Source organism: Macadamia integrifolia, unplaced genomic scaffold, assembly GCF_013358625.1.
Source record: "Macadamia integrifolia cultivar HAES 741 unplaced genomic scaffold, SCU_Mint_v3 scaffold453, whole genome shotgun sequence".
Classification (NCBI taxonomy): domain Eukaryota; kingdom Viridiplantae; phylum Streptophyta; class Magnoliopsida; order Proteales; family Proteaceae; genus Macadamia; species Macadamia integrifolia.
Genome location: NW_024870454.1, coordinates 233,048 through 305,136, shown reverse-complemented (window position 1 = coordinate 305,136; position 72,089 = coordinate 233,048). Strand labels below are relative to the sequence as shown.

Here is a 72,089-nt window from a genome sequence, read left to right as displayed (position 1 = left end):
CTGTATTTGGAATTAGTTACTATTGCCCTGCAATACAAATCTCACACGGACATTCAGCTCCATGACCAAATCCCTCTGGGACCCACTAATCTCCCACTGGAGATTCGTCAGTGGACCCCGACACTTGTTCCTCTATCGGGAAACCTATAAAATCATCTAAAAAAGTGTGTACACGAGGGGTGAGTTCACTAACTCAGTAAATAAAAAAAAAAGACTCACACAAGCAATTGCAATTCAAATGATACTGTATGCATCAGATTTATTTTAGTCCTATCCACCTAAGCAATATTACTAGGTCATAGGTTACGTGCTACTCACAACCACAGTGTGCGTATCCTCGGGTTCGAGACGTGTTTTCCATCCCACAATGCGCCCATAGAGTTATCGGAGAAGGCCAGCTGTGAGTACTCAAAAAAGTAAAACGTGGCCGAACCACAATAGAAAAGTAAATCGTGGCCGAACCACAACAGAAAAGTAAATCGGGGCCGAACCATAGCAGAAAATAAATGTAGTATGATTGGCCCTCTACCGACGCTTCCCCCCAAGTATTTGTGAATGAAACGATTCAACATACAATTCATATGTGCATCCAACAATAGTCAAGCATATGCATGAGAATGGCATTCATAATGTCAAAATAATATATGTGCAATGAAAATGATGTCATACACATTCCTAAAATAAAATCAACATCCTTTCCTCACTTATCTATCTTTGTACAAGAATATGCGCACATGGTATGGGTAAGATCCGACATGCGAAGATGAATGTCTCGAATACTAACACAGATATGAAACTTAGAATATGTCCATTTTGGAACCATAAAACGATGAAAGGTATGGTCTCAACGCGTTTAATAATGCGAAGGAGGTTGTTGATGAGTTTGAGTTCATGTGGAGCTCATTTGGCTATAGGTGGGTCATACAAGTGGGCAGGATGACCCACCTATGCAAACTGCCTAGGCAGACAACACTCAAACACACATCGGTGGGTGATATCGGTAGGTCTGAGTACTCACCGATCCTACCCACCGATGGGACCCCGGGGCAAACCTAAAATCAATGGGTGCTATCAATGGGTCCCATGACCCACCAGTAGGACCCCAAAGCCCAGGCAAGATTGATAGATCATACGGGTGGGTCTAGGTACCTATCGATCTTACCCGCCTGTAGGCACCCGAAGCCCAGGAAAGACTGGGGGATCACACTTGTGGGTCTGGTTACCCGCCAGTGCTGCCCACCAACCAATGTTTTGCAGGTTCTGCTATACTTCTTCTCTTCTTCATTTCACCTCTTGGGAATCCAAGGGGGTTGTTCCAACCTCATCTCTCACACATTTTAGGCTCCATCCACCTGATTATACCATAGATCTAAGTTCAATCAAGGTTTTTGGGAACAAAATCATACCTTGGCTCAAGAAACCCCCAAAACTTAGGATCCTCTTTCACAACTCAAAATGTCACCAAAATACTTTCAAATCTTGGTTTCCTTCCTTAAACCTTCAAAGAAATCACATAAGGGTTCTATTAACCCTTTGATTTGATCACACACAAGAGGGTTTCATCATATTCCAAGGGTTTATGGCGTTACTTATCTCAATACGCAAATCTCAAGGCACCTATTATTATTCTGGCGACAAAAAGGAAAGATACGGCCTCGAAAATCAAGGGGGAACACTTCTTCCCTCTTCCTTCTCTTCTCCTTCCTCTTTTCTCCCTCTTCTTTACTTCTCTCCACCAACCTCTTGCTGAAATCATAAATGGGAGAGAGAGAGAAGTAAATGTTATTTATACCTTGGGTTATAAATATCTACTAAGACTTGTTTGGTTTTGTCTTTCTATAGACCAAAACGCATTAAATCGTGATACCGGGCGAAATAACCAGCGTTATTGGGCACACATAACTTCATTACAATGGGGAACCCGAAATACTCGTCTCACACAAGTTGGGCATGTTAGGATCCACGTTTCCCTACAAGTGGGTCACACTTGGGGGGCTTCGCACCCACCAGTTGGCCAAAACAAGGCCAATCTTGCTATATTTTGGTGGGAAATGGGTTCCCGCCACCTATCGTGGATAAAGTTCTTATCATCTAATAAGATATCATACCTTTCCTATTCATACATGGTTTTATGATACGTGTAAGGGCATGACTTAGGCATGCAAATCATGTCGGGTATCAGCTCAATCTTGTTTGACCACCCTGCATTTGATGTCACCCTTACTATCATACACCATAGGTCACCTGCATCAACCCTTTCCGATTCGAATACCCTATATGACCAAACATAACCAATCGGTCAATCAACCCGTTTAGGGAGCAGGGCTCTACATTTACCCCCCTCTTTAAAAACTTCATCCTCAAAATTGAAGTTACCTGGTAATTCAAATAGATGAGGGTATTTAGCCTGGATTTCATCTTCTTTCTCCCAGGATGCCTACTCAAGTGAGTGGTTGGCCCATCGCACCTTCATAAAAGCAATGGATAGGTTACAAAGGGTCTTTATCTTTCGATCCAGGATTTCAGCAGGCTATTCATTACAAGTCATATCAGCCTCCAAGTACTCTAGTTTCACAACTAGCACATCTGATGGATTATGGACATACCACTTCAACATTGAAACATGGACTACGTTATGAACGTTGCTGAATGAAAGCGGAAGGGCCAATATATATGCTACTAAGCCAACCCGTTTCAAGATCTGAAATGGGCCAACATATCTTGGAATCAACTTGCCCTTCCTGTGGAACCTGTGTAAACCCTTGGTATGAGAGATTTTAAGAAATACCTTCTCCCCCATTTGTAATTCAATGTCTTTTCTACGGTTGTCTGCATAGCTCTTTTGACTTGATTGGGCTACCGTAATCTTCTCCCGTATGACATCAGCCTTATCACATAACATCTGTATCATTTCTGGCCCAAGCATGTGGCGTTCTCCCACATCATCCCAATATAAGGGAGTCCTGTACCTTCTGCCATATAGTGCCTTATATGGAGCTACTCCAATGGTGACTTGATAACTATTATTATCAGCAAACTCCATAAAAAGGTATGTTTTCTCTTCAACTGTCACTTCTTTTCATTGCACAGGTCCTGAGTATATCTTCTAGTATTTGTATGGTCCGTTTGGATTGCCCATCAGTCTGTGGATGGAAAGCAATACTTAGGTTCACTTGTGTTCCCATGGCATGCTAGAGGCTCTTCCAGAATTTAGATGTGAACCTTGGGTGATACAATACTCACTGGCACCCCATTCAAGCGAACTACATTTTCCATGTAAAGTTGTGTTAGCTTGTCCATAGAGTAGTTAGTCTTGATGGGAATGAAATGTTCATTCTTAGTAAGCCTGTCAACTATCACCCAGATTGCATACATCCCCATAGGTGTACGGGGTAGCCCAATGATGAAATCCATGGTAATCATGTCCCACTTCCACTCCTATACTGGGAGTGTTTGAAGAGTGCCATAAGGTCAATGCCGCTCTGCCTTGACCTTCTGACATGTGAGACACTACGTCATGTATAGGGCCACAATAATCTTCATCCCTGGCCACCAGTAACTTTGCTTAAGATCCTTGTACATTTTGGTGCTTCCAGGGTGAAGCGTATATTCTGAGCTGTGTGCTTCCTTTATTATCTTGTTCTGAATCCCTAAGTCATTGGGCACTCACAATCTACCCCAAAACAACAATGCTCCATCACTGGCGATTGTGAAATCAAGATCATCCACCATTTTCTCTTGGATATTAATTTTGATCTTATGCATCTCAGGATCCAAGGGTTGTTTCATAATTACCTAATGCCTGATAGATGGTTGTACTTGTAGGGCTGCCAAAGATGAAGTCAACTGCTTAATACTTTCTGGTTGCTAATCAAGCTCCAAGGTCGCACCCTCATTTAAATGACTTTATCTATCAACATGGCCTCTTATTTAAGTTGTGGGCTGGTGGCCAAATAAGCAAGCGACACGGTTTGGGCTTTCCGACTTAATGCATCTGCCACCACATTTGCCTTACCCAGATGGTACTAGATGTCACAGTCATAATCCTTCATAAGTTTCAGCCATCTCCTCTGTCTCATGTTCAAATCTCTTTGGGTGAAGAAGTACTTGAGACTTTTGTGATTTCTAGATATCTTGCACTTCTCCCCATACAACTAATGGCGCCAGATCTTCAAGGCAAAGGTAACTACCACCAGCTCCAAATCATAAGTGGGATAGTTCTTCTCATACTCCTTCAATTGCCTAGATGCATACGCTACTACCTTACTATGTTGAATGAGAGCGCAACCTAACCCAATTTTGGAAGCATCAGTGTAGACAGTCATACCACCTGTGCCTTCTAGGATTGTCAGTACTGGGGCTGACACCAATTAGCTCTTCAACTCTTGGAAACTATTTTTGCACTCCATAGACCATTCAAACTTCATGTCCTTTTTGGTCAAACTGGTCATTGGAGTGGCGATTCGAGAGAAATTCTCGATGAAGGGCCAGTAGTAGCCTGCTAATCCCAAGAAACTTCTAATCTCTATAACATTCTTGGGTGCTTCCCACTCCACTATTGCCTTTACTTTCCTTGGGTCAATTTTGATTCCATTCTCAGACACTATGTGCCCTAGGAATCCAATTTGCTTTAACCAAAACTCACACTTGTTGAATTTTTCATATAGTTGTTGCTCTCTCAACCTTTGGAGTACTATTCTCAAGCGTAGTGCATGCTCCTCTTCAGTCTTCGAGTAGAACAAAATGTCATCGATAAAAATGATGGTCCACTTATCAAGGAGGACATCATGAAATACACGGTTCATTAGATCCATAAAAGATACCAGTGCATTAGTTAACCCGAAAGACAACACTAGAAATTTATAGTGGCCATACCGGGTCTTAAAGGCTGTCTTGGGTATGTTGTTGTTCTTTATCTCGAGCTGATAGTAACCAGATTTGAGATCAATCTCTGAGAATACTTTAGCACCTTGTAGTTGATCAAAGAGGTCATCTGTATGTGATAATGGATACCGGTTTTTGATGGTCAATTTGTTCAATTCCCAGTAATCGATGCACATATGCATGCTCCCATCCTTCTTCTTGACAAACAGAACTGGAGCACCCCAAGGAGAAACACTAGGGTGTATAAATCCCTTCTCCAACAAATCCTGTAACTGAGTCCACAACTCCTTTAGCTCAGGTGGTGACATTCTGTATGGAGTTTAGACACTGGGGCTACTCCAGGAATTAAATCAATAGCAAACTCTAACTCTCTGTCAGGCGGTAGCTAGGTTAGATCATCTGGGAAGACATCAGAAAACTCCCTAACTACTTTCAACTCCTCTAACGGCGTGACCTTTGCTTCCACATCTTGTACTGAAGCTAGGTAGCCCTGACATTTGTCTTTTAGTAATTTTACCGCCTGTAAAGCAGAGATGAGAACCTCTTTAGGTCGTTTTGTCTTATTTGTTTGATACACCAGCTCTTCACCTTCATCACTCACCACTTTAATTTGTTTCTCGGCACACATCACATTCGCTCGGTGAGTAGATAACCAATCCATCCCCAATATGACATCAAAATTCTGCATGTTGAATTTGATAAGTTGGGCATCCAACTTCTTTCCACCAATTTTGATCAGACATGGTCCATACACTTCATTTAATTGTGCTACCTTGCCTGTAGGTGTACTAACAATCAATTTACCTCTAGAGCCCTGGGTGTCATGTCAATCTTTCTAGTAAATCTTTTAGATATAAAAGAACGTGATGCTCTAGAGTCAAATAACACATAAGCTTGTATACCTGAGATAGAAAGGATACCTACTACAACATTGGGGCTTGCTTCAACCTCCTCAGATGAAAATTCATACATTCTTCCTTGAGGTGGGCCCTCTTGAGTCAACACGGGTCTATGAACAGGAGGTTGACTCTGTACAACAGCTGGGTTGTATGGGCAATTCTTACAAAATGCTCAACTGCATGACAAACATAGCATTTGTTTTGGGAGGCTCGCACTGGTACTGGTGCTCTCTGTATCTGACCCAGTGCAGTGGAAGGACGAGGTGGCCTTGGGGCCATAGGCACCGTGCTAGTGTTCGGGCGAAAAGAGGTGGTACCCGATCTACTTGCCGATCGGGGCATATAACTGGATGATCTGTATGGCTTCTGGTATGATGGACCATAGTTATATGGCCCTCGAAAACTCTTGCTCGGGTTTCCTAAGTATGCATAAGGGTTAGACCACTTTCAGAGTCCTGGTGTGGTGGAAGACTCTCCCTTTTGCTTGCCCTCCATAGTCTTGGCCTTTTGTACGATCTGGGCATAATCAGTCAAATCCATAGCCCCCAATATTGTACCAATAGACACTTTCAACCCTTTCAAAATCTTCTTTGCCTTTTCCTCCACTGTTTTCATGTGTGGAGGAGCAAAATAGAATAAGTCCTCAAATTGCTATTGATACTCAAGGATGGACTTGTTTCTTTGAGTCAAGGCCGAGTACTTTGCTTCCTTTCAATCTCTGAAGCTACTGGGTTAATAGTTTGACAAGAAAATTCCTTGAATTGTTCCCATGTTGGCTTTGGGTGGGTTGCCATTAAGATAGGCTTGGAAGCGTTCCACTATGAGTCGGCATCATTCTTCAACTATAACCCCGCACAGATGAGTTTTTGGGCTACTGTGCACTCTACCACCTCGAATATTTTCTCCATTTCTTGGATCCATCGATCTAGCTCTAAAGGATCACTCCCCACCTTGGTGAAGATAGGTGGCAAGTGTCTCTTAAAGGACCCCACCACCATTGTAGTAGTGGCTGCCGGTGGGTAATATGGTGGATAAGCTAGATGGTACGAATATGGCGGGTGCATTATATATGGAGTGTCAAAATGTGGAAACCGTGGAGTCGCCATAGGAGGTGTACCCTTGGTTGGTCTTGTGGTGGTACTGCAGGAGGTGTACTCCCCTGTGCATCTATAGGTGGTGCTCGAGGATATGTACCACCCAGTTTAACTCCGACACCCAACACAACAGGAGGATCCTGTGGAAAGGTTACCACATGGGGGTGCTGACCCATTAGCATAGGGTTCAATTGTTGTTGCACAGCATTTATAAAGGTCTGCTATTGCTGGAGTAATTGCTGCTGAAATGCTTGTTGCGACTGTTGAATGAGAGCCACAACATCATTTGGAGTGATAATAGGAGGACGATCCAGGATCATCTATAGGTGGGTTCTCAACTATTTCTTCCCGTATAGGTCCCACCCAAGGTCGAGGTCCCCGAGGATTAGGTGGTCGCCTGATAGGACGGGGATCACGAGGGGCTCCTCGTGCATGACTACCGAATCTAGTGCGTACCATGATGTTGTATCTGAATTGCATCAAAGTTAAGTATGATTAAGTGCTACTTTTATTACATGTAAGCACAAATTAAATGCACATCATACCCCTGATCACATACTCATATTGCATTCCATCATTGTAGTGTGCATTCACAGTATTAACCTCCACATAAAGATATAATCATCCCACGAGAGCATTCATGCAAAATTCATTGCACAATAGCTTACAATTCATGCAAAACTGGGGTCTACTAGTCTTGGGGAACAAATTTTTAAATTTTGGGACATTTTGGCCCAAAAACCCACACTGGCGGGTGGACCCGCCGATCGCACCCACAGTTCTGTTATGAGGGCAAGAAAGCCCTCATTTCAAACACTCTTTATTTCTTTCTTTTCCCTCTCTTCTCCAACTCATTCAAGGCAACAAAGAGAACATCAAGAAGCTCTTTCCAAGCATTCTACTCCCCTCCATTTGGATTAGAGCGTCCAAACTCAACCTCAAATCCACAAGTAAGTGTTTCTCTTCTTCACTCTCTCTTTTGAACAATGGTAGTTCGTTTACTCATGTTATACATCTTTTAAATTTCATTTTTCTTTTGATTCTTCCAAACTAGTGTGAACATGGCATGAGGGTAGGTCATTTTCCCATGATTCTCTTCTTCATTCATCACATTTACCATTTCCATGAGTTGCTTAACCCTATTTTTCCCAATTTTTTTTTAGTTGTTTTAGGGTTTTCTTGTTCTCTTCTTCTTTCTTTACACAATGTAGGACTCATATGAGTTTATCAACTCACATTTGATTGCATCATAGTGGTGAGAATGTCATATTGCTTATATGTTTCACTTATCCCTCTTTGGAATGAATTTTCACTATTCCTAGGTTAGGGTTCTTGAGGAAATTGGGGGTTTTTCCTTGTTTTGACCTCAATAGTGTTGAGATGTATATAATTGTATGAAATTGAACCTCTTTTACATACTATTTCCAAATTTTCTCAATGCTATGAACATTCATGGTTTATGCTTTTCTCCATAAAATTTTCCCCTTCTTCCATCTCTTGGAAATCTGTCAAATGTATTGGATTGATGCTAACTTGGCATTTGTATGAATCTATGACTTAAGTAAATGCTTTCACTAATGCATCAAAGAATCATGACTTCATGATGTTCACTTTTCAATACATTGCTTTTTCAACTTGTCATTCATATATGATCACGTCAGGACTATTGTTTGAGATTTAAAATGTAACCGCAAGCGTATGGATCAGTGTAGCTACGGGTCGAACTCAGAGAAAGCAGCCACTTTATTTTTTTTCCTTTTAATAATGCGAAAGTGAACCTATTAATGGTTGTGATCTAATTCTAACTACCATCCTAAACATATGTATCTAAAATAACGTCCTAACCATTCGTCATCTAAGAATTTAAAGACGCAAGCCATGCAATTAAAATTAAATAAATAAATAAGTGAAAATAAACAACCCACGTAATTAAAAAAAATAAAAGAAAAAAATGCTAAAATAAAAATAAAGTAAAAGAAAGGGGAGAAAGCTAGAGAGAGACTCACAAGTAGGTTTCTCTACTTAGCCCGAGGGATGCATCATAATATGAGCTTCCCTACTTGACCAGAGAGTCACTCTTATAAGGGTTACTCTACTTGGCTTCAGGGAAAGGGAGACAATTAAAATAAAAACAATAAATTGATGGTTCTATGGCTAGGAGGGGCAAAGCCAACACATACACTAGCCATGAACCTTGGGGGAAAGGGATAGCAATAATGTAACCACTGAAATTAAAATCCTAAATTAAGAAAGAAAGAGTAGTCAGAAGAGGGAATGAGAGGGGGGAGAGAAGACTATTGAAGGAGCCTGCTTACTTGAACTTCAACCCTTGAACTTGAAAGCTTGGGTGATTTGAGATACTACCAGTACTAAAACCAGATCTAGAATAAACCAAATCTGAAATTTCTAGTACTAGAGAAAACAAATTTTGAAACAAAAAAAAAACTGAACTTGAAAAAAAAGATGCTCCACGGCTTGTGATCTTGTCACCTAGATCTAAGCCTAGAACTATAACTTTAAAAATTACAACTCAATTGCATAAATCATAAACATAAAAGACTGAATAAGAATAAAAGAGTGCTTGCATTAATTGACATAAAAAACTATTACAAAAGTGATTAAAGCAAAAATAGAGAAGAACTAAAACTAAAGAGTGAGAGAGGGAGAGAGAGAAGAAAACTAAGCATAAACTAGAAAATAAACTAAGGGGAATAATAATTAGGAGGGGGGAGGAAGGGGCTTTTATAGGGCTTTTGTCTTGCCTCCTTCCTTCTTCAAGTCTTCTTTAAGAAAAGAAATAAAATAAAATAAAATAAAATCTTGGTAAAAATCCTTCTTCTCTGAGATATTGTGTGAGGAAAGAGAGAATCTGTTTTCAAAATTAACAAATTCTATTCCTTCCTTGCAATATTAACCAATATCTTGCAATCTTGATTAAATCAGAAAGGAATTTCTGCATAGCATCTTCAAGATCTTGTGAGGTGGCAAGGAGAGAGAATAATCATCAGGATTTTGTAAGAGAGAGGATGTGGTACCAATGAGTGGGTCCCATTTTTGGACTGGTTCTTGATTCACTTTAAGCACTTTCTCTTGTAAACATGGAAACTAAAAAAAAATAAGAAAAATAAAAGTAGTACTATACAAAGTGGGGCAAAATGTACACTTATATCCCTAAGATTTCACACATTATTGTGCTCATCAAATTCCCCCATACTTGACTTTTGCTCGTCCTCGAGCAAGATAAATAAATAAAGAAATGAAAGAAAAATATTAACTCACTTTCGTAGGAATCACGGTTGCACTTAGCATGTGCAACTAGCCTTTAAACCCCTAACTTACCCTAGTGGACGAGTTGTGTCTCGTGGGTGTTTGCAGTGAATATACACCCAAAATTTAGAATAAATAAATCCCAACCTTGGCTAAAGGTAAGGTTCATACCAATCCAGAGCAAAGATAATTTTTCTTACAAGGGACCCCCACACTTGAACTTTTATTACCCTTGATCAATTCTAGGCACTAGCATATTTCTTAATTTGGAATTAACCTCGTCTCTTCCAAAACATTCTTATCTTAAGGCAAAACCACTTGTGAAGAAATAGGGAACCAATGACTAAGGCGTTGGAGTGTTTTTGACCAAAACATATTCCTAAGCATTAATGACATTTGCACATTTTTTTCTCCTTTTTTTTTTCTCTTAAACTCTATTCTACTCCACTACTTTTGGCCTGAATGACATGGTGGAGCAAACACCAGACACCCAAGTTACTATGTAGCTTCGCTTTTTGCATATGCCCACAAAGACAGTGATGCTAGAGTTCCTTCAGAAGTTTCCTCCCAAGGAATTTTGATCAAGACACCACGCTTCCTGAGGCGCAATGCCCTGTCTAGTTCCAAGGGAATCAACTCTTATTCTTCTTTATACCACATTTCACATTTCATTTAAAATTGTGCATTTGTCAACCCATGCCAAATTAAAAAGAAGGTCTCAACTCCAAATCAAAAGTACAAGGAACCCATAGACTTACATATGGTCCATCACCATAAAACAGGGGTCTCTTATTTTTCAAAAGAAAGTCCCATCTCAAGACACATGCTTGTTTCTTTCTTCTCAACAGGGTTTTTTATAAGTTCAAAATGGGTACCTTAATCAAAACTTTTATTTTCATACATCAAGCATCCGAATGGTCTGATCATTAGCCAAAAGCCAAAGTAGGACTTCATCCTTAGCAAGCTCAAAAATAAAAAGAAAAACAAACAAAATAAAGTGAAATAAAACAAAAACTGGTTTCCCTCCCCCACACTTAAGTCATGCAATGTCCTCAATGCATAAAAAGAATTAAAAACGAAGACAATGCAAGGGGGTCATACCTGATTAAAAGTTAGTCATCAGTGTAAAGAGGTTCATGGAGATCCATGACCTCTTCACTACCAGTATTAGGAAACTCGAGGAATGGCTTCAAACGCTGACCATTGACCTTCGAAATTACCCCTGTTCCTGGATTCAAAATCTCCACAGCCCCATGGGGATATACATTATGGACAATAAATGGGCCATCCCATTGGGATTTAAGCTTACCAGGAAAAAGATGCAATCAAGAGTTGTATAATAAGACCTTATCACCAATTGTAAAAGATTTATGCAGAATGTGTTTATCATGGAAAGCTTTGGTCTTTTCCTTGTAAATCCTAGAACTTTCATAGGCTTCATTCCTAAGTTCCTCCAACTTAAATAGTTGGAGCCTACGATGAATTCCCGCATCAGGCAAATCAAAGTTGAGCTTCTTGATGGCCCAAAAGGCCTTATGCTCCAACTCAACTGGTAAGTGACAAGCTTTCCCATACACCAAACGGTAGGGAGACTGACCAAGATCGGTCTTGAATGCAGTCCGATGGGCCCACAAGGCATCAATGAGCCTAAGGGACCAATCCTTACGGTTGGGATTAACAGTTTTCTCCAAGATTTGTTTGATCTGTCTATTAGACACCTCCACTTGGCCACTAGTTTGGGGGTGATAAGGGGTAGATAACTTATGAGTGATCCCATACTTTTTCATTAGGGCCTCAAAAGGCTGATTACAAAAATGAGTACCCCTATCACTAATTATTGCACGTGGTGCACCAAAGCGGGAAAAAATATTCTCTTTGAGAAACTGGACCACCACTTTGTGGTCATTAGATTTACAAGGTATGGCCTCTATCCATTTAGAAACATAATCAACGGCCAAAAGTATGTACAAATTCCCAAAAGAATTAGGGAATGGTCCCATAAAATCGATGCCCCAAACATCAAAGATCTCAACTACCAAAATAGGGTTGAGGGGCATCATGTTCCTCTTATTGATATAGCCAAAAGACTGGCAGGTGAGACAAGCCTTGCAAAAATCAAAAGCACCTTTAAAAAGAGTGGGCCAATAAAATCCGCATTGGAGAACCTTTGCAGCAGTTTTCTTAGGTCCAAAGTGTCTACCACATGCATGATCATGATAAAAAGAGATAATAGAATGTTGCTCATGATCAGGAACACATCGTCGGATAATCTGATCCGGACATATCTTAAACAAATAAGGATCATCCCAGAAAAAGTGCTTAACTTGGGAATGAAATCTATACTTATCTTGGGTGGACCAGTGATCCGGAGTCATACCTGAGACTAAGAAGTTGACAATGTCAGCAAACTATGGTTCACTGGACACTGCAACATAATTGTTCATTTGGAAAGTTCTCGTTGACTGAGAATCGACAGTCAAGGAATTGGGAAGCCAGGATAAATGGTCTGCAATTAGGTTTTCAACTCCTTTTTTATCCCTAATTTCTAAATCAAACTCTTGCAAAAGTAAAACCTACCTAATGAGATGGGCTTTGGCATCCTTCTTCTGAACTAAGTATCTGAGAGCAGAATGATCAGTATACACCACCACATGTGAACCAACTAAGTAAGACCGAAACTTTTCTAATGCAAACACAACCGCTAAAAATTCTTTTTCAGTGGTTGTATAATTGAGTTGTGCATCATTTAAGGTCCTACTAGCATAATAAATGACAATGGGAAACTTATTAATCCTTTGACCCAAAATCGCTCCTATGGTAAAATCTGAAGCATCACACATCAGTTCAAAAGGTTCAGTCCAAACAGGTGGTTGAACAATGGGTGCATTGATCAACTCCTTCTTAAGTTGTTTGAAGGATTCTAGGCACTCTTTAAAAAACTCAAAAGTTTGATCTTTGGCAAATAATGAAGTGAGAGGTCGGGCTAACTGGCTAAAGTTCTTAATAAACCTTCTGTAGAAGCCTGCATGCCCTAGAAAAGATCATACGTCCTTAACAGATTGAGGAGGTGGTAAATTATCAATTAAATCCAATTTGGCTCTATCTACCTTAATTCCCTCCTTGGATATTACATGGCCTAAAACAATACCAGATTTAACCATGAAATGGCATTCCTCCCAATTCAAAATCAAATTCTTAGATATGCACCTTTTCAAAACTAGAGAAAGATGATGAAGACATTCAGAATAGGAATTCTCATAAATTAAAAAGTCATCCATAAATACTTCTAAGAATTTTTTGACCATGTCAAAAAATATGCTCATCATGCATCGTTGGAATGTAGCAGGGGCATTACAAAGCCCAAAAGGTATACACCTGTAAGCAAATGTTCCATATGGGCATGTAAAAGTGGTCTTATGTTGATCCTCTAAAGCAATTGGAATCTGGTTATCGCCGGAATATCCATCAAGAAAACAATAGTATTTATGTTCAGCTAATCTCTCTAACATCTGGTCAATGAATGGCAATGGAAAGTGGTCCTTCCAGGTTGCCACATTAAGTTTCCTGTAGTCTATGCACACTCTCCACCCAGATTGGACACGGGTTGGAATTAGTTCATTATTGGCATTGGGAACTACAGTCACACCAGACTTCTTAGGCACTACGTGAACTGGGCTTACCCATTGGCTGTCAGAAATAGGATAAATTATTCCATGATCCAAGCACTTTATGATCTCTTTCTTAATAGCTTCCATCATCATTGAGTTAGCTCTTCTTTGGGGTTCCGTGGATGGTTTGGAATCCTCCATAAGATGTATATGATGTTGCACAATAGAAGGGCTTATACCCTTGATATTAGCCATGGTCCAACCTAGGGCTTCCTTATTATCTTTTAACACTTTAAGTAACTCCTTTTCCTGGCTAGAAGTCAAATTTAAAGAAATTATTACAGGAAGAGTCTGGTCAGGCCTTAGGAAAGCATACCTCAAATAAGATGGTAGCTCCTTAAGATCTAGCTTAGGGGGCTCAACTATGGAAGGTTTGGGAATGGAATTGGAAAGGGGTCCTAAGGGCTCCACATGTGTGTGAAGACTCAAGACTTCAGAAAAGAAATTTTCACAATCATCATCCAACTCATCCATACACTCTTGGAATTCTGAATCAAAATTAATATCAAAGTTGGTAATTAAATCATCAGAAAAATCCAAAAAATCCTCAATCATATTAATCTCTTCTTCCATATGTGGTTGCTTGCCTATCATAAATATGTTAAACTCAACGATTTGGTTACCGAAAGATAATCTTAGGAAACCATTCCGGCAGTTGATTAATGCATTACTAGTAGCCAAGAATGGTCTTCCTAGGATTATTGGGATCTCATCCTTGGTTGAGAATGGCTTGGTATCTAACACAATGAAATCAATAGGGAAAATAAATTCCCCCACCTTTAGTAAGATATCTTCAACCATCCCTTTAGGAATTTTAACAGACCTATCTGCCAACTGAAGAGTAGTTCCAGTGGCTTTTAATTCTCCCAATCTAAGTTGCTTATACACATGGTAAGGTAAAAGATTCACACTTGCGCCAAGGTCAAGTAAGGCATGCTCAATGTAGGTGTTGCCTATGACACAAGATATGGTAGGGCTTCCTGGATCCTTATACTTGGCTGCTATAGGGTGAGTAATTATGGAACTAATGTTACCTGCCAAGAAAGCCTTTTTGGGCAAACTAGTGATACGTTTGTGTGTACACAAATCTTTTAGTACATTTACATAGGCGGGGATCTGGGATATGGCATCCAAAAGGGGGATGTTCACTTCTACCTTTTTGAAGACTTCTAAAATTTTATCCATGGAAGCAGTCTTCCTTTTGTTTACCGAACGATTAGGAAATGGGACAAGATGAACATAAGGACTATTAGGGATTTGCCCCTGTTCAGAAGAATCATTTTTGGCTTCCTCAACCAAATCATCTTTAGTTTCAAAAAAATCTTTAGGTTCATCGGATGAACCTGAAACAAGAGGCACACTTGTGTCCTCAACTGAAGGAGAGTTAACATGAGTAATAGATGAGGAAGATTTAGGAACGCTCTGTTGGTACTCTCTACCACTCCTAAGGGCATAAACAACATTACATTGGTTAGAGGGCCCTTGTTGGGTCTGACCTTGTACTATATTCAGTGGTGCATTAGTTGATGTTTGTGAACTAGCAGGCTGATGATGCCTAGGGTTAGGCTCTAGTTGACTGGGTAAAGTTCCTTTCTCCCTCTCACGCATAATTGAGACAACTTGAGTGAGTTCTCTCGTAAGATTTTGATGGCTTGTCATGAGGAGAGCCATATATTTTTTCAAGTCATTTATTCTACTTGCCTCTCCAGTGTTGGTAAACCCAGGGGGTTGCTGATAAGATGATAGGAGAGGGGCCCTAGGAAAACTAGCCTGAGGTCCTACATTTGACCTAGGAAAAGCATTTTGAGAAAAAGATTGTTGTGCAAAGGGAGGCCTTTGGAGTCCAGGTTGACCTTGATTATGGAAATTGGAAGGCCTTGCTTGGTTGCCCTGATTCCAAGAGAAATTTGGGTGATTTCTCCATCCTGGATTGTAGGTATTACTATATGGATTATTCTGGTATAAGGCATTAACACTATCATTAGAAGTGCGCTCAGAGGTGTTGAGGCAATCTTCTAGGAGATGTCCAGGGGACTGGCACCATGCACAAATCTTAACCAAATTGACTAATGATGGCTCTCTAGGAACAATAGCCTCAATTCTCTTGATTAGGCTATCCAAATGGGATTCCTTGGCTACTATCTCATCCACAAAATATCCTTTTCCTCCTATAGTTCTTTCACTCTCTTGGGTTGATTCCCACTCAAGGGTTTTGTCAGCTAAGTCAAGTAAGAATTCCCATGCCTTTCCTTCATCTGTAAAGGATGTGAATCCCTCAGGGCACATAGACTCTATCATTTGTTTAGTTGGGTAATCCATACCCTCATAAATTATTTGACATAAATGCCACAAGTCTAGGCCATGGTGAGGGCATTCTTGGAGTAGATCCTTGAATCTCTCCATAATATTGGAAAATGACTCACTAGACTTTTGCCTAAACTGAAGGATATCACTTCTAAGCTTATTGGTCTTGTGAGTTGGGAAAAACTTCTTAAGGAAGACAATTGTGAACTGTTCCCATGAGGTTATGGAATTTGTGGGTAACCTATAAAACCACTTCTTAGCTAGGTCTTTCAATGCAAAAGTGGTAAACCTAAGCTTAACAGCATCATTAGAAAACTGTTGGATCTTAATTAGAACACATACCTCTTCAAATTCCCTTAGAAATAGGTATGCATCCTCAGAGATCAACCCATGGAAGTGGGGCAACATAGTGATGTATTGAGATTTGAGTTCAAAATTATTGCCTTGGCCTTGTGGTAGAACTATGCAGGAAGGTTGGGCTGTTTTAGCAGGGTAGAACCTATCTTTCAGAGATTTAGGTGAAGGATTTTGCTGTTGGTCTCCCATATTGAAGGGTTTTAAAGAGAGCAAACGTATAGGGTCACTACTTGTTGGATCTCTTCTTTCTAACCGATTCTTAATATTACGTACCCACCTAACACTCATGCAACAGAAAACTACCCACAACTAGAGTAAGACAAGCACAAAAGAATGGATAGCAAAAATTTTTTTAATGATTTTTTTGATTTTTTTTATCTTTTTGAGAGCTTACCGGCAGGGATCTGGGGTTGCTCAGGTCAATTCCTGAGGTACTGCTACAGGGCGAAACCTATCTTTATCATACTGTAAGGCATGGCGACCTCCACTGATACAACTATTATTGCAAGTTGTTCTTCTCAGGAATTCAATAAAAAGAAAAACAAAAACAAAAAAAGCAAACAAAGCACTCCGATTTACTAAAAGAAAGCGAAAAATAACATGGAACTGTCTCCCCGGCAATGGCACCAAAAACTTGTTTGAGATTTAAAATGTAACCGCAAGCATACGGATCAGTGTAGCTATGGGTTGAACTCAGAGAGAGCAGCCACTTTATTTTTTTTTCTTTTAATAATGCGAAAGTGAACCTATTAATGGTTGTGATCTAATTTTAACTACCGTCCTAAACATATGTATCTAAAATAACGTCCTAACCATTCGTCATCTAAGAATTTAAAGATGCAAACCACGCAATTAAAATGAAATAAATAAATAAGTGAAAATAAACAACCCACGTAATTAAAAAAAATAAAGGAAAAAATGCTGAAATAAAAATAAAGTAAAAGAAAGGGGAGAAAGCTAGAGAGAGACTCACAAGTAGGTTTCTCTACTTAGCCCAAGGGATGCATCATAATATGAGCTTCCCTACTTGACCAGAGAGTCACTCTTATAAGGGTTACTCTACTTGGCTTTAGGGAAAGGGAGACAATTAAAATAAAAACAATAAATTGATGGTTCTATGGTTAGGAGGGGTAAAGCCAACACATACACTAGCCATGAACCTTGGGGAAAAGGGATAGCAATAATGTAACGACTGAAATTAAAATCCTAAATTAAGAAAGAAAGGTAGTCAGAAGAGGGAATGAGAGGGGGGAGAGAAGACTATTGAAGGAGCCTACTTACTTGAACTTCAACCCTTGAACTTGAAAGCTTGGGTGATTTGAGATACTACCAGTACTAAAAACCAGATCTGGAATAAACCAAATCTGAAATTTCTAGTACTAGAGAAAACAAATCTTGAAACAAAAAAAACTGAACTTGAAAAAAAAGATGCTCCACGGCTTGTGATCTTGTCATCTAGATCTAAGCCTAGAACTATAACTTTAAAAATTACAACTCAATTGCATAAATCATAAACATAAAAGGCTGAATAAGAATAAAAGAGTGCTTGCATTAATTGACATAAAAAACTATTACAAAAGTGATTAAAGGAAAAATAGAGAAGAACTAAAACTAAAGAGAGAGAGGGAGAGAGAGAATAAAACTAAGCATAAACTAGAAAATAAACTAAGGGGAATAATAATTAGGAGGGGGGAGGAAGGGGCTTTTATAGGGCTTTTGTCTTGCCTCTTTCCTTCTACAAGTCTTCTTTAAGAAAAGAAAGAAAATAAAATAAAATAAAATAAAATCTTGGTAAAAATCCTCATTCTCTGAGATATTGTGTGAGGAAAGAGAGAATCCGTTTCCAAAATTAACAAATTCTATTCCTTCCTTGCAATATTAACCAATATCTTGCAATCTTGATTAAATCAGAAAGGAATCTCTGCATAGCATCTTCAAGATCTTGTGAGGTGGCAAGGAGAGAGAATAATCTTCAGGATTTTGTAGGAGAGAGGATGTGGTACCAATGAGTGGGTCCCACCTTTGGACTGGTTCTTGATTCACTTTAAGCACTTTCTCTTGTAAACTTGGAAACTAAAAAAAACAAGAAAAATAAAAGTAGTACTATCCAAAGTGGGGCAAAATGTACACTTATATCCCTAAGATTTCACACATTATTGTGCTCATCATGTTTATTTTATTTGAGTGCAACAATTTGATGTGCACTAAAAGTATTTATATAACTAGTTTTTTATATCATCCATCCCTACCCAGTCATTAATGTTCGAGTAGTTATCAAGTCTAAGAAACAGTGTTTTAAGACCTGGCAAAGGAGTAAAAAGGGAGAAGATAAAATGAGATACTTTACTGCCAGAAATGAAGCTAGAAAAATTGTGGGGAAAGTAAGGGCAAAAAACTATGGTGGCCTTTACAATAACCATGAACACTAAAGTTGGGAAAAAAGCTATATATAAGATAGCTAAAATGAGAGATATGAAGAGCATAGATTTTGAGCATGTTCGGTGTATCAAGGGTAAGGATGGTAGAGTGCTGGTAAGAATAAAGACATTATGAAGAGATGGAGTGATTACTTTTGCAAGCTATTAAATGGAGACATCTCGAGTGGAGTTAGCCAAGAAGGGTGCATTTTTCACCAAGACACCACATGCAATAAATATATACGAAAGATTGGCATACCAATTTCGTTTTATGCTAGGGAGATCTATTACATAAGTTATTTACCTTCTTAGGAGACTGATTGAAACCTTTAGAGCTACCAGGAAGGACCTCCATATGGTCTTTATTGACCTAGAAAAGCCTACGACAGAGTCCCTAGAGAGTTAATTTGGGTAAATATGTGGATATAATTAAAGATATGTATGTTGATATGGTGACTAGTGTGAGAACCAAGGGAGGTCAAGGTAAGTTCCCAATTACCATTGGACTCCACCAAGGTTTAGCTTTAAGCCCTTATCTGTTTGTACTTGTAATGGATGAGTTAACTAGAAACATTCAAGGTGAGGTTCCATGGTATACGCTATTCACAGACGATATTGTTTTAGTGGATGACACAAAAACATGGCTCAATGCTAAACTGAAGCGATGGAGATCAACCTTGGAATCAAGTAGAATAAGACAAAGTATGTGATGTATAACTTTAGCCACATTACGATGGATAACGACGTGGTGACTATTGAGGGGAGAGAGATACCGTAAAGTGACTATTTTTGATATTTGGGATCTATCATAAATAAAAAAGGCGATATAGAGGATGGTGTGTCACATACAATTAAAGTAGTATGGATAAAGTGGATAGGTGCGTCTGGAGTTTTGTGCGACCGACGTGTCCCTGTAAAACTTGAAGGAAAATTCCATAGGACAGTCATACGCCCAGCTATGATGTACAAGGTGGAACGGTGGGCAGTTAAGAAGCAGCACATTGATAAGCTATGTGTAGCGGAGATGAGAATGTTAAGATGTTGTGGAAAAACTAAGAAGGATAAGGTAAGTAATGAATGCATTAGAGTGGATTTGGGAATTGATAAGTTATATGTAGCGGAGATGAGAATGTTAAGATGGTGCAGGAAAACTAGGAAGGATAAGGTAAGTAATGAATGCATTAGAGCGGATTTGGGAGTTGCCCCAATCTATGATAAGCTTTAGGAAAGTCATTTGAGATAGTATGGCCATGTTCTATAGAGGCCATTGGATGCACTAGTAAGGAGGAGTGATTTGATCTAGATAGAAGCATCTAAAAAAAATAGGGGCAGGAAAAAAATGACCATAGGAGAAGTAGTGAGGAAAGACATGCAAAATTTAAGCCTTGTCCAAAGTATGGCCTTGAATAGAGCTGATTGGAGGGCTAGGACCTAGGTCCCGGATCCCATCTAGCTGTGTTCTGCTTTGTTACTATTTTTGTCATCTGTTTCCTTTCACTTTTACTTTTCATTTTCCTTGTCCTTGCTTGGATCCATCAAGCCGACCCCATTAAGTTGGGATAAGGCTTTGTTGTTGTTAATCGATCAGAATTTTTGTCTATTTTTAAGCAATTTTATTATGAAATAAAGACTCATTTTGGTGTGTCAATTAAATTTTTCTCCTCTAGCAAGCTCTTTAGTATACTAAACGAGAAATATCTGAATTTTGTTCTGATCATGGGATGACACATGAAACTAGTTGTACATATACTCCTCAGCAGAATGGCGTGGCTGAGAGGAAAAACAGGCATCAACCCCCTTCCTAGACTAGTGAGCCCTGTGTAGACGTCATTTATGAGTCTTTAAGTTTGAATCAATATTATGACTGGTTTTAGAAAAGGTCATAGAATTACCTAAGTTTTTTTCGGAAAGTTGGATTTTTCAATTTTCTCTTTCTTTTACATTTAGAATTACAACAGTAAGTACCCTGGTTCCTAGTTATCTAAATGCGCATAATAAAATTATATAATTGCAACAAGTTTGATTTTATTGGATATTTCTTTAGCCATAAACTTATTTTCCCGTGTGGTGAAAACTGCACGTATTTTCATCTAAGTGCTGGCTCCATCAAATCATTAAGTCAAGAAAAGGGAGTGGGACACTCTAAATGATCATCTATAGATTCTTCTTTTTATTGTGTATTTAGTCATGTCATCATAAGTTGATTTTTCAGTCTTTGATCATTAAGTTCTCCAATATTAATTCTTGAATCTAGATTATATGTATTTCCTTTTTTCTATTCTAGATTATTAATTAACAATGTAATAATGCACCACATTAACACCCCCACCCCCCGAATATACATACCAAGTCAACAAAGTTCAATCCTATGTTGCTTAAAATCCTATGCAAAACTCTAGTCATCTTTACAACTTTCTTGTTCCTTCCTTTAAAATCCTCACATACCTAGTGATGTATTCTGAAACTATAGTACCCCACAGGGGTATTTGGGTCATTTACAAAATATATGTGTGCATGAGTATGTGCATGTGTACCTGTAGGTGCATCTGTGTCCCATCCTAAAACCAAGCTTCTATAGAAATCTATTCAGCAATTCTTCACATATTTACCCCATGTTTTGGTTTGTTGCAGGTTTGGTACTTGTTACATGGTACAAGAGCTGTTCTGATCCAATAGAATGCTCTCCTGTCTTTTCCTCTCCTTTGTCCTCTTCTTATTTAGAGTTGGGAAGTCCACAAATGATTAGCATCAGCTAAGCATGAAGTAGTAGGTGATCCAGACTTCATTCAGCACTCTTTCTTCATGCTATACAGAATTGAGATTATCTATCTACAGAACCCAAGTGTTGTGTACATGGGATTCTGTTGACTGTTATACATCTCTAGAAACTGACATAAAAATACTTGCCACCTATAATAATTTAATCCCAGTTCATAGGTTTATTTATCTGGTATGGTATCATAAACCGCAAACAACCACCCACCCAGAGAAAACGAGAGAAAATGGAAAGACAGAAATTTGAGATCTTCATTCATACACCAAAATAGCTATTGTGCCACAATAATACTTATTGTGGTCACAGACATTTATAGAATAAAATGACTATAAGTGTTTGGCAGAAAAAAAAAAAAAAAAAAAAAAAAAAAAAAAAAAAACAAAACAAAAAACACAAAAAACACAAAAAACAAAATGATATAAAAAAGCACTCACAAGTCACAATTAACAAATTATCTATATATACATATAAATATCCCCGACAACACTATGTAAAAGAGAAATCACACTATGAAAGTTAAACACTTATAATTCTTCGCATTTTTTGACAATTTTAATCTAGCAAACACTTGTGTTTTCTGCATTTAACATGTTAAACTTTATATATGCTATAGCAATTCGTATAGACCTTTGCATACGTGTATAATCCAGACCATATGATACAAGAACTGACCTTTTTTATTAGAAACCTTAGTGCCCAAAGGCCAACAATATCTGCTTTTGCTTCTTCCAAAGATGAGTGGAGTTCTTGTAGCTCCTTTATCATCAAAACAAAGAAAACACGATGGACAAAACAATGTTCAGTAAACCAAAATTTGCAGTCGTGGTCATGATAGAAAATGTAACTTAAATTATGCTGACAAAATTTGAAGATCCAACTAATAAATCAAAACTCAAAGGAACATCTCTCAGTAATAAAAAGGTTTTTCCAGTAACTGAGCTCCAGAGCTTAAAAATAATAATAATAATAATAATAAAAGACTGGTCCACCCATCAACAACAAAAAGATGAGTCTAATAGGTGAACAAGAAAGAATGAATGTGATAACTTGCAAATAAGTGAGGAACACATTACTTTCTTTCTTATTCACCTCGCAATGTATTGTACAAGTTGAATATCTGTCGCCCTTGATTGATGGCGCAGATTGGAGCATATACATGGAAAGGGTAGTGGCTAAAGAGTAATTTCGGGGTATGAGGGATTTCTAACGGTTTTCAAAGGTAGTAGATCATACAAGTGTGTGCCAGTTGAGAGATGAGCATTATATTTTTGAGCTCCTTTTGTATCTATTTATCAGTGTAGTAACTGTAGTTCTTGTTCCCTCTATCTGTTAATATTCTACCATTCACTTGTAAATTCCTTCTTCTCTTCTAATGATGTATTATGCCTTGCTGGTCAGAGGGAAAAAAGGTACGAGGGAATACCAACCACAATAAGGTCAGAAACAACCAAATGAAGCAAAACCATGAACTAATAAGAGCCACAAGGAACTCACCATTCTGACGGTAGACTTTTGACCACTTGGAAGTGTTATTGTGTGAGGTCCAATCCCATGGCAGCACTCATGGCAAATTGTGTGTGTGAAAAAAGACTCAAAATCAACATGTATCCGCTGATCTTCTCTAATACATATATTAGCTATTGGTTGAAGAATCTGCTTGAACCTGGTTAGGAAAGACAACTCACAATTTCATGACTAATTTTTTGAAAAAAAAAAAAAGCTCCATAAACCAGGAAGGTAACTTGGCATAAATAATTTCTATGTTAATTTATCAGGGAAAAAAATCAAGAATTGTACTTGGCCTCTGAGACATTCTTGAGCATGACCATTGACGTCCCACGGTCTTTCACTATACGTTCATCATTTGGTAAATTGAAAGCAATAGTTTGAGGACCCTTTATATCCTAATATAACATCCAAAGAGTATCAACCATTACCTCTGAACCAGTTATTCTAAAAAACAAAATAATGGGTGTATTTTGCACCACCAAGCCAAAAATAAAGATAACTATGAAAAGAGAATAACACATCAAAAACTTGCAAATAGAATTAAAGATCCAAGTAGGGGAATAAAAGTTCAAAACTTGGCAACCAAAGTCCACATAGTTTGAAACCTCAACCAGTAGCAACAACCTTGCCATTAGCCCACCCAGCTATTCACTATACTTACACTGTTACACATATGACCTACATATTATTTACTGTCATTTTCCTTATTGTTTCATGTTGGACCTTAGGCCAGATAGGGGAAAATTGGACCATTCATCTGTCAAGTCAATGGTTTGACTTCTACTTTGTATTACAAATGGGGCATAAAATCATTAATTCAGAATAGCATCTATGTATCTCCTTACCAGATCTTACAGTGGGCTTTGTTCATCAAAAAGTAAGGGGGTGGAAGTGGCGGGAGTGAACTACATAAAACCTATCGATCTTTCCTCTGAAATCTGTCTTCCAAATGTAATGTCAAATTCAACTTATTTATCCTTATATTAGCAAAATATAGTATTAAGAAATAACTGCAATTATGAAAATGAAAATGTCAAACTTCAGAAAATAGAAGTGTAAATGATATGATCATTGACCAACCCCCCCCCCCCCCAAAAAAAAAAAAAGTCTTAGGCAGTATTTGGAAGCCACGAAATGAAAAGAAACCATACAGATTCTTGTACAGTTTTCTCTCCTTCAAAGTTTTCTCCACATTTGGTGTGCACATCAATGATGGAAGATTCTGTTAATTTATATTTAAATTCATCTCGAGTTTTGCAAAATTTTCTATTGCTTTCAAAATAATAATCTTGCCCCCAACCATGAGAAAACTTCAATTTGGGTGACAAAACTCTCTGTTTTTGTCCCCCGCCCCCTCAAAGATGCGTTTGTCTCCACTTCTCTTCCGTCGACCACAGCCGAGCAACTCACAGGTCATCCCACGAGCAAGTATTTCACTTCTCTCACTCTCCCATTCACTATAATTTCTCTCTCTGCTTTGATGCTTCTGCATAAGCAAAGTTGCGCTCACCTCCTGATCAAGATCTTATCTAAAACCACTTTGAATAAAGCATCCAAATATGTCTGGTCGTGGGAAGGGCAGTAAGGGTTTGGGCAAAAGAGGGCGAATTGTCATACGAAGGCGTTGCAAGATAACATCCAAGGCATCACGAAGCTTGTGATTCTTCACCTTGCGAGGAGAGAGCTGTTAAGAGATCAGTGATCTCATGTATGAAGAGACGAAGGGGAGGGTGCTGAGAACGTCATTGATGGATGCTGTGACATATACAGAGCACGCTAGGAGGAAGATAATGTTGGTCATGGATGTCGTATATGTCCTGAAGCAGGGGCAGACACTTTATTGCTTTGGTGGTTGAGGCATTTCCTTGGCTTTCTTCCGTCTTTCCAGAAATCAATAGCGATTTTAGATGCCCACTGGTTCTCGCTTCTTTCTTCTATCTCTCCGGCTGATTTCGGATTGGGAAAAGCTTTCCCCACCTAACATTCTATCCTAAAAGCTACCAACTGGGCCTCTGTGAATGAATCATTCAAACCATTTGGTTCAAGTAGCCTCGGATTGGGTAAAGCTAAATCTCTTTTGTCATTATAAAAGTAACAGAAAACCAAGCACAGGCGGCTGGAATATTTTTATTGTTTCATATCTTTTTGGATTTGTTTTTGGGGAAGGGAGCTGGTAAGGCATCAACTCTTGGTCATCTTCAAGTAATGCTTTAGCAGTGGCAAGATGTGTCTCCATCTCAGATTCTGAGTTAATGGAAACCTATCCTCTCCAAGGCTCCAATTCAAACTTTGGAGGAGAAAACCACACATACCCTTGAAGCTAGTACATATAAAAAATAAGGGCAAGAGAACCATGTCCGCTTGCACTGCCACTGCGCCAGCGCGCAAACAATGGGAGGCTGCACGGAGGCATCTGGGCATGGGGCAGCACAGTCTTTTCGCTCCCTCCTGTGTCTTAGCGTAGAGAGATGCAAGCGGGCAGGGTTTTTTCTCCAAAAAATAAATGGGGAAGTGTGATATTCATGTGTGTGCATGAGGGCCAATGGGAGCACACGAGGAAGCATCCAAAGAGATGTCATTTTTTCATTTCATGAGGGGTGGGCTGGTCATTTCACCCCCCTCCCCCAATGTGTCTGGGCTCGGGGGCACACCCCGCCCCCCTACAAAAACCTTTTTCCCAAAATAAAAAGATTCTTTTCTTTTCTTTTCATTTGGCAACCAAACAACAGTAAATTGTTATTTCCTTTTCTTTCCTTTTCTATCCATTTCCATCCAACCACTCACAGCCTTAAAGATGCACAGAGCAAAAGAAAGGATCAGCAAGTTCTATGCCTTAGTACACACTGAGCAGTGCCCCAGTGCCAGCAACATTCCACAGTAAGGGTACCACCTTATGTGGAAACCCGCAGTTGGGAATTTTATGTTCAACCACCCACAAAGATATGCCATATTCACATCATAGAAAAAAAAAAAAAAATGCTTTCTATGGTCTTGAAATAATAAATTAAATATTATTCAAGGCAGAATAGACAACTCACTCCTGCATTGTAAACAACTTGTATCACACGAATTGGAGCAGCAATGACATCTTCTGATTTGTACATGTTGTCTAATGGAAGATTTTGCTCCAAAACCTGACCAAATACTGTGAATATTATAAAAGAACTTAGGAGGGGAAAAAAGGACAACAAGCAAAGGAAGGACACTATACTTGCAAATGATCACCGAAGAGTTTAACTTGAGATGTTGCTTTTTCATCACGGATTCCAATGAATGCTTCAAATGTAGCCTAAAGAATATGACATGACACAGATAAGTTCAGTAATACATGGATATACTCACCACCATGTGTACATTCTCTCATTGAAGTCAATGTGGCACAATTAAATTATATAATCACCATCATCGGAAGAGAAGAAGGTGGTGGCTATCAGCAATACCTTGTAACCAAAAATTGTATCTTCGTAAGTCTCATATGGGCCAATAGTAATGTCCAACTTAGAGTCCTACAGAGGACTGAAAATGGTTGGTATTGGTGACAAGAAGACTCAGAATAAAGTACATCCAAGAAATTCTTACAACTAAGAAGAAAACAAGAAACACCTACTATTACCATGCACCCACATGGCCACATCTTAAACAACTCAAGTAAAATGATTTTTCCATAACCTAACAGTTGACCAGAATTATGCATGTGAAGTGACTAGAATTAATGTAAAGGAGTAACTCTACTAATAGAAAGAGATATGTAAATAAATCACCAGAACCGCCTTTGGCACAATACATTCATATGTGAACAAGAAATATACCAGCTCCATCCAGGCTATGTCAGATTCATAGTAATCATTTGAAAGAAAAGAATCAGCTTTGGTCTTCAGCAACCTCTTCAAACTACACAATTTCAAAAAAATGATTAGAATCTGAGCTATCAATAAATTGCACAAGAAAGATGTCTGACAAAAGAGACCTAAAGTGCTTCCCAGACAACAATCTACCTGGGAGAGTCAGTCAAGTCCCCTGCTTTATTCAATAGCTCAGCAGCTTTTGTAAGAAATGGCTTATACTCTTCTGAGTAAGGAACAATGAAAAGATCATTAGCTGGCTGTACAACCTGATGAATGCTACCCGAGATACCACTGAATGGAGAGACATCCAAATCAGATTCACTATGTCTTCTAATAACATTAAAATATCCTGTAGCGGCATTTTGTTGATCCTCACTTAGGCTACTCTTCCATAATTCAAATTCCTATAAAAAATTAGAGAAAGTCAATGATTGCCAAGATGAGTATATGAAAGGATGCAAATATTCATCCTAATGCATCCTTTTAGATTCAAGAACCTTCATGAATAACTAGAAAACATGAATAAAGGCACAAAATGGGCCGGTGACCTATCCAAGACTACTTTTGGCCAGCATTTCAGACCCTTAGCGAGGATTTGTGAGGCCTCATGAAGCATGATACAAACCAACACCAATGTAAACAGTATAAACGACGAAGCATGGTTTAGTGGTTTCCACACTGTTCTTTTAGTGAGAAGTAAGAGCCAATATAAGTTGAACCACATTCACAGTAACTTGATTTTAGCTTAAGCCATGCAACAAACTAAGCTTAAGTTGGGTTTAGGTCAAGTAAATTAGACCTTGGTTAGGTTCAGGCTGGGCAATTCGGGTTGATTCTAAGGTTTGACTTGGGTTGTGAGTTGACTGTTCAATTCCTACTGTTGGGCACATGTCAGCCCTCCACCCAGTGAAACCGCCAAATTTGCACTTCTAACAGTGAAAATGAATGCAAGAACAAAAATGTCATTCCAAAGAATATAAAGAACAAAAAAAGGGCAGGGTTCCTACGTGCATAGTTGTCACGGCGTCATGGCGACCCAAGGCGGTTGAGGGGTGGCTAATCGATTTGGCGGTGAATCGCTTGCTATGGAGTTGCCATGGCAATCAAATCGCCCACGTGTTATTTTTTTTTTTCCCTATTTTCTAAAATTATTTTGTATGTTATAATATATACCCTATGACATAAAAACCAATCAACAATAAGCAACATCAAGTCATAAAAATCAACATAAACACACTCACATTAATCATAAAAAATCAACATGACTAATTGACATTTAGAGAAATGCTCTTCTTCTATAATAAGTTTTATTGGTCAAATGATTTTATTTTTAGATAAGACTTTTTGTATTAGGTATAACAGAAACTAGCTTTCCAACAAGTCTAAGATTACTTAAATCTGAGTTGTTATGACAAAGTTATGTTCCGGTTAAACTTATTTTAAAGTGTACGAATGTTGTTAAATCGTCTGAATGGAAATAATTTTATTGACATTAAAACAAAATATTATTTTACCGGACTTTTGGTTTTTAGCAATGTCCTACCATGATAAGTTTTATAAAATTTTCGGAATTGAAAAAAACCATAGCATTCGAAAGTTGAAAATCACCCTACAACCAAAAATCCAGTTTTTGTTCTTGGACCGGGGGGTTAACTTTTTATCCTTTTGGAATTTGATTTTTAAACTATTTTTATTGGATTCAAATATAAGGTATTTTCCTATTTATGAATAATATCTTAAGTAAATGAAATATAAAAACATTTACTTAAATGGTATTTGGCACAAATAAGGGCAAAAAATATAAGGCAGCATACAGTGCAATAAGGCCACAGTCCAATCTAATCATGTGTTAAAAAATTCCAGACCATCCAAGTTATCCATATATAGCTGTAAATTGTAATGCTTTGAAAATTGTTTGAATATAGTCAATCATGCTATGGACAATTAAATAACAAGGACAGCTGAAAAATAAGGTAAAACGTGGACTACCCTATACAACAATCAGAATCCGAAACACCTTGTCCAAATGGAAAAATAATACCCCACATGTAGGAAATAATTTTTATAGATGTTGTGCAGGAAAACTTTTTCTCGGAAAAAAATTAAGGAAAATCTTCAAAAAAATACTTTTTTTGATTCACTACCTTTCTGTCCATATCTGGAGGGTAGAAATTAGCACCAGGGGGTTTCTGCACGGGGAATGCAGCTCTATATTCAAGTCCCTGCCACCCAGGTACAGACTTTGTGGATTCCACATGCAACTTAATAGCCGAGTCTACAGTTGTCAAAAATGCCTTGTTCTCATCAAGGGACGACCTGTTAAGAGAAGAAAATGGTTGTCAAGTAAATTAAGGCATAGACAATTGTTTAATTCTAGAGACGAGGTTGATTCATGCTGACTTAGGAAGTGAATACATATTTCAATTGGAAAATTAACACATCACATTTGAAAAGAAACCATAATAAAATGCAGAATTCAATGTCCATACTATATAAAATGCAGACTCGACACAATTTCATCATCTGGTGGGTCCTCTCCAACTACCATCCAACGCAGTCGTTCCTGATTGACTGCCAGATCCAATCTCTCCTTCCTGCTGCCTCTATTGGAATGCTCAAGAAGATGTGAACCGTCTCTTTATTGCTTACCCTTTTTCCACTTCTATTGGAAAGGGCTCCTCGCAAAATCCTGGCCAAGAAGCCGTAGGATCTTGTCATTTGAGAGGAAATGGATATGGGTGGATTAGAATCCTGAGGTAAATCTCCTTGTGATGATGTCAAAGCTTGGTGCCGCTATCAACCATATTTTGGATGGAGCACAATCTCAGAATATGGTCCTCCAGTTCCGAGATCCTTTCAGTGAATTTCGGACCATAGCTGTCAAGGCGATGAGGCGGTGGAGGGGTGCCTAAGCGCTTAGGCGAAGAGGCGCCCAAGTGTTATTTTTTATTCCCCCTCTTTTCTAACATTATTTATTATGCGACATATATTCCTTATGTCATAAAAAATCAGCATTAAACCACATTAAGTCATCAAAATCAACTTTTAGGAAAATCTTCTTCTTCTCTAATAAGTTTGATGGGTCAAATGTGTTGGTGTTATTAGCTGTTATGTGTGCCTTGAATTCTTGTACCCGTTTCGAAGATTGCCCCGCGTCAACATTTTTTTGTGGCAACCCGAAGGAGAGTTTTTGTGAGGTTTGTGATGGTAGCAAAGGGCTTAGACCGAGCCTTGGAGCCCATCATTGATCTTGTATAGGGGTGCGGGGGCAATATGGTACGACACGACCCGATGGACCGACCCGACTCTTTTGTAATGTATATTAGGGTAATTTTTGTCTTTTTCGCTTATATTAGGGCTTCTATATGTTAATGTATGGAATGGACTAGAATGGGATAGAAAGGACGCAAAGCATATAGGGTCTTTTTTTTTGGGGGGGGAGATGAGGAGAAGAAGCACGGTTCAAAATCTCACCGAGATCTCAGTTATTTCGTGTTTTTTTTAAGGAAATATCACTCTTCTCCCCTTAACTATGTCGAAATATCAACTTAACCCCACACTTTTCCAAAAATATCACTCACCTCCCCTAAAACAAAAAGATTCTATCTATTGTCCCCAACCGTTTGAAATGGTTGTTAAGTTAGCCAGTTTTTTCTCATAATGCCTAAACTACCCTCCTAAACATGAAATACCTATTATACCCTTAATGAAATAAATCCCTCTTCCCCATACCCTTTCTCTCTGAACTCTACTGAACCCTACCGCCCTTCTTCTTCTTCATCTCTATTGATCGATTCCCGTTTGAGTTCGACCGTAGTCGGCGAGTCTTTGACTAAGGCTCAATACCCCTGCCCCTTCCACTCCTCCGTTTTTGTTGATCGGCTTTAAAATCCAACCGATCCCAATCAATCAAGATGAAATCCATCAATTTTAAGATCAATCCATCCATCCAAAGACCCAGTTGTATAAATCCCTCTTGCCCATGCTCTTTCCCTCTCTTTTCTTCTCTTCTCTTTACAATGTGTAATTTTAGTCACTCTATGATGGATAAAATGATGAAAATTGAGGAGAGAGATTCCACAAAGTGACTATTTTAGATACCTAGGGTCAACCATGAATAAAGAAGGTGACATAGAAGACGATGTTTCTTAGAGAATTAAAGTGGTGGATGAAGTGGAGAGGTGCATCCGGATTGTTGTGTGACTGGCGTATCCCTTTAAAACTCAAGGGAAAAGTCTGTAGGACTGTTGTGCGACCAGCCATGATGTATGGGGAAGAATGTTGGGCAATTAAAAAGTGTCATATAGAGAAGTTATGGGTAGCTGAGATGAGGATGTTAAGATGTATGTGCGGCAAAACTATGAAAGAAAAAGTAAGGAATGAGTATATTAAAGCGATTTGGGAGTTGTCCCCAATCAACGGCAACCTTCGTGAAAGTCGTTTGAGGTGGTATGACCAAGTTTAAAGGAGGCCTAAGGACACCCCAGTAAGGAGTGACCTGATCCAGATTGAAGGAGTCAAAACAGCTCGGGGAAGGCCTAAAATGACCATAGGCAAAGTGGTGACGAATGACATGCATAGTCTTGGTCTTGTCCCAAATACGACTTTGGACAGAGCCTATTGAAGGACTAGGATTCAAGTAGCTGACATCATTTAGTTGAGATTCTCCTGACTTGTTGGGCTGTACTCTTTCCTCTTACTCTCGTCTCTCATCTTTTCATCTCTTCCTTCCCCCAATTCTGTTTGGATTTTTTTTTTTTTTTTTTTTTTTTTGGTATGGATTCATGTAGCCGACCCCATTAAGTTGGGTAAGGCTGAGCTTGTTGTTGTTGAACAATGCAATAACCAGTCCCAAATAAGAGACTGATTTGCAACACAGGATCCCCAGAAAATAGGGTAGAGATAACAATCTAAGGATTTTGTAACTTGAAATAAGATAGTCAGATTGAACCGATTTTCTTGGTCAAGTGTAGCTCTCAGTTAGCAATACCTGCCTGCAAAATATCTCAGGGTTCTGAAACCTGGACAGAGGTTCCCACGGTATTCCTAGTAGCGGTGGGAAAACAAGGCAGGTTTGTAGTAGCTGAGATTTTGACATTAGTATTCAGGATTGTAGACCAGAATTCAAGAAAGAGTATAACCAGAAAATAGTATAAAGAACTTGAGATGAAAATAAGCAAGAATGAGGGAGTTATGTGACTAGAAAACAAACTGAAAATTGGTAGAAAAACAGGGGGCTGCTGTATGGAAGTAAGGAAAACTTACCTGAGAATGCAAGGAATAAAAAAGGGAAAATAGGAAGAAAGTTGGAAGACAGGAATCCACCTATATCAGTCCCTTCGAATACAACAAGCAACCCATCCCACTGCGAATCCACCCAGCAGCACTATGAATCTCTCACAGCAACACGGTTTAAAAAAAAATGAAAACTATTATTCCTAAGTTTGTGGGTGAGGCCATAGCCACTACATCTATATAGAGATTTGTCAAACTCACTCTCTAATACTCCTATAATGACTCGGAACTCAAATTTCCACTTGAAAATACCAAAACAGACTAGTATTTTACACTCTTACTCAAACTAAGATTCTAAAAGCATCTATTGGTATGCGGCTCGTCTGTTGCTTATCCGATATGTTCTCCAATCCTCATACATCTATTGGTTGGGATTCTTCCAACTTCCCAAAGTAGTCATCAAATCCAAGGAATCCCTCTTCTACACTTTTCTGTGGAAAGGTTCCGATTCCACCAAATTTTGTCACCTCTTTGCTAGTCCTCTGTTTGCCTTCCCAAATCTGAAGGAGGCCTTGGCATCAAAATAATCAAGGATGTCAACTCTACTGGCATCCTCAAGCTCATCTGGAAGTTGACCTCTAAGCATCCCAACATCTAGGTCTCTTGGGTTTACTCCTCCCTCTTGTGTAAGGACTCTCTCCAATCTGTGTCAACCAACCCCAACTCCTCCTGGGTGTGGTGCAAGATTCTTGCCTCTAGGCCTCTTGCCTCCAATGTCATCAAAACTCTTATCGATAATGGTGATGCCACCTCCTTCTGGCTGGAAAATTGGCACCCAGCTGGCATGCTCTCTCTCCTTGTGGGTCCTAGAGCTGTTTATTCTTCGGGTCTTCCCAGATCCTCCCCTGTCTCCTCCATCATCTCCAATGGCTCTTGCCCCCCCAAGCATCCCCTCTCTAGACCTCTATTAGCAGTCCCTCCCCCCCCCCTTCCTCCCCCAAATAGTATGGACAAAATCATCTAGTCCCCCTTTCTTTCTGGCCTATTCTCCTCTTCCTCTGCTCCAATCCAGTCCGCTCTGCCACACCTTCCGCTCCCTAGCATAGGATCGTCTGGTTTAAATCCCAAATCCCACATCCCTCGGCATAGCTTCATTGTCTAGAGAGTCCTCTCCAATTTCCTTTCTACCCAATCTTTCCTCATTCATCGTCACTTTTCTATTTCCCCTTCTTGCTTCCTTTGTTGGTCTGGTCTAGAGGATAGCTCCCATTTATTCTTTGATTTCCCCTTCTCCTCTTCCATCTAGATGCGAGTTCTTGCTAAATGTTGGCCTGTTAGAACCCCTCTCCCACTCCGCAGATAATGGATCTGGATTGACATGACCTTTGTTGGGAAAACCATTTGCGATACTGCTAGGAAGCTTCCCTTTGCAGCTACCATAAACCATATCTGGATGGAGCACAATCTCCGTAGATGGACTTCCGAATCTAGATCATTTGATAAGATTTAGAATGCCATCTACTTCGATGTCTCCTTCAAACTCATCTCCTCCCACCATAGATTGGTTATTGATTGTGAACAGGCTGATTGTAGCCTCCTGGGGATTGCCTCTATCCAGTATCCATCTTATCTCCCCCCACCCCCTAGCCCTCCAAGGTTGTATCCCTTCTTCAGCTTCGGGCTTTGTATATTTCCCCCCAAGGATTAAAGTATCGGTATCGGTCGTGGTATCGGTCTGTCAAAATTAAGATACGTATCGGAGGGTATCGTATCGTATCGGAGATACACTAAGATACGCTAAAAATACACACATAAATGGATAGGAAACATTTTTTTAAACACTTTTGCATAAAGAATTTGTTAAAAAAAGCTATTGATAACATGTATTATGCATAAACACTAATTTGAGGGTATCGTACTAAGAATTTAAGGTCTGTAGTTGTCCCATAAATGTAAAATCCTTGTTCCCAACCTTGATTTCCACTTTAGTTAGAGAGAAATATGGCTGACAACAACTTTGGAACAAAAAGCCTTCAAAAAATCGTTTTTTCTGAAAAATTACCCATATTGGCCATTATATGACCGTAGCGCCGATACGTATCGATACTCACCGATACGTACCGATATATATATCAATACTCACCGATACGTGCTGATATATACCGATACGTACCGATCGATACATACCGATACTCACCGATACGTACCAATACATACCGAAACGTACATTTTACCTCAATTTTATATTTTTCATAGAGTCGTATCGAGGCATGTCGTATCGTATCGATGTGTATTAGTGGTGTATTGATGCATATCGGTATGTATTGTAGGATATATATCGATACGAAATTGATTTAAAAAATTCAATGTATCGTATCGGTGTGTATCGTATCGATCGACTAAATTTAAGATACGTATCGGAGAGTATCGTATCGGTATCGGAGATACTTAAAACCATGTTTCCCCCTTTTTTCCCCTTGTCTTGATATATTTTTACCCACCCAAAAAAAAAAAAAAAAAAAAAAGAGAGAAGAAGACTGAGAATGAAATCTGGACTCAAATTCCTAATGATCCTAAGGATTAACTGAGCTACTTGTAACACAAAAATGATTCAAATAACCCCACAAATTTGGACTAAACTGATTTTACTTGACTAATATCGTAGTCCTAGCTCCTATCCATATTATAGTTAGAATATAAGGATGGAGAGAAAGTAAGGGAACAAGAGAGTGGAAGGTTAGAAGAAGGAAGGACAAGAAGATGAAGAAGAAGGACAAGAAGAGAACATAATGGTAAAATGTTGCATAGAGAAAACATTCTCTACCATATATATATATATATATATGTATATATATATATTACTTCACTAACAATATGAAAGAAATTATTACATAAACTTTAGCACTCCCCCTCCAAACGGGAGAATAAATATCATGCATTCCCAGATTGCATACAAGGGTACTAAACTAGCGACAGATGAGCCCTTTGGTGAAGATGTCTGCCAATTGATAATTTATCTTCACAAAAGGAGTGCAAATGTAACCAGAATCCATCTTCTCCTTGATGAAGTGTAGATCCACTTCAAAGTGTTTTATCCTGTCATATTGCACCGGATTGTGAGCAATGCTTATAACTTCCTTGTTATCACAGTAGAGTCGTATAGGCCCTTCAGTGTCAAAGCCCAGCTCTTGAACCAATCGTATTGACCACATAAATTCACAAACACCATGAGTCATTGCCCTAAATTTTGCCTCTACTTTTGACCTAGCCACAACATGCTGTTTTTTTGCTTCTTTATGTAACCAAATTGCCATGCACAAATGTGCAATAGCCCGATGTAGATTGTTTGTCAGAGATGGATCCATTCCCGAAATAAAATAGTCCTTTCCTTAGAGAGGACTTCAAGTATTTGAGGATGCGGTACACGGCATCCAAATGCCCACTCTTCGAAGCATGCATAAACTGGCTCAGCACTCCTACTGCATAGGTAATGTCTGGGCGAGTCAAAGATAGATAAGTTTCCCCACTAGTCTCTGGTATTTTCCTGCATCAACAAGGGAAGGACCACAATCTTCTCCCAGTCTATGATTATGCTCAATAGGAGAATTTGCAGGTTTGCAGCCCAACATCTATGTTTTTTTCAATAGGTCCAACACAAACTTCCTTTGACATGTTTATCCCCTTCTTAGACCTTGACACTTTAATGCCCAAAAAATACTTCAAGTGTCCAAGGTCTTTGATTTCAAACTGTTTCTCGAGTAAGTCTTTAGCCTAGCTATTGCAGCTATGTCATCTCTAGTCACCACAATGTCATCAACATATACAATTAGTGTAGTAATAGTACCATTACCTCACTAGGTAAATAAGGTGTGGTCGACTTGACTCTAGGAATATCCATTCTTCAAAATAGCTTACCTGAACCTCTCAAACTAAGCCTTTGGGGACTGTTTGAGACCATAAAAGCCTTCTTAAGAAGACGCGCTTTCCCTTCAGCTAATGGACACCTGAAGCCAGGTGGAGGCTGCATGTACACTTCCTCCTCTAAGTCACTATGGCGGAAGAAATTCTTCACATCTAACTGATATAGGGGCCACTCTCTATTTGTTGCCAAAGACAAGAGAACCCTTATAGAATTGTGCTTAGCCACAATGTCTCCTGATAGTCAATTTCATACACTTGACTGTACCCTTTGGCCACCAATTGTGTTGTGTATCTCTCAATAGTACCATTTGATTGGTATGTGATTGTGTAAACCCAACTGCATCCAATTGGAACTCTCCCCGTGAGGAGATCAACCAGTTTTCAGGTACAGTTCTTCTCAAGGGTCATCATTTCTTCAGACATGGCTTGCTTCCACTTTGAGTCAGGCAAGGCCTCAATGGCATTCTTGGGAATGGATATACAGGAAAAAACAACACTTGTAAGAGAAAGAGCATCAAAGGAAACAAACTGGGAAATAGGATTAGTACAAACTATATTTCCCTTTTGAGCAGTAATGGGAAGGTCCAACTCAGAAGATGGAGAAGGAATGTTATTTGACTGAGGAAGGTGGATATCAGGATGTGGATCGAAAGAGGACTCTTGGCAACTCTTCTTTTTTCTTCTTTTGTACACAATAGGTTCCTTCTCTTTATCAGACCCAACACTTGAATTATCACAAATGTCAACAATATCCACCTCTTTATGTTTCTCAATATCAAACTGAAATGGGGGAATAGGCAAGGGTGTGAGAAAAGGAATGACACCAGTAGCCTCTTCACTTCTTACTATTCTCCCCCTGAAGACGATTTTAAGAATAGCTAAAAAGGGAATAGACTCAAGGAAGGTGGCATCCTTGAAAGAAGTCGTCGGCGGAAATAGGGATAATAACATTTGTAACCTTTGGTAAAGTGGGAAAACCCAAGAAAGATACATTTGAGGGCCTTGGGATCAAGTTTAGTCTAAGTAGACTTGTGGACATGGACATAACAGACACACCCAAACACTTTGGGGGAAAGAGAAAAGCAGGAGCTTGAGGAGACAACGTTTTCAAAGGGTATTTGGAACCAAGGAGTTTAGTGGGCATGCGGTTAATAAGGAAGAGGTAGTAAGAAGAGCATCAGACTAAAAAGTCTTCGGGAAATTCATGCCAAAGAGGAGACTCCGAGAGAACTTCCAAATAGGTGGCGATTTTTCCTCTTAGCCACCCCATTCTATTGGGATGTGTCAATACAAACAATTTGATGGATAATGCCATGGTCGGTAAAAAAGGTCTGGAGTCCACCATACATGTACTCACCCCCTTTATCTGAACGAACAATTTAAATACGAGTTGAAACTGAGTAAGAATCAGCTAATAGAAATTTTTTAAGACATCTTGAACAACACTCTTATGTTTCATAAAAAAAGGTCCAAGTAGACTTGGAATAATCATCAACAAAGGAAACAAATAACAATAACTCAATAAGTTGTGGAAGAGGCTCCCCAAACATCAGTATGCACAATATGAAAGGGAACGGCAGATCTATTACCATGGTAAAAATAAGAACAACAATGTTTAGCAAACACACAAGGTTCCACTGAAACATATGGGAAAAAGGAATAAAAGAAAACAAGTGTGACAATTTTTGTCGCATAACACCAAAAGAGGGGTGTCCCAAACGTTAATGCCACAACATCACAGAGTCCAAAGGACTATTGTCATTACTCCCACATATGTAGGACTAAGCAATAGGTAAAGGGGAAGTTCCTGGATCAAGAAAGTAGAGCCCATTTTCCATACGTCCACTGCCAAGTCCTTTTTGTCACCAAATCTTGAAAAACACAATGAGATAGAAAAAAAAATAACATACCAATTCAATGATTTGGTTAGGACTTAAGTGGCTCACAAATAAAAGATTAAAGTTAAAATTTGGAACATGAAGAATGGAGTCCCAAGAAATAGAGGGGGTAACAAGTACGAGGCCCTTACCAGAAATGGAGGAAAGGGAGCCATCAACAACCCTAACCTTATCCCTACCTAAACAGATATTGTAAGTGTCAAGACTTTGAGATATACCGGTCATATGGTCAGTGGTTCCAGAGTCAATGACCCAAGAAGAGGCACTGGAAGGGACAGATGTAGAGACTTGTAAGGTGGTGACTGAAGGAGCTGGTATTGTATGTGTAGAAGAACAATTAGCCAAATATGATATAACCCTGCGAAAGGCTGCAATATCATCCTGAGTTAGAGAACTGGTGTCTATCAGTAGTCCAGAAGGATATCCCATAGGTTCAGCCTCAGTCATCATAGTATGTGCTCTAGCTCCCCCTCTCCTGCTGCCATGCATACCAGGGGGACAGCCTTAAAGTTCCAAACACTTGTCTCTAGTGTGCCCAAATTTTCCACAATAGACACACCAGAATCTATCCCTGTCATTCCCTAGAGGTGGCCCTTGGCTTCTTCCTCTAATCTCTGACATAATGTAAGAAAAAAGTGGGGAAACAAACACAAGATGAGGAGTACACACTCTACCCAAAAAACTTCCCAGCACTCAGAAACAATTCCAGTAGGTAAAAGAGAGCATATACTTCAAATAGAGAATAAAAACACAATCTTCAAGGCATATGCAACACATGATACTCAAACAACATACCTCACCAACCCAAATCAGCCGGAAGCATCACATACACCATTTCGAGAGCAAAAAAAGGTAAAAACAGGGCTGGCGGTACCTTAAAATGAAGGGAGAAGAGAGTTGTGGCTCAACATCTTTTCTCTTCAAGAACCAAGACCATAGGGGTTTGAAAGATGGGCCTAGGGCGATACAAAGGAGGCCTACCCAGCCTCAACAGCAGCTGGATGAGAGAGAGAGAGCCATTCCAAACCAGGGCTGGCGGAAATGGCTTGAACCTGTCCTCCTTGTTTGAGCTTCAAACTCAAATCTCTTCACATGGTTCCTCCTCTAGTTGACTCTATGATCTTCATCCAAGGTCATCTCACGAAAAAAAAACTGAGTTTTCACATAGTATTCTCTTCCTTGGAACCCCTTTGTAACCTAGGGTTCCAAAGAGAGGACATGGGGACTAGGAGAATATAACATGACTCTCAAACCTACTCTTATGCTCTGATACCAAGTTGGAATATAAGGATGGAGAGAAAGGGAACAAGAGAGTGGAAGGTTGGAGGAGAAGAGAAGAGAATGGTACACTGTTGTGTTTAGAGAAAACATTCTCTACCACATATATATTACTTCACTAATAATATGAAAGGAATTACATAAACCTCCCTAAGGAGGTAAAAGGGAAAAATAGAAAATACTAAGAGACAGGAATATAACAAACTTGTTCCTAAAGTACCCTTATTACATAAACTCTAACAATTATAAGCCCATTAAAGTGGCAAATTACAGTGAAAACCCCTTCGACCAAAGGCCCAATGCATATGTATCCCAAACCAAGGCTCATTTCCACTAAAATAAGCTGATTATGTGATTTATCTGCATCACAAACCAAGCAGAACATTTATGGATAAATTCTATAGGAAAGTCAATGAATATACTTGAATTGGACAGCATATTGAGAAGAAATTTTCCAAGGGAGACTTACCAGGGACTCTTATTGATTGAATAATACTTCCATTTCAACTTATCCAAGTCAGATTTATCACAATGCTCCTTCAACCAATCTCGTAACGCTGGATTACTGTACCATACCTACAGGAAAAGAGAAGTAGTAAAGCCACTGAAAGGCATTTATCATGATGGCTTAAGCACACACTATAGCACAGACCACAGAAACCAGATCATTTTTTAAATGATTGTTAACCGAAGTAAAAAAGATAACTTCTAGTATACCCAGATAGCTCAATTCGATTTGAGAATACCCTCTCAGCTAAAAGCTCAGCATGTTGCCCCACCTATTTCATTAATGTCACGCTTTCATCCACCATATTCAAAGCTACCAGTTTCAGAAAGTTTTTAAAGTTAGATTGACCATTTTGAACTCTTTTAACTGCTACAGAGAAATACAACTGCAAGCATCGAACAAGAGTAATCCTCCACAAAAAAGGTAACAAAGTAACCAAAGACAAAGAACAAACGGAACAATTTCGAAAACACTACCGACACAACTGTGAGAAATTTACATCCCTCAAGACTTCCCACCCAGGCCTATAAGTCATTTGGGTAAAATGCCACTAAACCCTCATAGATTAAATGACCAAAAAATAGGTTATTGTCGCCCTCATTGTCACTCAAAATGAAGGTGCGAAGTTGATGAACCCAAAAGGTTCTATATTTTGATTCAGTATTTTGGATATGAAAACCTCGATTGATGTGTGTTTGGGTGCTTTAACATGTGTTAATGTGATATAAGAAAGAAAGACCCAATGCATTGAGGCGAAACCTAAGGTGAGAAAGAAAGCATATTGGATAAATTTCTGAAGGCAGTCGTCCAGTAAGAGCTACGGTCATCCGTGACCATGAGAGAAAGAGCTTCAAAGAAGATTAAGATGGAGAAGAAAGATTTTCATGAAGATCAAGATTATATGTGCTTCAAAGTTGTATTATGATGTAATATTGATGTCAAGATCTCTATAATATCGCCCATACAAGATAAAAAGACCAAAATGAAAAACCCCTCAAGAAACTAGGTAGTTTAACTTAGAAAGATTAAATGGCCTTGATATTCGCGGTCTTCTGCGATAAGCTGCGGTTATCCGTGCTTCATGGATAGATTAAAAAAAAAAAAAAGGGGCATACTTGGTGCTCAAGGCTCCCGCATGTGTGAAGTCCGTGCTTCACTTGTATATTCTAAGTAAAATCCGATCGACTCATGGACAGTCATTGTGGGATCTTCCATCAAAACAGAAGCAGTGGGTCTTAAGTCCCTTGTTTTGTCGTCGACCATGGGCATTTGCGGCCTTCCATGGGAAGAGCAATGACTGCTCTACAGTTGGTGATGTTGGCTCACTAATTGATCCATTTATTACATCATTTGGACTCTAACCAACTGTGAGGAACTCTAGGAATCTTAATTGATATTAATGAGCTCCAAGCCTCCAATAGCTAGTTTTTCTTGGAACTCAAGAACAACTTTGGTTATCAAGAAGAATCAATACTTCCCATTATGAAATCATAATCTGTTTGGGCTTAAAATTTGAATATCTTAGATCGACCGGTCTTGACTCTAAACAACTAGTTTGTTGTCTATAAAAGTTTTGAGTCATTTGAGCTCATAACCAGAGAATCAACTTATCCAATCTACAATCACAAGAACAGAGCTAAAAAGAGAGATCATTTTGAAATTGGATGCACTAGCAAGATCTTTTGAGATTTAGTGAGCTTCATCAGAGCAGTTCCAGGCTTAAGAAGAAGCCATTTTGCTGCTTGTTGAGTAGGCTAGGAGTATCTCATGGATTGTACTGTTGTACAAAAAGGAAATCCATGTCCAGTTGGTCTGGCTACTCAATCCAAAGGACTGAGATTGAATAGCGATATCCTTGGCCATGGAGGTCTGGGTGCCAATCCGAAGGACAGTGATTGGTTTGTGTGTGAGGCTTGATTCCTGCCATTTGGAAAAGAATCCCCAGAGTGGAAAACGAAATCCTATGTCTAGAGGACTTGGGTAGTGGACGTAGGATCAAGGATCCGAACCACTCTAAAATAGCTTGTGTCGTCTTTAATTCTTTCCTTACCTTCGTTCTTGTTTCTGTTCGAGTTTACCATACCTTTCAAAGTAGTTAACAGTAAAAGACCTTCCATCAATTTAAGAGGTTGAGTTTGAAAAAGTTCACACCTAATTAAATCTCCCCCTTTGGGTGTTACCATTCGATCCAATAAGTGGTATCAAACAATGGTTCCTTAGAAAAGAACCTTAACAAGGTCAAGGATGTCACCAGTTCACAATATGAAAAACATAGTTGTCAAGGCGTTGCCTAGGTGTCCAGACAGTTTTCTTGGTGTTTAGGCTACCATCACCTTACTACAAGGCTATTATTTATGCCAAATATCGTTTAAGTAAATAATTTTATAATTTCATTTATCTAAGATATTATTCATAAAAAAGCAAACGCCCCCTATACAAATCCAATCAAAATAGTTTAAAATAAAGTTCTAATAGAATAAAAAATCAACGCCCCAGTTCAAGAACAAAAACTAGATCTTGGTTGTAGGGGCAATTTTCAACTTTCAAATGTTGGGGTTTTTCCCAAATCTGAAAATTCCATAATCTTATCATGGTCAAACATTGCTAAAAACCAAAAGAGCAGTAAAATAATATTTTGTTCTGATAACGATAACTTTATTCTCATTCAGCCAATATTTAATAGCATTCGTGCACCTTAATTAAGTTTGACCGTAACATAATTTTGTCAATACAACTCAGATTTAAGCATTCTTGGATTTGTTGAAAAACTGGTTTTGTGCTCTACTTTATGTAAAAATAAAAACATTTCAAACTTATATGAGAATAAGAACAATTCTCTAAATTTTTATTTTTAAAATGACTTAATATTGATTTTTGATGACTTGATGTGGCTTGATGTTGATTTTTTATGATATCAGGTATATGTAGCATACTAAATAATGTTAGAAAAGAGGGTAAATAAAACTTGACCACCTTGATCGCCTAGGCAGGAACCTTGTTGCTTAAGTGCTTAGGCACCCCTACACCACCTTGGGTCTCCCTGTCGCCTTGACAACTATGATGTAGAAGGACAGTCGGCAACTCATCCACCATTCTTTGATGGTACTAACTACAGCTACTGGAATAATCAGATGATTACCTTCCTAGATGCTACCCTATTAGGTTTTTTTTGGCCTATTTGCTTAGGATGTAGTTTTCTTTAACCCAGGAAACAGCCTCTCCACAAAGCACGGGTAAGGCAGCCTACATTGTGACCCTCCTCAGCCCCGCAGTGGCGGGGGCCTCGTGCACTGAATATGCTCTTTGTAGTTTTCTTTACCCATCCTACATCACCCGGAGGCTAATGCAGGGCCATACCCATTACAGTTCCTGTGTACCATACACAAGAGACTGCTAAAATGTTTGTCTAAGTACCCCCATGGAAACAAAAGTCCCCGTTATTCATCAGAAAAACATGATAATCCACTACGTATACATCAGTTGATTTACGAAGTTATCTTTTAGATGTAGGATTTGCAAAGAAGAAAACAAGCAGTGAGATAGAAGACACTAAAAGTCGCATATTCTAACAAATCATGTAGTAACAAACTTCACAAATGTTACAATTCTCCTAGAATTTGGCAAGATATAAGTACTAAAGAAGATACTCACCGGCATGAAACTAGAGTTTGAATCACATTAGCAGCAGATTGAATGGGACACTTATAACCATATTCGTGTCATTGAATTTTATAAATGAAGTGTTGTGTACCCACTTCTCATATGATTTGCATATGCATCTGAGCACCGTGTCATGATTAATAACATGTGCTTAAACATTAACAAAGATTAATGAACCATTAAAACATCACTAAATTAGGTTGCATGTGTTTGGATTCTACAGATGAATAAGAAAGCATGAAACATTCAGCAGATCAAACTTGTCGAATGCACGCTCAAGAGTTGGACCATGAATACAGAGCATTTCAATTGTCCCAACACAAGATCCCATCTCTAAGGATCCCAATAATTTCCTAATAAAATATATCCACCTGCATATTCTACTTATACAGTATGTGCCAGACACACATAAAATTTGGCTTGATGTGTATAAGTTCTAGTTAGTATATCTTCATCCAGAGAGATGAACATGCAGACCATGGGATAGCTATGCAACCCAATTTAGCTTTTGCCCTTGGGGTTACTAAATAAACAATTTTGACTAGTACAGAAAAATAAAATTACTCAGAAGCCAAAGGGCAGATGATACACTACAGTCTATACAAAGTAGCCTCTAACAGGCAGAATGCTCAAACGGGCATACTATTTTTCTCCATAACAAAACCAAGCATAGAAAACTTTCTAGTATTAATCAAGCACATAATTGTCATGGAATCTAGGTGACCCAAGGCATTGGAGGGGGCCTGGAAAGTGGACGCTAGGCGACACCAACAAGGCAACCTAGATGCCTATGCAACTGATGTAGATCGAAGGAGGAGGAAGAAGAAAAAGGTCCAGCCTCTGGGCCACTTGAGGCAGCAAGCCTTTAGACCCCCAAGGTGCCAGCCAAGAAGTCCCATCAAGCCCAGTTTCAGTCACTAATGATTTATTTGAAGGCCCAATTGATGGGCCAGATTTGAGCCCATTAAGGACCCCTCTTCATGACCTGCGTAGGAGACTATTAGAAGATCATTAGTTATTAGTTTCTATTTCTATTTTTAGTAGTTTAATGTAAACAGAATCCACTACATGTGTGGACCTTTTATTTAGAAGTTTCTATTTTCTTTCTTTCCTTTCAGAAGTAGGATACTGCTCTATATACTTGTAAGGGCCTTACTGCTCTGGGACGATTTGAATGAATGGAAAAAAAAAAACTTGGTTAATAGCCATGTTGCTGTGAGAAGCAGTGTGAGGCAGTGTGAGGTGAGACTTTGTCTAGGTTGAGTGGGAGGCTAAACCAGCTATCCTATCCCTATCCTTTCCCCATTCTTTCTCCATCGAGTTACCTTATTTATATTTTATTTTCTCTGCCAAAAACACCTAGTATCGGAGAAGAACTGAAGCTGCTTTCATCACTGTTGTTGCTGGAAGTCCCCACAAGACTATCCTATCGAGTGTCACAGAAGCTGGTCCTTGGAACTGCAACTACTGCCCTGCAGCACTACCGAATTGTGTATTTCTTCAGCAAAACTGCAAGGCCAAGATATCAAAGATCCCACCATCAGATCCAATCTCTCTTCTGAGACAATGTAATACCATCCATAAGGGCTACCTTCGATAATGGTTCGAGCCTGATCCAACGGTTAGGTTTGTCTCAGTTAGTTACTAATTCTGATCCTTAGTTTCTATTTCTGAGACAACTTGAGCATCCGATCCTTAGTTTCTATTTCTGAGTCAACTTGAGCATCCAGCCGTTAACTTACGGTGAGATTTTGAAGGATTCTTCAATCCAATACTACCTACCTTCAACCAGAAAATTACCCCATCCAAGAAAGTTGAGTGACTACTTCCTTGTACTGTCAGCCGACAGTCTAGTCTTGGTCTGTGTTTTGTGTTCTATAATTAAATATCAACTAGAGTATGTCAATCATGTTGAGGACTTAATAAATTACATACGCTGTTGTTAACCCACTGTTAAGGTGGATTGACGGTTTCTGTATTGGTGTTCCTGCTGTAACCTACTGAATTTATTGCATATTGGTCTTGCTGTGAGGCTAGTACATTAATTATTTAATTGTAAACTGGTCTTAAATTAGCAACCAAAAGGTGCCAGGATGCCTAGGCAAGCCCTTGACAACTATGACCAAGCATGTGAAATTCCCTACATGCAAACCATGAGTGCATACCTCATTTATGCATATTATACATGCGTACTCATTCAATTAGATAAGTCATAAGCATCACTATGTACTAAACTGACCTGCAAATAGAAAATGTCATCAATTATGGTTGCAGCTTTAATAAGCAAGACTAGAGCTTCCTTGTCTGCTTCTGAGACCCCATTCAGCTAACAAAAGCAAGAAAAAGCACAAAAAAAATTACTGAATATGATAGCAATAAAAATATTCGTTAGAGAGAGATGTAGGAGTGTCTTCTGCCAGGAAAGAAGATAATGTCTAATAAGGCTGTAAGACATGGATATAGATAGAGTTGATTAAGAAATGCACAATACAAACTGGCAAAAAGGAACACCACAACCATCCAAATATTTTCCCAAAGTGAACTGTAGCTTTAGGATAGTTCATACTTCATCATATGAAAAGAATAGTTATATCAGAACCGAGAAGGTATATATAAGAAGAAAAGCTTTGCCCACAAAAGAATCACACTCTACATGGCTAGCAGTTGCAATTACAACTTGTAGCTTTCTTTTTTATCAGCAACAGAAGGAATATTATTATGGTTTGTAGCTTTTAATCTTCTCCATCAGCTCCCAGTTCTCTTGTGCTCTTCCAACCTTGACAGTTAGTTGGCTTTCTACTTGATGAAGTCCTTTTATTCCACCCAGGTGCCAGACCTCATGTAGTTTCCCATGCATAAAGTTGTTAACATTGCCAGAGGTCCATCGTGATCATAATGCTATGAAGACCATGAGGCATTGTCATGAAGAGGCAGAGCAACATTAGTAGACTTCACACAAGAATTTTACAAAGAGGGCGGACCTTGGCACAACAGTAAGGCTACTCAATTGCGACAAAGTGGTCATGGGTTTGAGTCTGGAAACCACCTTTCCGCGAAATGGGAGTGATGCAGTTAGGCGTGGGAAATTTTGGGAGAAATTGGGTGATTTTTGTTTCCTTAATTTTTAGTGTAGGGTGTGGTAAATTTAGTAGGAGATTTTATTTCAAATGCTATTTAGAGTAGTTTCTAATTTATTTAGTTTCCAATTTTACACTTTGCTTCCCTTTATATTGATGTAACCCAATGAAGAATTCAGAATTTTTGGAGAATTAGAACTTGATGATTTTTCGTTGAGAACCATGAACCATGGCTGCCGTGGGTGTTCCTCTTCTTTCCCCTTTCTAATAGTCTTCCTCCTTCCCTTACCTCCTTCTCTTCTTTTCCCTTCTTTCTTCATCTTTTCTCCATTATTCTTCTTCTTCTTCTTTGTTTTTTTTTTTCCGGCTCTCTTTCTCTGTTTTTGGGCGATAGCTGCAGCCCCAAATAAGTGGGTCGACCTTCTTCATTATTGAACTACTTGGACCAAGACCTTGATCGAAGGTTCTCTACCTACAGGTGATCAAAACCTTGGAGTATTACATCCAAGAATTGTTCTGTTCTGAGAAATCAAACTCAGATTCAGATCTGGTTCTGAAACCCTCTGCCAGCCCTGATATCAGAGAGGAAACCCCATCCTTTCACTTCCTGTTTTGACTGAACCTCGGCTGGAATCACAAGACTGGTGAGCTACGATTCTCTCTTCCAAGCCCAAGGCCAATCCATGCTGGTGTGAGAGAGCTCCATCAAAACCATCGAAGCTGCCCTCTTTTCTGGTTCTGACGCAGGGTTGAAGAAAGAGTCATGAGTTTGCTTTATTTCTTTTGTAATCTGATTTCCAGTTATGCCCTTCTCCTTGTCTCTAATTCTCTCATGTCCTAAACTCATATTGTGTTTCTTAATTTATCCCCATCCATTAATTATTAATTCCCTTTAGGTCCCATCTCCCAAGCAGCTGAACAGTAATCTGATTATTTACAAGTCTGCCCCTCTTTTATTACCTCTGTTTATTTACATTACTGCCACTGGTTTGCTTAAATTGAATTATTTGTTAATTGTGGGCCCATAAGCAATCCGATTTCAATCTCTTGAAACCCGGATCCAAATCAAGGAGGCTGCATACATTATGACCCTCCCTAGACATTGCAGTGGCGGTAGCCTCATGCACTGGGTACACCCTTTACCCAAGAATTTTACAACCCAAATAAATAATTTTGTAATTTTTCATCCAAAATCTATAGAATTTAAAAAAATAATAAAAAATAAAAATAATGTTTTTTTGTGGGCTTCCCTATAACTGTGTTTTTTATTATAATATTGTAATTTCACACAATTGATATGCCCTCGACAAAGCATATAAATAGTTTTAGCAATAGCACACAAATTCTTTGTGACGCCCAACAATACGCAAGTACCAGCCCGTCTGGGAGATCGGTGAAGTGTCTCCACCAAGAACATGGCAAGTACCGGGGGTTTGGAAGATCGGTGAGGGTGTGCAAACTTTAGTCCAACATCGTCTAGGGAGAGATTACTGGGCTAATTAATAATCTCTAGCCTCCTTAACATGGCATAACGTGTTTTAAAGTCTCGAGGCCCATGGGCCAAAGAGGACAATATTGTACCAAGGTTAATGGGGCCGAAGCGTTACATTCTTCGCTTCTTCCATGCTTTCACACACTTCAACATCATAACATCTTTAGGAAAATGTAGATATTTCCCAATAAGGAGTACGCTCTTAATTTACTATGCCTAATTTTTTTCCCTCCTCAAAATGCATATTGATTCTATTTTCTTTTGATTATATAGGCACATAACCGTCTTGCTCCTTTTGTTTCAGTCAAATCTCTGTTAAAGTGTGTATCGTGGTTCCGTTCCAAGGATATTCCATGGGGTAGTGTCTCAACTAAGCCTTATCCCTACTAAATGGGGTCGGCTATATTCCATGGGAATATTTAATAGCTGAGTTATAATTAGTTAAGTTAGGCTCTATACTACAACGTTCTAAAAAATGGATTTTTTTGTTTTTCCATTTTTTTGGAACTGAAATGGGGCAAAAACTGTATGGTAAGCCCGGTTCAATTTCTTGTTATTTTGAAATGAACGGGACACTTTTAAGGTTTTGAAGTTCCTTTTTCGGAGCATGAAAAGCTTGTTTTTCATTCTCAGAATCGATTATGAGCATAAGGCGCGGAATCATATGAGTGACTTAAGTTAAGAGAGGTAAATCTGTACTTTACCCTCAAAGCATAACAATAGGGCTGATCAAAACCCTATTACCCTCTTTTCTTTTGCAACAGCCAGAGTAGAGAAGTGTACAGAACTCAGTGAAGGAAACTGAAGCAAGAACACTGCATACTCTTCTACGTCTGTCAATCTTCCATCTGCCATCTGCCGTCAGCCATCTGCCATCAGTGAGGTGGGGTGAAGCTCTCTCTCTCTCTTGATTTTTTTTTCTTGTTTTGCAGTTTATTTTGTTGTTCCAACAGGTAGATGTTTGTTGCAGCCACTGTGTACGAAGACGAAGCAGATCTGCCGTCAGCGAGGTAGGATTGATCTCTTTCTCTCTCTCTCTCTCTTGGTCAAGGTTTGAAGTTGCAGTGAGGTCTCATTCTGCAGATTTGTTGATTTGTCCCAGCAGATTCTTTTTTTGCATTTTTCTGTGGATGCAATTATATGTCAATTTATGCCTTATGTCTCTCTTTGACTTAAGTCATCTCAAATGGATCCTCTGTTCTATAATATTCAGCCACTGATGTGGTACTATGCTAGGTTCTTGGTAGATTTAAGATTCATTATTTTCAGCCAAGTGGTCCAAGTTCATCTTTGGTTAGTTTTAGTTTTCCCGAAAATGTAATAGATTTTGACTAAGACATCAGGTCACTTCTTGCATTCTTGTTACTTGGACTAGTATACATGTAACGATATGGTGGGAATTTGCAAGAAATTCTGTAACTGTCATTCTAATCTTCTATCATATTTGAGCTGTTTTCAATAAATTGGGAACTAGAATGCCATTTGAAGTTAATTAAAATTAAGATAGTTAATGCAGGTTCTTGTTTTTGTTGCTCTGTTCGTGTAGCTGTTGTCTCCTTGATGTTTCTATTGCATTGCATATTAATGTTTGAAAGATATAAGGCTCCTGATGGCATAGTTAATGTCAGGAGGATAAGTGCTACTAGCTTAATGATCCCAGGCCTGACCCAACACTCACTGATTTGGGCCTTGTAAAGGCTCTTGCCCAAGTCTAACAAGATTAAATTTGGAGCATAATGATGTTAAGGTGATTAGAAATTCTTTGTTAATTTTTAGGGTATTTTTACGGAGAAACAGTTCTTATTTTTGGGATTCTAGGGAGACAGATTCATCAAATATATGTATTCAAAGTATTTTATGTAAATAATGTAATGGCTTAAGTATTAGCTTTTGATTTTTCTTAACCATCTAAACAGTATTGACATATTGGCATATAATCTGAGGAGATAGCTCATATATATATATATATATATATGATTCCATGAGTTTCATCCATCAATTGGAGCCATGAAACAATCATTTTAGGATATTATATCATATAATAACTTTATAGTGCAAGAGATAGCGTACAGTTTATGTAGATTAATGCTGCAGAAATTTGACTTTGAGAGTAGGATCCAAAGAGAGGAAGATCTTCTTCTCTACTGCTTGTGCTTACTCCTTCTTAAGATCACTGATCACAATTTTGGTACTCATGGTGTAGATGGAATTTTATGTAAATATTGGTTTCTAACAGAAATGATTCAGTTAAGTGCGAACCATACAGGTTTCTGTTTCTTCCATGTTACAAAATCATTTTTTTTTTGTTGCGTTACCATACAGTATTTAAGACGCAGAATTGCTCCAAAAAAAAAGTGTGCCAGACCCAGAATCACATTTAAAAAACAGAATCATTACAGTACAGAGCCTTACTGTCTCTTTCGTTGTTTAGTTATTTCTTATTGTAATTAGTCTTAGGTAGTTATTTTCTTCTACTGTAATTGCTCTTAGACTCATTTTAATTCGTCTTAAACTCTTAGTAGAACTCCTACTAAGAGCTTATTCTATTTACTATAAAGGAGAGAGCCAGTTGACGATAGGAGAATTCACTCTCTATCATGTTCTAGCTTAACCACCAAAGTCTCAGTTCCACCTTTCTTCTTCTTCTTCTTCTCTTCATCACTGATTTGTTAAGCTTTGATAGTATGACATGGTATCAGGGCTTCGTTAGTCTCACCCTCTCTCTTATTCAATTTCTGGTTTGATACTTTGATTGTCCAAAAGGATCTTCATCATTGGTTTGCAGCAAACTATGCTACCATACCTAATTCATGAAACCCTAGTTTGATTATACGGATATAAACTAGGGTTTCCTTCCTATATTCTACATGCAATACTAAAACCATGGAGATATCTACTTACAAAGTTACAAGGATCGAGTTACATCTCAATAGCCGCTGCCGATACTCTGTTTTCTTCTGGAAATTTTGGTAGCTTTTGATCTTATTTTCTTTTTTCTTTTTTTTCTTTTTTTTTTTTGGGTGAAGGTAGCTTTTGATCTGTTCATATCAATATATTCAACCAGCAAATTATCTCTAGGTTTTAGGGCATTATTGCCCCATGGATAAGGAACAGTCGGTCCCACCTTTAAGTCTAATCCAAGGATTGAATCTGTAGGAGAATATTATCTCCATATGCTGGCAGTAGGGCTCTGTTTTTCAGGCCTCTTTTTTTACTAATCAAGATTGGCCTCTGCTATGAATCTGTCCATTTGGAATTTGCTGAGCTTTGGGGGTTTACTTCTCCCATAAAAAAGCCACCTCCGATGGTAATTAGGGATTTAGGGTCCATATGAAACTTTTTTATACTGACTACAGAAATCACCCCAAAATTGGGTTTTCTGTTTTCAGAATTTCTTTTCTTCTTCTCTGGTTACTACTGCCTACTTTGATCAGGATGATATTGTGGTGTTTTTATCCCTACGTCACATATTATATCCTCCCAAGTTTGGGGAACCATTAGAAAGGTTATCCTAGACCTCTGTCGTCTACTTTCATCTGATCTCAGAGGTTACCTTGTTGGTTATTTGTTGCTGGTTATCTGTGTTTATATCTGGTTATATTTGATACTGTTAAACTGTCATGGGTGATTCAAAACCCTCAGGGTACTCCATTACTGTCCAAATTACATATATCAAGCTTAGTGGTGCATCCAACTATCTTCTCTGGGCTCAGATGGTTAGAACGTTTTATGAAACTCTTTGACCCCCGAATTTGGAGTATCCTACTTTCACGCGATTCACAGGGTTCAACAAGCAATCGATATTTCACGATCAAAGGTGTAGTACTGCTTGTAGTAGCGGTCCTTCTATATCGTATTAACAATCGAAATATGGTGGCATTTCACCCCTAACCACAACTCATCCACTGATTCTTCAACATCAGTCGGTTTGGACCTCCACTTAGTTTCACCCAAGCTTCATCCTGGTCATGGATAGATCACCCAGGTTCGGGTCCATAAGCAGTGACAATTGCCCTATGAAGACTCGCTTTCGCTACGGCTATGGTGCGTTCCCTTAACCAAGCCACAGTTTATATCACCGCCAAGCGGGAAATTGATTTTTTGACTAAACACCCACGTGCTACAACTGCTACTAAGTATTCTGAATGGATAGCGGACAATGCCACAGTACTTTGTTGGTTGTGGAATTGTATGGAGCCTTCTATGGCCTGGCAATGTCATGTTTCCCACCACATTCAAGTCTGGTCTCCAAAGGCATTAAGTGCTATTGGGAGTGTTATTGGGCATCCAATTTCTTCAGATGTGAGGACTAAGACATTGGAGAGATTATCTTTTGCTAGGTTGTGTGTTGAAGTTAATGCTTCTGAAGAACTACCTTCTGTTGTAGCTATTAAGGATGAAGAAGGTCACATTTTTAATCAAGAGATTAGATATGATTGGAAGCCTCCTAGGTGCAATTTCTACAATGTTTTTGGCCATTCGGTGGAACATTGTGGCGGAGCTCCGGTGGTTCAACAAAATCAGAAAACAAAACCAGTTTGGAGAAAGAAGGAAGATAGTGGAGAGCCTACACTGTCAACTGAGAATGGTGGACCTTCTTTGCACAAGAGTAGTGACCTGAGCAAGGAATCCAGCCCTACAATTATCCAGAGTTCAAATTCAAGTTTGAATTTTGAAAAAAGTGGAGTAGACAAGGAAGGATTCATTTATGGCAGATTTTGGGGTAAAAAGATTCCAATCAGAGAGGAATCAGTTACCCATGTTAATGCTTTCTCTCTCCTTGAAGGGTTGACCGAAGAGGTGCCAATTTCAATTTCAATTTCAATTTCAAAAGAGTCCTTGACTGAGGATGAGGAGGATGAGATTTATGAGGAAGAAGTTTTGGAAGGTCAATATATTGCTGAGGTGGATTCGGGTTTCAACTTGGTTTACTCAAATGTGTTGGCAATTGAGGAAGAGAATATTTTGGTGTGCAATAAGGATATCTCACTAGCAAATAGGAAGGAGGATTTGGAGGAAGGTGAGTTGGAAATTATTCCATATATTAATGGCGTAAATAATGGGGTATTGATGGGGAGATTTTCAAATGAGGAATTTCCTCATCAAGATACGTTGGCTCCCTCTTTGGAGAAAAATCAGGGGAGGAAGCACAGGATTTGAATTTTATTTCTTCTAATGAACCGATTAGGATTGAAGGCCAATCAATCCCTTTTTTTTCTCCTAATTACGAGGACAAAGTTAGTAAGAATTCAAATTCTAATGAAGAAGTGTCTGAGGTCGTGGAATGCACCAAGGGATGTGATATTTTCTCCAATTTGAACCTTATCCAGAATTCTCTTGACATTGAAGGTCGGCTAGATGATGAGGTGGCAAAGTCAACATACTTTATTAAGCAAAAGGGGGGTCTCAGCCAAGGAAATCTCTTATACTAATCATTTGACCACGGTTTTGCCTTCCTCAAAAAATCTGGTGGAGAATATTCCTAAAAGAGACAATGTTGACGTGGCAAATGGAGAGGATAATGGCAGATAGATTGAAGATTTGACTCCCAAATCTGTAGCAAATGCGACTTATTTCAAGGTAGCTGAGAATCTTGTAGATTCCGTTATTTCTTCAGAGGAAGAGACAAAGTTGAATCATAGTGAGAAGGTGATAGATCAAGTTAAATTAAACCACAGTGTGGAGGTGACCCATCAAGTTGATAATATAGAGGGTATACATTCGGATTTTTCAAAGGAAGCATCAGAGTCAAATGAGGATAGTGGCCCTGAAGTCTTTAGAAACCTGACCCATCCAATAGTGAGAAGCTTTCTGCGGAAGAGTCATCGCATGAAAAGTGCCACATACTTTCTTCGCTCCCATGATTGGGCTACTTAACTCTTTCATAGCATCTTTTCCTAATTGTTAAAGCTTTTCTTTCTATATTAGATGAACTGTTACAGGGCTTGTCTTGTTTGATTTAGGGACCTCTCAACCTTTCTTTTGGTCTGCCCAAAGAAGGTTATAGGGGTTTGCCTTAATCTGTATTTTTATATTTTTCTTTTTACTTAATACATACAAGTCACCTATCAAAAAAAAAATATATATGTTTCCCACCATAGCCAAGGGTGTCCAGGATGATCTCAAAGAGAGTTTCTCTAAGACAAAAATACAACCAAGGTATTTTTTGTATGAGAAAATTGTGTCCTTCAAGCAAAAGGGAAAGTCTGTTGCCGACTACTATAGTTCTTTAAAAGGCGTATGATAGGAACTCAACATGTAACAACCTCTATCTATTGGCATTGAAGTCCTGAAGTCTCAACGTGTTGAATTCTTAGTTGCTAAATTTTTGTCTGGTTGAGGCTCTAATCTTCAACCCATCAAAAGCCAAATACTTGCAGGCCATAAGATACTATCCATGAATGAGGCTTTCTGTCAGATTCAAAGTACTATGTCTCCCTCCTTCACCAAATCTGACTCAACTTGCCCTAAATAGAATTCAAGCTTTTGTTTCAAACAGTAGCAGTCGTGGAAGTGGTATTCGTTTTCCTGGTAGAGGTCATGGTTAATGGAGAGGCAAAGGTCGTAGTGGTGATCAAGGAAAAGGACAACAGCCATTGGGTAAAGTCATGCGTCCATGTACACACTGTGGGAAGAAAAATCATATTGTTACGTGTTGGGCAAAGCCAGGTATGCCAGAGTGGGATCGACAACTATCTGCTAACACTGTCACTTCTGATAAGAATCCTATAGTAGTGTCGCCTTCTGATGCCAATCATGCTTCTATATTTGGAGGTAGTCAATATACCTCTAAATTAAGAGATGAATTAAATCAGTTAGAGAACGGATTCAGAAAATTTGAGACATCTACATCTACTGCTACCATTGCTCACTTAGGTACCGATGCATTCCTTGCCTCTTCTTCCTCCACACCTTGGGTCTTTTAATCTAGTGCCACCTCTCATATGAATGGTAAGTGCCATGTCCTCTCTTCCTTTTAGAAAATTAAACACCCTCTAGGTCATACTCGTCGATGGCTTCTCTACTCAGGTGTCCACTTCTAGTTGTGTCTCTTTACCTTATTTTCCTATGCTAAATTATGTTCTTCGTGTTCCTAATGTAATGCCCTGGCCCCATTAACCTTGGCACAATATTGTCCTCTTTGGCCTATGGGCCTCAAGGCTTTAAAATGCGTTGTGCCATATGAAGGAGGGTAGAGGTTATCAACTAGCCCAGCAACCTCCCCCTGGGCGATGTGAGACTGAAGTTTGCACACCCTCACCGATCTCCCAGGTGGGTTCGGTACACTTGTTGTATTCTTGGATGTCACAGTCTCCCCCCTTTGAGCACAGCGTCCCTCCTACAGCTCCACACGCTATCGATGTCCACTCTGATACCACTTGTAATGCCTCAGCCCCATTAACCTTAGCCAATGTTGTCCTCTTTGACTCATAGGTCTCAAGGCTTTAAAACGCGTCGTGCCATGTTAAGGAAGGTAAAGGTTACCAACTAGCCCAACAACCTCACTCTAAGCAATGTGGGACTAAAGTTTGCATACCTCACTGATCTCTCAAACACCCCTGGTACTTACTTTCTTGCTGAGACACATCACCGATCTCCCAAGTCGGTTCGGTACACTTGCCGTATTCTTGGGTGTCACACCTAACTAACCTTTAAATCCTATTTTTGTTAGTCAATTGAAAAAATCATTAAATTGATCAGTCACCTTTTATCCTACTTGTGTTTTCAAGGATCTCCAAACAAGGAAGACGATTGGTGGAGGCGTGAAAAGGATGACCTTTATTACTTTGACCAATCCTACAGTTGCATCTGCTACCTCTAGTGTGTCCTCTCCTCTTCAGTTGCATTATCGATGGGACATTTTTCTCTTTCCAAACGTCAAAAATTATGGTTCCCAGTTGCAAAAATATCTCTTATCTTGTGTGTGAAGCATGTGAGCTTGGAAAGAATCACCATAACTCATTCTCATCTCACGATGTTCTCAAATTTCTTTGTTATCCTTAGTTCACTCCGATGTGCAGGGTCCATGTCATGTCAAGAGTCGATTAGATTTTGTTTATTTTGTTACCTTTGTAAACGATTTTCTCGGATGACATGGTTATATCTATTAAAGGAGCGTAATGAATTTTTATTTAACTTTAAACAATTTTATTCTGAAATAGAGACTCAGTTTGGTGTGTCAACTAAAGTTTTTCGTTTTGATAATGCTTTAGAATATACCCAACATGAAATATCTGTTGTTGTTTGTTGTTGTCCTAATCATGGAATGATCTATCAAACTAGTTGCAATTATACTCCCCAACAGAATGGTGTGGCTAAGCAAAAAAACCGGCACTTGCTAGAGGTCACTCGTCCTCTGATATTTCATATGCATGTTCCCAAGTATTTAATTCTGCAATGATGTAGTTTATATTGCTTGTTATTTAATAAATCGCATGCCATTTGTTGTTCTTGCTAACCTATCACCCTTTTCTGTGGTGTTTCCCAAATCTTCTCTATTTGGTTTGCCCCCACATTTGTTTGGTTGTATATTTTTTGTTCACAACCTTCACCCGAGTATTGATAAACTATTCCTGCATGCTACCAAGTGTGTGTTTCTTGGATATGCTCACACTTAGAAAGGTTATTGGTGTTATGATCCCATTACACGGAAACACTATCAGTGCTGGTGTTACATTTTTTTAAACTACAACATATTTCTCTACTAAGAGTTGTCAAATGGATGCTGATGTTCTTATTTCTCCACCTATTGCTGAACTAATTCCCCTTACTACTCCCCTTCTACTAGTTCTCCACCTAAGCAATTACAGGTTTACAAGCGTTGTCCCAAGTCAACTTCAGTGGCCCCAACTACCACCCTCTACTTCATCAAACCCTTTTCCTAGGGATCCTCTCTCTCCTGACTTGCCAGTTTCTCTTCATAAAGGTACTCACACCTTTACTCAACAGTCTGATATTGTTTATCGAGTTTCTCAATTTGTTATGGTGTCACATCTTCCACCATTACTCCACAAATTTGCTTTGTCTTTATCTACTATGTCAGTATCTACTAAAATCACCAGGAAGCTTCGTCGCATCCTAGTTAGTAAAATGCTATAGAGGTTGAAATGGATGCCTTATTAGATCGTCAGACATGGCCTATTACTATTTAACCCAAGAAAGGAGCTTGTGACGTGTTGTTGGGTGTACACAGTAAGTACCTACCAAATGGTTCGGTTGAGCAAATGAAAACTTGCTTGGTTGCCAAAGGTTACACTCAGACGTATAGCATCGACTATTTTGAAACTCTCTCTAGTGGCTCACCTTAATTATGTTCGTGTTCGTATCACCTTGATTGACCTCTATTTCAGCTAGGTATAAAATAATAAATGCATTTCTTTATGGTGATCTTGAGGAAGAGATATATATGGAATAACCTCTGAGGTATATTGCTCAAGAGGGAGAATGCCTCTAAGGTTTGCCATCTTCACAAGGCTATTTTTGGCCTGAAATAGTCTCCTCGTGCCTGGTTTGATAAGTTCAATAAAGCTATTAGAGGTTATGGCATGGTTTTAAGTATCGGTGCGTATCGTGCCGTATCGGTAGGCATCGGCACGATACATACCGATACGTATCATGAAAATTTTAAAACCCTTATGTATCGATACGTATCCTACGATACACACCGATACGCACCGATGCACCACCGATACGCACCGATACACCACCGATACGCACCGATACTCACCGATACGTACCGATACTCTGTGAAAAATTCAAAATTGAAGTGAAATGTACGTTTCGGTATGTATTGGTACGTATCGGTGCGTATCGGTATGTATCGACCGATACACACCGATACGGTCATAAAATTGCCAAAATGGGTAATTTTTTAGAAAAACATAATTTTTTGAGGTGTTTTTGTTCCAAAGTTGCTGCCAACCATTTTTCTCTCTAACTAAAGTGGAAATCAAAGTTGAGAACAAGGATTTTACATTTATGGGACAATTACAAACCTTGGATTCTTAGTGCGATACTCTCAATTTACTATTTATGCATAATACATGTTATATATAACTTTTTTTAACTATTTTTTTATGTAAATGTGTATAAAAAAATGTTTCATATCCATTTATGTGCATATCTTTAGCGTATCTCCGATACGATACGATACCCTCCGATACGTATCTTAATTTTAGCCGACCGACACGACGACCGATACCGATACTTTAATCCTTGGGTTATGGGTTCACTCGGTGCTTCTCTGATCACTCTGTTTTTTATTTGTCATCTTGCTGCATATGTTGATGATTTAATCATCTCTAATGACTCTTCTAGCATTAAAGATGTTAAGGCATACCTACACCAGCATTTTTCACATGAAAGACTTAGGGATGCTCAGGTATTTCTTGGGGATTAAAGTTGTTTGTTACAAGAAGGGTGTCAGTTTGTCTAAGAGGAAATATGTCATTGTTCTTCTATATAAGACTGGCATGTTGGGCTATAAGCCCGTTGATAACCCTATGGATCCTAATCTGAAATTGGGGCGTATGATATAAAAAATTAAAAAAAAAATGGATAACATCTATACAGAAGGCTGGTCGAGAAGCTTATTAATCTTACAGTTACTCGTCCCGATATTTCCTTTAACATTGGAATTGTTAGTCAATCTATGAAGAATCCTAAACAAGCACACTGGCATGCTGCTTGCCGCATCCTGTGATATCTTATACGTGCTCCTGGGAAAGGTCTTGTTTATTGACTGAATTATTCTTATGCTGATTGGGCTGGTGCTACCGATGATCACTGGTCTACTACTGGATATTGCACTTTTGTTGGAGGTAATCTTGTGAATGTAAGAAACAGATTATTGTGGCTCGGTCGAGTGCAGAGGCTGAATATAGAGCTATGACACATTCTGCAACGTAACTAATGTGGTTGAAATATCTCATTCAAAAATTGGGGTTCTCAGTTGCTAAACTTATGAAGATATACTGTGATAATCAAGCTACGATTTATATTTACAATATTCCGGTTTTCTATAAGAAGACTAAGCATATTGCAATTGATTGTCATTTTGTAAGGATTAAGGAATGCATTTATGCAAAAATCTGATTTCGACTCCATTTCTCATTACCGGCGAACAACTTGGCAATATATTCACTAAGGTGTTGTCCGGGCCTACGTTTCTAAGTGGTTGTTCCAAGCTGGGTAAGGGAGATATATATACTCTAGCTTGAGGGGGAGTGTTAAAATGTGTATTGTGGTTCTATTCCATGGGTTTTCCATAGGACGTGTACCATATTGTCTCTTTGGTTATTTAGTTATTTCCTATTGCAATTAGACTTAGGTAGTTAGTCTCTTCTATTGTAATTGCTCTCAGACTCATTGTAATTCGTCTTAGACTCTTAGTTGAATTCCTACTAAAAGTTGATTCTATCAAATATAAAGGAGAGAGCTAGTGGACGATAGGAGCATTCACTCTCTATCGTATTCTATCTAAACAACCTCAGTCTTGGTTCCACCTTTCTTCTTCTTTGATTTGTTAACCTTTGATATTATTACAATCTCCAGATAAACATTTTTGTTTACATATGAATGAAATTTTTTGCTTTGCTTAGCAGAAATCAATAATATACATGTTTTGAAACAAGTTTATCTTCACCTTTGTATCCTCTGTTACACTTACATAAGCTTTGTAATCTTATATCTAGAACTATTGAGTTGTGAACATCCAATTCCAAGTTAAGGAGGATCAGAGACCTGGCTAACCATCCGAGAAGATCAGAAAGAACTTAATCCAACACAAAATCTCAAGGCGGGAATCAAAAGAATTAACAAAAAACAATCAGCTGAGATTCTGATAATGATGAAATTAGTGAGATTAGTATACAGAAGAAGAACAATACATACCTCTGGATCAATACAAACTGGAGAAAAGCGAGAAATCTGTTTCTGCAGACTCAAACACCGAGCCTCCGTATTATAATTGTACCTACAGAAATGTCAAATTAGATTAGAATATACACACGAAATTAGATTTTGGGGGGGGGGGGGGGGAACTATATAAATGGTCAGCTACAAATTACAACGACACCATTTTTCATATAGCAGACATACACCAATACAGATACTTATTTTACTATTTAATCCTATGTAATTTTCACAGGAGCTGCCATGTCAGACACTGAAACCCATGTTCACAGCCTTTCCTTTCTTTCTCTTTTTCTTTTTATCAATGGAAACAAAGGTAATTCTCCAAACCAATGACAAAAGGGCATACCCAGTGCACAAGGCTCCTGCCATTGTGGGGTCTGTGGAGGGTCATATTATACACAGCCTTCCCCCACTTCGCAGAGAGGCTGTTTCCCAACTCAAACTCACAATCACAAGGTCGCAATGGAGCAATCTTACCATTGCACCAAGGCCCGCTCCAAACCAGTAACAGAAAAATAAAAAGGAAACTTACGAAAAAAAAAAAAAAAAAAATCAAAGATTACAATACGGCACTATCGAATGAAAATTTTTCCTTAGTCAAGAAAAATGTATGGATAACAATCATCTATTACAGACAAAAGATGAAACAGAGAAGTAAATGAGTTGTGACTGCCGGTAGTGCCTACCTATATCACATATTCACATATTCATTTGTATCTGCTTGATTGAGGAATTGTTCTTTTCATTTTTTTTCTTTTTTCTTTTACTTTTACTTTCTTTTCTTTCTTTTTTTTGAATTATCCAATAAGGGCAAAGGATACCCTAAACCAAAACATGCTTCGAGAACTCGTAAGATCTCGATATTTTCTCAGTTTCGGAGATCTCTAGACGAGAGTCGAGACATAAGGTGACACACAAATAATACATAATCTCGTACGAGATTTTGACATCTCACCGAAATCTCAGCCCAATTTCTCGTTTCGTGGTACCGCAATCAAAACCACTTAACCCATGTGATATATATACTCCATTTTGGAAGAGACTGGGTCAAAGGTGAACTCGCAAGTTTTGGCCTGTTTTGAATAAAAGCCCCAATTTTGGTTTTTGGTGTAAATTTTTGCCAATTCACACCCAAGGGAAATTGGAGCAAGTGGATTCACAGCTTATTTAAGTTGTGAATAATTGATGTCTCTTAATTCCTAATGCTTATTTAAGTTGTTTTACTTGAATTATATTATTTATATGTGTTCTAGTTGTGCTTAAAATTGTGTGGAATAGCCTAGGGTAGAGATCGTAAACAGTGTAGACTACCAACATATGGTCTAAAGTCAAACTACCATTTTGGGTTTTATATTTTCAAATCTAATGTTTCCTCTGTGTTTAGAAGGCCTAAATAGGCTGAATGACAAGTTTCGGGACCTAACTTGGCCATATGGCCAACGAAACCCAACCCCGAGACTTGCTGTCAGAAAAAAACATGGTTTTGCCAAGATCTCACCAAATCTCAGTTTCGAGCCTGCCCAAAACCATGCAGAAAACCGAGTCCTCAAACCATTAACCAAAATTATTTTCCATTTTAGCCACACTTTATTCAACCTATGTATCATATTGAAAGTAGAAATAGGAGTTTATATCGTATACTTCCATTCATACATCTAGGCTCACACACTGTCTGTAGAACATAGAAGTTAGATGGGAAGAATTGGTAAAGCATGAACATATCACATGAAACCGTCTGTCATAAGCTACCACCCAATACCCACCTCACAATGACTAAAAGACAGTTTAGAAGTTCACACTTTTTTTTTTTTCCTTTTCTTGTCTTCTTCTTTTTCCTTTTTCTTTTTTTTTCTTTTTTTCTGAGACAGAGAGAATTCAAACCATACATCAATACGAAGAATGGGCAAGAGTACACAAGAAGCATGAACAGATAAACACCAATACACCATACAGGACAGATGAAGCACAAAAGGATAGAACTACCATAGAACCCTCCCAAGATAACAAGTTATGTTAGAAGACAAGTTTAACAAGTAGAGAGCCCACTTAGGCACATTCATTTTTACTGGTGACTCCTAGAAAACAGTAGTCCCCAGCACCATTTGTTTCCTTCATAATGCAGAAGAACAGAGATGATGGTTCCACAGCATTCTTCCTCCCCAGTTAAGTCCATATCTTTTCCAGTCCTCAAATCAGCATACGGATACATTGGTGGTAAATGAGCAGTGTCATAATAGATGAATAACAGTTTCCAACTGACTCTTATAGATTAGAGACTGCATCACTCATGAATTTGTTAATTCAACAGATTGGTTGATCTGACAACTATTTCTTCAATGATTCGTTAGAGCAACCAAGAAGGTCTCTACTCGACCTAGACAAAATGGATAATACTAACTAGTAAGCAGGGCAGCCAACATGGTAATCCAGCTGTACGTCTAATTTATGCTACAATTATAGGCCCTTGGCTATACCTGGATTCAAGTCTTAGGCCTATCTTAATTTTACTCCAGGAATGGGGTTGAGCTGCAGCTCATTCACCAGGGCTTCTAGCTTTATGGAATACCCAATTTCCAGAGCAAAGCAATTCATCTACTATTTCAGTTTCAACCAAGTACATGAGGCTGTTTAGTTAGGTTTGACTTTCCAATATGCAGATTCTAGAAATGAACAGTATACTAAAAGATTACTGTAATTATATTAGAAAATTATTGTTTCTTTTGGGGTAGCAAAAACCAAAAAAGTCCTCTCATGATCAAAAAAATATAAAAATGCCTTTCCAAGTATGAAAGTAAATAACTCTTCACACCACCAGAAATATATACAAGTAATCTTCATGTAGGCACTAAAGATGATGTAAACTAATCATGTTATTAACAGTATTATTCAACATGTAAACTAAGTCAACTTAGGCCCAAGCCCCAACTCAAGCTAGGTGACACAAAATTACTATAAATCCAGAGGGTATGGATATCCAATCAAGGTGACAAGTATCAGTATCGGGCAGCATATCGGAAGTTGGTTTTAAGAGATGTATCAGAGAGATGCTCGATATGCTTTGATACGCATGGATATGCTTATATCAGGGTTTTAAGTATCGATGCATATCGAATTGTATTGGCTGATACTTATTGGTAACAGTGGGTGGGTATCAATACGATACTTTTTTTTCAAAAATAAAATTGTATCAACTGAAATTCGATAAGGGACTGATACCATCCCATACAGTCCAAAACATACAGATAAGATACACTTGATACACCTCCTTTAAACCTGCAAACTGAAACCATGGGCGAGATACGAAACCAAGAGTAACCAAAAGCCTCAGAAACTTGTTTTTCTCTTTGATCTAAGTTGGGGGGGGAAACCATCTAACGTAAAAAAGACCATGATCTTCAAATTTCAACAAGTTTTGGGGGTTTAAAAAACTCAAATCATGGATCAAAACAGATTTATGCTAAAAAAGGTGAAGTTGTGGGTCTCTTTTTTTCTTTTTCTTTTTTTTCTTTTTGCATCACTAGATTAGATAAAAATGACTCAAATCCTTACATCAAGCTGATATATATATATATATATGCATATTGCATTATTGCATAATAAGGTGTTTAAGCTGATATATATATATATATATATGCATATTGCATTATTGCATAATAAGGTGTTTAAGCTTCAAAACTGTATTTTTTATGTATTTTAAGCACATCCATGCATTTCTTAACCATTACCATGTGTATCTTTAGCACATATTACATCTCTCCAATACGATATGATACATCTCTAAAAATCACCCGTCGGATACCAACAATTAAATCTTTGCTTATAATACATGCAAAACAAGTGTTTTAAGCCTTGTACACCATAAATAAGAAATAAATAATGGTATCTAATGTCAAGTTATCTCTAGTTTCACGGCATCTATGTGATTCAATCTTCATTAACAAGTGCAATACCAAACCTACAAATAATTAATAGAAAATAATTAAGCAAGAAGATTTGAAGGGGGGGACATCGATTTGTGTATTATGACAATGGCTTAAACCCCTAAAGGTCCAACCAAATCAAGCAATATGCAAGTATAAAATACTACTAAGTATTAAATAACATAAATTAAGTATATACATTAACCATACTACTACTCTACTAATAACACATTAAACAAATCTAAAGTAAAATGTAACTACTAACTACTAATAATAAGTACTTAAAAAAATATATAATTATATATTATAGATCGCATATCATTCAAGATGATCTAAATCTAGGTCAGTTTTTCAGTTTAGATGTGATACTTGGCAAAAACAAGAAGAAAAAAAATCCAATTTTTAACATACTTCAATCCCCCAATTTGATGTTAGATCTCCACTTTGATGAGCTTTGATGCAAATTTTTATTTGTTTAATCGCTTCTTTTTTAATGTAGATGTGATCCACTTAGGTTTTGGCCAAAAAATTATAGGAAAAGTTTTCCTTTTAAAAAACTGGGATTTTTAGGTATTGGCAGACTGTGTATTGAATGTAGCAGTCCATATCAGTTTGTATTCATCTATATCGGAACTGTATCAGCCATATTGATTCTATACGTATGTTGGAACTTGTATCATATAAACATGGCCAATCTCGATAGATATCAGCCATATCGTATTGACACTTGCAAGCAAAACACACTAATAGACAAATAATAACATCCAGAAACTGTAGGCAACAAAGCAATACATAAACTAGAAAATTCCCCATAATTTACAACAATGTAGGGTTCTAGGATCCACTGAAATCATTTTGTTCATTTATTGTTGAAATTCTGACCCAATTGGTGTCTACTACCATAGAATAAAAAGGCAGAGTACTCCTTTTCTTCCATGCAGAAAATTGGACTTTTTGTTCTTATTTTCCCATATTGTTCAGTTCATATTTCAAGAACTTCCCTATTTATTATCCTTTATTGTTCTGAACACTTTACGCTACCATGTATAAAGTGGGAGAAAAGAATTGGATGGTCCTGACTTTGCAAAAAATTTACTGGAGATAAAAATATTTAATGAAAAATTAAGAATGAAGTTCTGTGATAGTTCTCAATGGCATACCTTTTTGCAAGTATATCAAATAATTGACCATATTGCCCATTTACATCATAAGGAACATATTCATGATCTTCTTGTGCAAGTAAGCTTCTATATTCCTCCCACGAAATATATTTAACAGCAGAAACTTCTGATTCCTACAATTTTATTTATGGATAAAACAAACAGACACATCAGTTGAAATTATTTTATGATGACTAAAATGAAGTCTCCAAGTTAAAAGTCTTAATAGATACATGCAGATAGATTCATATAAAACATTCTTCATACACAATGAGTAACAATGCACAAATTTTACAACATAAAACTGTTTACAACTTTCAGAATCAGCATATCATGCAAGCTACTCCACAGTAGTTATGACGGAAAAAAAATAGCGTAAAGATAAAGTATTCCTTCAACAAAAGTAAAGAAACTATTCATCCAAATGCTTCTAATTTCAAAACAAAATTTAGAGCATAAACCAGAGAATCTTCAAGATTCTGGAACCAATCAAGCTGCTTGTCCGTGATGTATAGAAGGAGTGAAACATACAATAGGTTACTATTCACATGGATAGAAATTCTAAATCAATAATTTATATTGGCACCAGTTTACAGTACTTTAAAAAGCCTCCAATCAATTGAATACAAATAAGAAATTCTACAATGTCTCTGTGTTATGACCAACTTTAAAGTTCTCACCTGAAGAGTAAAGGCCGCCAGAGGAATTGGAGCTAGAGTCGTCACCAGATACACATCATTGAATTCATTGTTGATAAAATTACCACCATTTATAACACTGCATTCAACATATAAAACAATTAGAAGGTCAACATATAGACAGAATTGAGTGGTCCAAAGTACCAAACGCTGTTCATGAAAATCAGAATTTTTTTTTTTTTTGGGGGGTAAAAAAATCAACTAGCATGGAAATAAATGTGCAAACATATTATACAAAGAAGAAGATGAAAATGCAAGCACAAAATAAACAGAATCTACTAACCATTCTTGAAGAAAAACAAAAATCAATTCAAATGCATCATTTGGAAGAGCTATGCCTAGTTCTTCATGAAGCTCCCTCCTGAAAGCATGCAAACATTTGTTAAAGTGAACAGGTCACTTCAAAACCAGATCCACCATAAATACATTATGTGTCAACAATCATAAATGATATATCAGGTCAAACAATAAATAGAAAATTAGACAATATTCATTCAACGAATTTGGATTTCCAAGAGAGTCAAAAACTTAATATCATGTTAATATATTTGAAAATTACACAGCTGCAGTGGATATTGACACATCAGCTCAAAACAAAATATGGCACGATCCTTTACCCAATCCTACTGTTGAAAGGAGAATTTGATTGTTGGGACTTGGGAAACAAGTTACCAACTATTTATGCTACTGAAAGTTTCAGACAAAACAATTAAATTCAAATCATCTCTCCCAATTCAAAACATTAACAACAGCATTAGCGAATGAAAATAACATTTAATAGCAATTAAAGGGAAAAAAAATGCACATCTCTATCATTCTCATTCAGAAAATTTCATTAAAATCAGAATTTAGAGTAAGGAAGTGTGATAACAATACGATGAAGAACAAGTCACCATTACTTAATCCATGTGAAAGGTTGAGTACTCTTCAGATAGAAAACACATAAAAGCATTAAGAATGAAGAAATGTATCTTGTAGCTACATTTCTATGAGCAGATTATTATTATTTTAAAGGGGGGAAAAAAGAATTTGGGAAGGATAGAAAGAGCAAGTAACAGAGAGTGAGAGGACAACACTGGGTACTAGGAAGTCAGTGTGGATTCAGTAAATAAGCAAACATGAATGGGCATACAATGACAAACTCTTCTGTTTCTTCGAGTTATGATGTATACAAAAAGGAGCCCGTAGGAGCTTTCCCAAAACACTAGTAATTCCAAGGAAACAGACACTACCCCAGCATACCATGGCAATGCTTTTAGCTACCTGGCAGATACAAGTGATGAATCACCAGCAGATATATGGCCAGCACTTGATATATCCCACAACCCCGGCCACGAATCCTTACAGTCAGCTCGGCGCTGCAGAAGCAACTCTTGAGTACTCTCACAATAAATCCACACATGAACAGCTCGATGATAATCTCCATCTCTATGAACCTCACTCCTGAACAATAACAAAAACAAAAAATTTATAACCAGAGAATCATACAAAATTAGCAATTATCCATCAACAATATAATAGGCAGACCTCAACTCGACATTTTAACCTAGATTGTGGGAGAAAGGGGGGGGGGGAAAAAAAGACAGTTTTAAGACGAAAAAATCATTTTTACTCGATTATTCCAGTTGGAACATGTTCATTTACATCGACAAAATCAATAAATTTCAATTATTCTGCTTTGTTTTGAGTATAATAATGATCAATTTTAATAACCAAGTAATGAACACTGCATTCAAAAATTCAGAGTATAAGCTATGGAACATGGAAAGAGTTATATCAGAGTTCGTGTGAGAAGCTCGATCAAACTATGATTATAGGATCTCTGAAATCATAGAGAAGTGGTTGAAATGAAACAAATTTGATAGGAAGCAATCGAAACTACTAACAATGAGAGAAATGGAACTCGCCTGGATTTTGAAATTCCAGTTTTTTGACCTGTTGTCGTGAGGACGTCAAAGCGCTCTTCGTCGTGAGCTTCAGCCATCATTGCAATTGGTGCTTATGACGACAAACCCCAACCCACCCTCTCTTTATTTTAATTCTTGTTTTCTAACTCTGCATGACCAATGGGAGGATGGAAATTTTGTCCTTTATATACCTTAAAGCACCACGCAACGAACCTGATTCGATGATTACCATCTCAAAAATAACATACAAATCGAATAAAGGAAATGGCCAAAAGATTTGAATAGGGAATCTAGCACAAGGAATAAAAATTTAGGGAAGTGATTCCTGTGAGGGTCTGGAACACAAGAGTCAAGAGGAAGCAATTATCTTACCTAAAAGGAACAAGTATTTACAGAGGCGTCTGTTTATATTTCATGGAGGCAGTTATTTTCTCTTCTTGTGGCATCGGAGCCACACTCTCCAGCAAATCATCTTTCTAAAAAGTTATATAACAAGGAAGAAAGAGGTAGGGCTGCCCACTGATGACACAATGGATTCGGAAATACAGTACAACCCTCGTGTGCCTTCGGCCTCCTGTTGGGCCACACATTGATATATACCAATTGGGTCTCCCCACCCCCTCCCCCCAAAAACAAAAGTGTACAAAGAATAAAAATGGAATTTGACATTTGAAAATTTTGATGGCAATTTCTCAAGTTCTTAGTAAAATGTCCATAAAAAATGATAGTGAAAACTAGAGTAACATCTTCCACTTTTTAACCATTTGAGCCTAGTTTGGTTGTCAAGAAGTGAATAGAAAAGGGGAAAAAAATAAAATCAAATTTGAAGAGAACGATAATGCACTAATCAATCATTACATCATGATGACAAAAATTGGCTTATGTCTATCTCTATTGTCAAAAAAACCTTTTTCTCTCTCTTTTTTTTTTCTATTAATTTATTGATAATCAAACTAAGCCTTGAATGAAATGATGATTTGGAGACTGACCATTGAATAGATTTTAGGCCCCACTTGATATATGGTATGTCAAACAAACCTTAACAATTACAAAACAAAATTTGTATCTTTATTCTTCCCTCCAAAAGAAAAACAGCTGTGGATACAATTTGATATAGAAATGAGTTTTTTTTTCTTTTACTTTTTCTTTTAAGTTGATACAAAAAACAACTTTAATAGGAATTCGTTTTCATCAATAGGAAAATCAAGTAAAGGGAAAGGAACGTTCCTTGGTCATCCAACCCCTACGTCAGCACGAGGGCCAATGAGGGGGTGAGCATCAACAAAGAGTATGTTTTTGGGGTTTCAAAGGGGGGGTATAATTTCACCACCCTCTTTGTTAGGGCGTAGTGGTCGTGCGATTAGGGAGCATTCAATTCCCTATCAAGTTATTAGTACAATGTTTTAGTATTCAATAATATAATATACAAATATGGGAATAGTTTTCCTTCAACCATGGTCAAGGGAGAATCCCTTGATCGAGGCCTCCAAATGGCGTTAGGAGGGTATCGAGGAATAGAAAGGGGGTATTAGTGACCTGTACTATAGGGGAAGAATTGACACTTATTGATGGCTATACTTTTCCTACACCCATGATGCAAAAACAGTTTCTCCAAAAAAATATTAAAAATGAGGACCATCATTCCTCTCCACATAAAAAAAATGTAGAATATTTTATTTATACCAAATTTTGTATAAAAAATTATTACAACACTTTTGTTCTTTTGATCAAACTTATATAGCCTTTAAAGTATGATTGGGAAAATCCTGATCAAGGATTCTAACTTTTTGCTCCAAACTATGAACTCTATATATAACCTTCTTATTTCTTTCTAAATAAAAAAATATGACAACCTACAGATGTTGCATTTTTATTTCTATGCTAAGATATGATCAACAATACGATAAAGCAGATAACACAATAATCAGATCAAAAAGAAATAGTTAGAAGGTAGGTGACATCTCCAATATGTACTTTTTAGAAACTTAACCTCCATTGTTACTTTGAGAGCATCTATGATACAATTCGAAAATAAACTCAAAAATATAAAAGAGTTTTGTTGCTAAAATAAGAAATCAAGTACAAGATAATAAGGGTCAAATAGGGCCGCTTAACTCAAAAGTAAAAGAAAACCATTTAATTATTGGTCAATTTGGGGTCATTTAGAGACTCACTCAGCCCAAGTATGGGAATCACTCATTAACTACAAAGGACCTCAAACTCAAATGAGGACTCACTTAACCGAAGAGTGGAACTCACTCATCACATGAGTTTATGTTGAACTCAAATTCTTCTTCCCTCTATACTTCATGATATATATATATATATATATATAATATAGTAAAAGAGAGTTATTAAAATATAACCGTTGGGATAGAGCCATTGAAAATATCTTGAAAATAATACATGCATGGAAGAAAGTTGAATGAATATTGAATATCCGTCATCATGACTACATCATTCTCCCTCATTTTGAAAGAATTCATCCTCGAGTTTGATGTGGTCATCTTCATCTTGTAAGTGTTATGATCAAGTTCTTTTAACACATTCTCTACCTTTGATATGATGTTCAAGATCGAAACTTGCTCTAATACCAAATTGATCCAACTAAAAAATATAGAATAGTTTTATTAGCAAAATAAGAAATCAAGTACAAGATAACGAAAGTTAAAGAGGAACATTTAATTATGGGTTATTTAGGGATTCACTTAACCCAAGTGTGGAAATCACTCAACCATAAAGGACCTCAAACTCAAATGGAGGCTCATGAAACCTAATAGTGAAACTCACTCATCACAAGAGATTACATTGTAGTCAAATTCTTTTTCTTTCCCACTAAACTTCACAATATAAATTAATGTGCGAGGGTTGGGCACATTGTTCGCTTTTCGCAAGTTAGTGGCATGCACCAATTGGGAGTGAGGATAAGATGGGTTAGGCAAAGGTGTCTTTCACAAGGGTGGAGAGAGACATAAACACATAGTTGGCTAGTTTGGCGGTGTGTCCAATTTTTCCCATTGAAAAAAAGCTATTGAAATATAGTCATTGTCTACTAAAAAAGAAAAGAATATAGCCAATAGAAATAACTTAGATATAATGCATTGGAGAAAATAGAGTTGACATTAAATGTTAATCATCATGAATACATCAACTTATAATATGGTTTTTTTTTTTTTTTTCACATGAAAAACAAAGGTAAATTAACTAAGTCTATGACTATTACATATTATATTTGACTAATATTGTTTCTTCAGTAGGACCTCCTTTGCTAGAGTTTTTAAGTTTCTCATATACTTAACATTAGCTATCAAACAAAAGTTTAGGTAAGTAGGATGATTATCTAATTCTAGGCAAACTAATATTAAAGTTTTGGGCCAGGAATTAAGCATAGGACTATGATTGTTCTGTAACAGCCATCCAATCTCCTTCACATCGCTCCACACATGATCTATCTTCATTTGCCATTCTCGTGCCTTGGTTAAACCTTGAAGCAGTCCTATAGCCTCCGCTTCACCAACCCTTCCTGTCATGCAAAAATTAGATTCCATTAGTAAGCATTTTCTATGAGAAATGAGGCATAAGGCCCATGTTGATATTGTTCCCTTTTTGTCTCTGACACCGGTTATGATTATAGTATTTGAGTTTGTGTGTGGTATTAGGGTGACTATTGGTTGTGTCCAATCTGATTGTGATTTGGTTTCCAAGCTGGCTATCCCAACAGATATCCAGAAGTTAATTTGTTTGATTGTTTGGTGTAAGTCTGGGTTTTGATCATCAAAAACAAGTTGATTTATGTGTTTCCAGATAAAGTAACGGGTGATCATGAGAATAAAAAAGAACCATTCTCGGTCTTTCCTAGGTATGAGGCCGAAATTGAAGCAGTACATTATCATTGTTGTAACCCGGCAGTCACTGAGAGGGGGGGTGAATCAGTGAGTTCAATTCCGATACCTAAAAACCTGTCCGATGTCTGGCCAAGAAAAACCTGATGTACCTGTCCCTGTTTGCACACAGTCGTATGCACACTCAACCTCTCATAGGCACTTCCAAGTATGCACACCCATTCCACATTCCACGCACTTCAATATAAAATGCAAACAACAAACACCCACAACACAGGATTTTTACGAGGTTCGGCAATTTGCCTACATCCCCGGAGTAGTGCCTGTAAAGGCTTCGTACCTACTCAATACACTACTTTTGACTGCACCCACAGTCGGGAGCACCCACACCCAATTTTCTCAAGCCGAAGCTGAGATGGCACTCGTAGTGCCGATACAATGTGTAGCACCCACTCCCGGTGAGCACCCACTAAGCACACGGTGCTTAGCACCCACTAAGCACACAATAAATAATACAATTAAATTGGGCTTATATCAATGCCCTACAGTCAAGCTCT

At 38.1% G+C, this 72,089-nt stretch overlaps 1 protein-coding gene, 1 non-coding gene and 1 pseudogene across 2 annotated transcripts; 2 read left to right on the top strand and 1 right to left on the bottom strand.

Moving 5' to 3' along the window:
- The first annotated feature begins 16,168 nt into the window (after positions 1 to 16,168).
- LOC122068730 lies at positions 16,169 to 16,275 on the top strand. The gene has a single exon (XR_006137227.1). It is a non-coding gene; the product is annotated as a small nucleolar RNA R71 (small nucleolar RNA).
- A 1,504-nt stretch (positions 16,276 to 17,779) lies between these two features.
- Positions 17,780 to 67,992, bottom strand: LOC122068713 (nudix hydrolase 3; the record flags this gene model as incomplete). Its single annotated transcript, XM_042632593.1, has 18 exons — positions 67,691 to 67,992; positions 67,047 to 67,226; positions 66,067 to 66,144; positions 65,766 to 65,862; positions 65,086 to 65,219; positions 59,982 to 60,063; positions 45,760 to 45,846; positions 39,822 to 39,928; positions 29,165 to 29,336; positions 27,171 to 27,424; positions 26,985 to 27,066; positions 26,616 to 26,681; positions 26,387 to 26,464; positions 26,214 to 26,309; positions 23,464 to 23,570; positions 23,161 to 23,329; positions 22,339 to 22,422; positions 17,780 to 17,821 (listed from the first exon to the last, which is right to left on the bottom strand). Coding segments are annotated over exons 1-18 (1,995 nt in total), but the record flags the coding sequence as incomplete, so codon positions are not given.
- Positions 24,363 to 25,031, top strand: LOC122068714 (annotated as a pseudogene).
- Positions 67,993 to 72,089: the final 4,097 nt, after the last annotated feature.